General features: G+C 40.5%; 1 protein-coding gene and 1 long non-coding RNA gene across 4 annotated transcripts; both read left to right on the plus strand.

The window, feature by feature from the left end:
* The first annotated feature begins 4,664 nt into the window (after window positions 1-4,664).
* tmem121ab (transmembrane protein 121Ab) lies at window positions 4,665-58,933 on the plus strand. Of its 3 annotated transcripts, none has more exons than XM_063495120.1 (3): window positions 4,665-5,042; window positions 10,792-10,857; window positions 56,097-58,933. In XM_063495120.1, exon 3 carries the CDS (start codon window positions 56,917-56,919, stop codon window positions 57,859-57,861), a length of 945 nt encoding a protein of 314 aa, XP_063351190.1. In that variant the 5' UTR covers window positions 4,665-5,042; window positions 10,792-10,857; window positions 56,097-56,916; the 3' UTR covers window positions 57,862-58,933. The 3 variants fall into 3 exon arrangements, with proteins under 3 accessions (XP_063351190.1, XP_063351189.1, XP_063351188.1); XM_063495119.1 differs by lacking the exon at window positions 10,792-10,857 and adding an exon at window positions 29,002-29,042; XM_063495118.1 differs by lacking the exon at window positions 10,792-10,857.
* Window positions 18,270-19,505, plus strand: LOC134643653 (uncharacterized). The gene is made up of 3 exons (XR_010096386.1): window positions 18,270-18,488; window positions 18,658-18,720; window positions 19,104-19,505. It is a non-coding gene; the product is annotated as an uncharacterized LOC134643653 (long non-coding RNA).
* Window positions 58,934-64,045: the final 5,112 nt, after the last annotated feature.

A 64,045-nucleotide genomic window follows, 5' to 3' on the forward strand; every position in this document is an offset into this window, starting at 1 on the left:
GAGTGATTTATTATGCTTCTCCATATGGCAATCAGATGGATGGGTCTGGGTTTGGCAGTTGCCAAAAAACCTATTTGTCTGACTGCATTTTGCCAAGTCTAAAGTTTAGTGGGGGTTTTTCAGTGTTTGTTCCCTGTTCCGTAGTTCCAGTAAAAAAAAAAACTCTTAAAGCTTCAGCATACCAAGACATTTTGGACAATTTCATTATCCCAACTTTGTACGAACAATTTGAGAATGGACCCGTCCTGTTCCACCATGACTGTGCACGAAGCAAGGTCTATAAAGACATGGATGCACAAGTTTGGTGTGGAAGAACTTACGTGGCCTGCACAGTCCTGACCTCAACCCAGCAGAACACCTTTGGGATGAATTAGAGCAGAAACTGTGAGCCAGGCCTTCTCATCCAACATAAGTGTCTGACCTCACAAATGTGCTTCTAAAACAATGGTCAAACGTTCCCACAAACACACTCCTGAACCTTGCGGAAAGCCTTCCCAGAAGAATTGAAGCTGTTATAGCTGCAAAAGGATGGGCTGCCGTCATATAAAACCCTATGGATTATAAAATGGGATGCCATTCAAGTTCATATTTGAGCATTCTAGTGTATCAGCTCCATCTATACAATAAAAATAAAAAACCAAAGTAAAAACCCACAAGCATCATGTTGCTCATGATAATGAAAAACTGAAAGTTCTGCTATGCTATAGTACATAAACTAGGTGAATTTTGCTCAACCACAGTTACAGAAAAAGGGTTCACACAATGAAGCATTTGTTATAATAGACCCATGTGCTAATAATATCATTTTCAAAGGGAGACAATTTTCTATATTGTTGCAGATAACTGATTATTTTTTCACTGTTGTTAGATACATTGTTATTATTAAAGTATAGATTAGAGGCGCAAACAAAGGCAATACTTTGAGTGGTTTTAATAAATACTCCTTTCAACAGTTTTCTTTAGAGGCTCTATTTTGTTCCTTACCGCATTCAGCTGCAATAATAGGAAGAATTGTCAGCGCCAGTTCTTTTGTAAGGATCACATTCAGTCACTAATCACAAATACAACACTGATCTAGTCTAAAGAGACACATCCCTGCCAAAATTACCTGCTACAACTCTATCAAACACAGGGCACTACATTGCGGAATGACCTACAGTGCCGCGTTTTACCATTTTGTCTCCTGCTTTATTTGTATTTTGATGTGGAGATGAGATTGGCCAACCTTACAGTGGTACAGATATTCTAATCTTTACTGTAATTTTGATGTATTATAAAGTCTACACCCACAGTTTTAGTGGTTATTTGTACACTTCTCTGTAAAAACAAGACTTCCCAGATAATACTGTATAGTGTTAAAAAATGTGTATTTGTAATCCATATCGCCATGATAATTATAGCAGTCCATGATGACTAATTGGTGCTAAAGGAGACTATAATGGGATTTTGTAGGAGTGTATATAATGTTCTGAACTTATTTGCATACAAAAAGGCCCTGGTGGATTTTTAAAGTGCTGTGATCCGACTGTGGCTTTCTTTGAGGGACTGCTAAGTAAAGAATAGCTATTTGTATCAAATGATTATCTGCGGCACTTGAAATTCTTCTGCAGTCACACAGGTAGCTCCAGTCAGTGGCCTTTATAGTACTCATGCCCATATGATGAAACCAAGCATTACACAGTCAACTACCCCTCCTTAGCAGCTGGTTTACAATCTTTCCCACACCCCACAAAACACGAGGAAAAAAACATTACATAACGCTGAAGTTGGAGCTAGAGATCTAACTGTCGAAGGAGGGGGTGGTGGGGGATCCTCAATATTTAACACACCTCATCCTACATTCACTTTGACTTGGGCCGAGGAATAACCTTCTGATCTCGTCCATCAAAGCTTACTCAGCCAGTCACCTCACATCTCCCTTTATACCCGAGTCTAATCGGCACTGATTGGCTTATGAAAACCCTAATCACTGAAAATTACTTTGAGTGTGATGCCGGTATGTGTGAGTTCTGAATAACTTTAAAATGACGAGTGACTGCAGGAGGGTTTTTCTGTGCCTACTTGATTTTAAGTAGCTGTGCACAGTCACTCTATATGGATGTGGTTTTGAAATCTAATGAGACAGAGCAGAAAGCTCTCCTCCACAAAGACGGGGACAGCCAAATCCCTGATGAAAAAACATTACAATGTTCCTGTTGCAAACCTCACAAGCACGGCCTAAATACTGTGTATGACACCTCAATCTGGACTTCAGTTGTTCTTGAAGGGATCTTTATCCATATGCCAACTATACTATGTCTGTGTAAACTGATATGGAGTTAGTGACCTTATTCTTTTTAACAGTTTTAGTGCCTCATATTAGCCTTGTCAACTCAGTGGAGAGGACTCATATAAAGGTTTGGACCCAGGCAATCTCATTCCAAGTCTGATATTGCTAAAGGACAACCGCTAATGCATCCAACTAACTCAGCTGTGAACTCATCATTTTATCTGAAGGTATTATGTAATATACGTCATATTTCATCTGTCTCATACCATTGTCTGCTATTAAAGAGTTATTTCAGTGACTAAATCATGGTTAACATTTTCACCTGCATGGCTCAATGGATAGCAAATTTAGCTTGTCAACCATTGTGACTCAGATGTGTTCTTTTCTTTTTAGCAAACAATCATGGACCCCAGAGGATGGGAAACCTCATGATGTTTTATCTTAACACCACTTTGTGTTTGACCTTTGTAGTTTTTGGTTAATTGCTGTAAAACTTTGGGGAGATATCCACGGATCCCAGTGGATCTTAATGGCTTTGATCCTTCTACGTCTGGATCATAGTTTCTACTTAATCAGTGAAACACAGCAACATACATGGGAAGGGTGAGCAGATAGTCATGGTTCCCAGAAAATCCAGAAAATGCATCCTAATAACTCTGGTAATTGGCTGGCAGCAACACAATGCATTTAGGCATGCAGACACGGCATGTGACCTGCTAAAGATCACACTGAGCATCAGCATGGGACATAAAGGTGATTTAAGTGACTCGAACGTGGCATTATTGTTGGTGTCAAACAGACTGGTCTCAGTAATTCAGAAACTGCTGATCTACTGGGATTTTCCCAGACAAGCATTTCTAGGCTTTACAGAGAATGACCTGAAACAGAGAAAAAAAAATCCAGTGAGCACCGGTTCACTCACCGGTGAAAATACCTTGTCGATATCAAATGTCAGCAGGGAATGTCCAGACTAGTTTGAGCTGATAGGAAGGTAAAAGTCACTCAAAAAGAATTTTACAGCCAAGGTTTGCAGACGAGCATCCCCAATGAGACATGGAGTCGTGAAGCAGATGGGCTACAGCAGCAGAAGACCATGCCAAGTAGGAAAGCATAGTTTAGTTGAGGTGAAAGACAAAAAGCAAGCTGTGCTGACTGCAAACTGATGCAAAAACTAGACAACAAAAAAAACAAAAAGAAAGGGACAAATCTTAAAGAGATACAATAAAACTAGCTGAAAAAATGGATACCTGAAACGCTTGGCATCTGGGTTGAATAAAGACAATCGGGCACTGAACCAAAGAGAAACAGGGGAGGTGACTGATTAGATGACTAAACAAAGGCAATACTAATTGGGGTGGGGAAAGTAATCAAAAGGCAGACAAAGAAAGTAAGTACGAAAACAGGGGCACAAGAAGAAGGGAACAGAGTAATCCGGGAAAATGACAAACAGAGAGACACAGATAAGGAAACAGGAAGCGAGTGGAAAGAGAAAACATAAGGGAAGAGAACTAGGAAATAAAGCATCATCCTAGATCAACTAGAACCCAAAACCAGGACACACTTAATGTGAATAATATTAGTCTTTTACTTTCACTCCACACATAAGGCTTTTTGACTTCATATACTGCAGATAATGAAACACGCTGACTTGATGAGTGTCTGTGTCCTAGCAGTGACCGTATTTTATCGGTGCTCCCAAATAGACTTTGCCAGTTTATAGTCACACAAATCTCAATTATCGGACTTGTAACACTAATTCTTATAATACTGTTATTCAGATCCTGCTGCCATACCTATTCTAATTGAACCCTCCCTCAGTTGCCCCCTTTCCAGTGTTGATGTGCTACTAAAATTTCCTGCAGAAAAACTGTAACACTCTTAAATAAAAAGGAGGCAAACACACTAAATGACAGGACAGGAGGGGCCTGAAACAGATGGCTGTTCCCTCTACATAAGTAAATTGACCATAAATTCAATTCATTTCTCCCCTGTGTGTGTGTGTGTGTGTGTGTGTGTGTGTGTGTGTGTGTGTGTGTGTGTGTGTGTGTGTGTGTGTGTGTGAGAGAGAGAGAGAGAGAGAGAGAGAGAGGGAGAGAGAGAGAGACTTAGAGAGAGCTCATAAGCAGGAGGAGACTTTTTCTTTTCGTGCACAGTCGCACTGAATTAAATCAAATTGAACGTTTCTTTATCACATCACGACCAATGAGGCTAATTCCAAGTGATTTTCTGTTTAAGAATTGGCAGTAATGTCTATTGTAAGCTATACAATACTGGGATACTGGTTCCCTTCTTGTCACTCCAACATATTAGAACTGAACAGTGATTGATAGAGCGAGGAGAATAGGAGAGAGAGAGAGAGAGAGAGAGAGAGAGAGAGAGGTGGTTAAGCCTATCCGGAGGAAGAAGCAACTAGCCAAGAAGCCTCAGCAGTTACACTTGCCAAAGCGGTTCCATTTAGCCAGCAGGCTACACTTGCAGCATTCACCGTTTAAATGTGAATGAACAATTTTGCATACGTGTTCGAGCCACAGTCGCTCCGCGTCTCTTCCTGTCTGCGCTGTGCTGGAGAGGCAGCTGGGAATAGGATTTTCTTTAACATAACTTAACGGCGGCAGCAGTTGTTGGACCGGCGTTTTTCTTTTTTTTTCTTTTTTTTCGGCGCCTCCTCGCAGCGGATTTACAAAGCCTCTCCGGAACCCGCAATGAAATTCAGCACCCTGGACAGAGACTAAGCGTTTCAGCACCCGGGGCAGCGATTCACCGTCCACTGGAGGTAAGCCAGCAGGAGTTAGCAGAAGCCCTTCTGCCTTGTATCTTCACGGTGGTGAGGGGAAAGAGCAGGTTAAAAAGGAGACCAAATGACTCCTGAACGTGCTATCACTTGTCTCAGCGCTGCTTCAGAGCGGGATATGCGCACATGCCAGACATTAAAACGGTGATGCTGAGAGGTTGAAATCACAGAAAGCACAGTTTCCTCGCTAGTAAGTTTAAAAAAGATTGGTAGGTGTAAAGCTTTACCAGTTCTGCCACTTTCTCTCGTTCTTGTTCCGACTCTTTTTGGGGGGCTTATTTTAGGCGCTCCTTTAAAGGGATTCGTGTTATGTGGAGGGGGGGGGGGGGAGGGGGTAAAGACGGCTAAAGTAATTGCCAAGCATTACTTGTTTCTACAGCTATTTGAATGATTAGATTTGTCGCCATGCTTCGATAAGCAGGGGGCTTCCGTTTGCCCCTCCCGCCGGTTTCATTTAAGGCAGCTGTTTATTTTGAAGAGTCAGCGCGTGCCCGGGCGGCAGCGGCAGCGGCTCGTGCCTCCGGTCTGCGCGGAAAATCAGCCCATCCGTGTTCAGAGGCCCCCACCAGCCTCCGCACCCAACACACACACACATAGACGTTCACACCGCCCCCACAGCACGCGACTGTTAATCCTCACGACCCCTGTGCTTTCCCACCTCATCGATATTTTAGCCTTTCTATTTGATAATGGGCACAAGAAAGAAAGGCGCTCCTCCCTTTTAGCACACACGCATTTACTTCAATATTTCTTTCTTTTTCGGAGAGACCAAGCCTTGGTTTCAATTTCTCGCCTCATTTCTGAGTTTTTAAAGCCACCAGCCGTGGCTTTAACCCAGTGACTCCAAAGGTTAATCTTGCAGGTGTAACCACTGTGAAGCTTCAGATGATTAAAGTGTGTGTTAGGCCGTATAGTTATAGGTGTGTGATAACCAGTTCCTTTTGCTACCAGTCAGAACTATAGTTTGGTAATTATTGGAGTGTATATAAGAGGACAAAATGAGTCCATGAGCTCAAACTGTAAACCTTTGAAGTTTGAGTACATGCTGTTTTCCTGTTATTGTATGTCATGTAACACTAAGATGTTATTTGGGGGGTGGACTGTGTGTGGAGCTGAGACTAAAAGGCCTTTTTCATAAACTTTCTTATGCCTCATAGATTAAAACAATAAGCATATTAATCATTACCCCACTCATGAATAAAACCCACAGGCCTTTAAAAAATGTGTCAAGTGTTAGCAAATATTGTCACGTTAAAGATTTTCTCTTTTTTTAATGCCCATTTAATCTAAGCAGCACATTAGCTATTGCTGGGATTAACCACGTGACCTTTTGGTTTCCAGACTGGTGCTTAAACTTGATGTGGCCACCCAGCTTGTTCACTCCATGCCTTGCTTGATCTGTCGGCTGTAGCTCTTTTGCACGAAGAAATTAGCTTTCAAAATTTAAAAGAAGAAAAATCCCAGTGTCAGGGCTGCTTTGAATAAGAGGTGACCCCTGTGGTTTTTGGTGGCTTTTTTTTTGTTGTTGTTGCCTGCAGCACTCCAACAGGCTCTGATAGCCCTTCAGACACACTCTCACACACATGCATACGCTCTGACTGTGTGTAAACCCACAGTGATGTAAGCCTCAGTTTTTAAAGCCTTGATTTTAATGATGTTCATTAGGATTTTGATTACACTGAATGTGTGATAACTCTCGGCACTGCGTTAAGTGTGTCTGATATGTCGGCTCAGACTCTGAGTGACAAGAATTAAGTGGGAGGAAGCAAGAAGTGTGAATCACAGCAGAGATGTTGCCAGGGGGCTCCACTCCCGTGTCCTTGAAAGAAAGAAAGCATATATTGATATGCCAGTGTTGCCTCTGGGCTATTAAGCTCTGGGCACCACTGTATAGAAATTGCTGCTCTATATCATTGGGATGATGAACTAAATGCAAATTAATCTTTCATGCTCAATTTATTATCCAATAAACAGACCATGAATTTGAATTTTAATAGTGGCCCTACAGAGGGCACACCCCAGAATTGCCTTTTACCTCTCTGTAAACTGCATTTATTTTGATTAAAATTGCAGTGGCTGCAGTGAACATGAGATGCTCTGAGTTCAGGGCAGTTGTCCTGAGGTATTTCATTTTCTTGTACCATGAAAGCAGTGCCAGTTTAACATTCATTTGCCACCTAGAGGGTTACCTCTCAACTGGGGTTGTTCACACTGTCTCAAACCATGCCTCATTGAGAAACATGGCACGGCACAACCACAGCCTTAGGGTCAGCAGTTGGGAGTCCACACTGGCATCCACAACACAGCTTGTTGATGGGCTTTGCTTTAGATTTTTCTTCTTTTTTTTTTCTTTTTTTTGCATTACATAGATTGCAGAACCGCGTTGCTTTTCATGAGTATGCATTTTACATGCTCATTGCACAGTGGATCATGTTTCTGCATGCCTGGAATTCCATTTGTGGAGTCTCTTAAAATTCAGGCCTTTGCTAGAAATGCAATTAGATCCCATATTGCTATAAATACATGATGGGCCAATCTGAAGGCCACCGAACAGGCAGAGGCAGTGAACACCCACTCACCCTCCTCACTCCACATCACTCCCCCTTCCTAATCGAAATCCTCTCCCCCTCACCCCGCCACATGGTGAGTTGTGGGCAATTTGAATGGTCAGCAGAAGACAGTCAGGAAGCAATGGCTGTCATACAGAATACTGGGCCACAGTGAGCCTCATCAGTATAAAATCTACGTGTCCACAGAAGTGTAGTTATTCCCTCCTAGGTGTGTTTCTTTCGGTCCTGTTGCAGAGATAGAAACTGGATTCATGAGAGTGCTCTGTCTTTCCTGGGCTAGGCTCTACTGGGCGAAGTGTGCTACGCTAAACTGTGTGGTTCTGTGTTGTGCCTTGCTTTGCTGTGCTCAGTGTCGTTAGCCGAAACACAGCTGCTACTGCATCTGATGCAGTGAGCACACAGCTCGTCTCACCGCTTCCCTGCCACTGGTTTTCCACTCCAGTATCGCTATGCTTCGGAGGGCTATAATCTCACTGACATAATGGCACCCAGTCCAATCAATAGCCAAATGGCACAGCGAATCGATAGCTACAATACTGTACAATAACGTGGCCTGGGAGAGACAGAGGGGAAAAGCAGCATGCAGCCATCGTGTTTAACCCTGAAAAACCCTTTGAATATATACTCCTTAATTATGGATCAAAAATACCAGCCTTGTTAACGATCCATGTATTATGGATTGCTGCATGATCTACGCTAATATAAGCACAGCAGTTGGAAAAATACTGGCACCACTTTCCAGGCTTGCTTTCCTCACTCTCTAATCACCACACAACCCACACACAAACACACACAAACAGCACAAAACTAGTGCCTGAACTACTGTAAAATATACAAGTTTGCATAGTGCACAGAGGAAAATCCTGAGTAAATATCCATCATTTGTTGTACTTGGAAGCTTTTTTTTTTTTCAGATTTTCTTGAAAACACAAACCAGTGGGTGTCAATATTAGGCAAGGGGGAAGCGTTCACACATTTAGCCCTTTCAATTAACAGTTGTTGGTTTTCCCTGAGGACCCAGAAAATTCATTTGGTTTTTAAGCGTTAGTCAAGCTTTTATCTAAACCTAGCTTAAAGAACTGTGCGATGGGGGGGAGTATGGAGTATATTCAGAGTTTTATCTGATAGAAACCAGCTAGTATTTCACACTCTAGAAAATGCGCCTTTAAATGATCCAGTTTTAAACGTTTTGTCTGCACCGTTCTCAGAGATAATGTTATGCACAGAGAAAAAGACCAAGACGGCTCTGGGAAGAATACAAATTGCAAAGGTAACTAGGTAAGGGTCACAGCTAGAGCTAAATAACGGCTGTTATTCCAGCAGAGAAGCAAATTGCCCTGAATGGAAGATAAGAAGTTTATCTTTCTGTCTGTGCCACACTTTAACACTGCTAGAACCAAGATATGATTAGATCCAGCCTTTAAAAAAATCACTGCCACCCTAAATGGCACTTTCTCTGTTAGAGGGCAATTTGGCAATCTGCTCAGCATCTCATAAAGCAGCTACACTGGACGTTTATAAATCAAAGACTTCAAATCTCAGAATGTGGCTGGAGGAGAAAACAAATGTACCCATGTGAATTTTTAAACAATCACTCCAAGGTTTGTTGTGGTAGCATAAAATTCCACCTGCACCATCTGTATGGTGGTTAAAGATTTTATTTTAATCTCTGCTTTGACTGTGGATGTTTTTTTTGCTCGCAGCTCACTAATTTGCTCCAGTGGAGGATTGTTGACAAAAAAAATAAAGGGACCTGTAGCGGGAGCAGAATGCAAATCTGCCTCTTGCCCTGTGTATATGCAGAAATGTTTGGCATGTCATTACCACAAATGTCACCATGTAACTAGCAGCTAGTGCTGTTCCCCTCACACAACGGCATGCACAGCACACCTACATTTTTTAATGCCACCCATATACCCACCCACGCCCTGCATATACACATGCTTGCGCACTGAATGCTTTAAAGAAAGTGTGATTGTGCGGGTATATAGAAGTGAAATATTGGAGCCATTGCAGCCCTCCAGGCATGCAGTTATCAGGGATATAGAACTGATGGGAAATCAATCAGCTCAAGTGGAGTGGCCTGGCCTGTGGTGAAGAGAATCTTGTCTTTTTTAGGTGCATGCCTTGATGTCTGCAGCTTACGTTCTAACCACGGGTAGATGTAGAGAGATTTGTTCTAATATATGGTTAAGTATGGTCAACAGTGGTTAGAAAGGGCTAAGAACAGATTGTGGTTTGGGTAATAATGTGTATATGGGAAGTGTAAATAATTATTGGTCTTTCCCAGAAACAGAGGTGGAGGTACTAATGTTGTTTACTGCTACAAGACCTCAGGGGAGCAGAGTGGATGTTGGGGGCATGTCTGTTTTTTTAGAAGAGAAACTGCAGTTTTCATCCCATTTCCTAATGTTGCTGTGTTTTACAAATAACACAGTCGTTGGGCCAGGCTCTGTAGAAAAGTCTATGTATACGTTCTAAACGTATACTTCATATTTTATTTAACCTATAAACATTTTAAGTTTCAGACATGAATGCATGTCTTTATTTAAATTTTAATTTCTGGCGCCTCAGGGTGGAATAAGAGTGAGGGGTTTTTTTCTTTTGGGAAAAAAAATGAATAGGGAAATACTCATTTCTTCAGACCTCGGTATGTGCTTAAAGACATTTCTAAAACCTGTGCGTATTTTGCGTGCATAAGTTAAAATATAATCTTTCATGACTTCAAGGGGCACAAAGAATATGAAAAAGTAGTTTGGTTTAAATTTATTATGTCCAGATATCCTTGTAACCAGCCTAAAAGTAGTGTTCCTTTATCCATGAGCCTGATGAAGAACTGAGTGAAATGCAGTGCTTTTGCTCTGAGTCCTTGATTATAGTTTTACAGACTGAGTGCGCAGTATCTACCACAAACACTCATGGCTAGTTTATTATGAATATGTTCTGGTCTTGAAATGAACTATTGTGCATAAATACATGCTTTCCCCTCTTTTTAAGATTCTTTTCCTCTATATAAATATCTATCTCTAACCTTACCTATCCTACAGTCATATTTACTTGCCGCAATATAAGGGGAGTGTTGCAGAATGAAACTCAGAAGATCTGTTACATCTCTGTGTCAACCTCATTTCTAATTCATGCATGTTATTGTTGCTCTGCAGCTGCATATATGTTCTCTGAGGTGCACGGGCCAAACCTGAATCACATACAAAAATGAAGAGAACAAGGTAATGTGCTGTAGCTAGAGGCTCTAGAGGATTTAAGTGTCCATAAACATTAATATGCTATATTATCCCACTGAGACTGTTTCCTTTATGGTGATTTTAAGTAGGAGAGTAAACCCATTTTCACATTTTCATGCAGACTTCTCAATGGCTTTATCTTGACAGGAGGTAGAGACAGGAAGTGCACGTCTGTATGCGTGTTCCATTTTTACATTTTTCAGGGCTCTTATAGGAAACAGCTTACAACATGCACAACCTCGCTCGTTTAAATGCTCGGACTGTCAGCAAAACAAGGATTCACATTAATCTGTCAGCATGTGTGTTTGGCTGTGAATGCATTTGGCCACATACACACGTCCATGGATAACGAGGGTGTCACAGCAATGCTCCAGTTTCTGCTGTGTAATACTATTAGAAGGGAAATAAACAGCAATATTCCATGTTTGTCCACATTTTCAATGTGTTACATATTTCCATCTTATTATATTATTACTGCGAGTATGCACACCTGACCAGATGCTGTTTGTGTACATTTCTTTACATGTGTGCATGTGTGTATTTTCTAGATGAGTTGATTTCTTCTCATTTGTGAATGCGCAGTATGTGAGTACTGTATGTCTGGATTAGTCTTAAGTGTGTGTTTTGCAGTGTGCATGTGTTTTTTTAAACGCGTGTTGGTTTATGCCTCTGTGTGACAGTGGATGTTTGCATTTGTGAGTAAAGAGGAGTCTACGAGTGACAGCGAAGTGTCAGCGGGGATATGATTTCAAGAACCATGAATCACTTTGTGCTGCTTTTAATTTAGCATTACTGAAGGCAGGAAAGGTTTTAGTAGAGAAGAGAGAAGACATTATGGCATTTCTCACATTTTGGAGTTCTGTTATTACACTAGTGAGGGATACAGATGGGTGATGAATGCAAAGAACGGGAATGAGAAAAATAGCAGATGTTTCCATTTAAAATTAAGAGTCGGTAAATAATGTGTAGAGTGTGAATCAGTAGAATCAGTAAGGCATCACTTTTTATTAGCTGAAAAGCAAACCTGGAGCTACGTGAAACAGAAGCTGCCCGGTAGTTCAAACAGCCAAGTTGATCCTCCTTCACACCCACATGACATACTCCCCTAACAGCAGCGTATATCCAATGCGCCCTTTCAATCATGGCGGTGTACTTAAGCTGTCAGTGATCTGCTCACTATTTGCTGCCACACTGCTCACCTGAAACCTATGCTATCACTCTGTGCATAAAGCATTTAAAACCCCCTATAATCTATTCCACAAGCTTGGCTAACTGAAATGGTTTTCACTCAAGCTGCAAACTCCAGGGCTGAAAAATGAATCCAAAACGCTCAAGTGCCAAAAAGTGCAGTTCCTGAAGAGGCCACTTGAGGAATCCCTATAGACTTCAGCCATGAAATCAGTCCCTGAAGTTTCTTCCTCCCAGCAAAATAACCAAATCCCATTTGGATTTTGCGAAAGATAAAAATCACAAGTGTTTTCTCATTGCCTGGCAGTTGTGCCTACACAGGCGGTAGCTGTTTGCTGTGCCACACCTCTACAAATTCAAGTCACCGAACTGGACCTTTGTCCAGTCACTGCTCTTCGTGTCAGTGCCTTTTGAAGCAGTTATCTGACAAACAATTTGTGCTGCTTCAAAGTAGAGCCCATCCAAGAAGTTTCTGCTCTAGTTTCAAACGGTGCGATTGTGTTATTATCTTAGTCTGAGTCACTTATCACTAATCAGCATTTGTTTCTATCCATGGGATACACCCATACATCCATACAGTTAATGGATGAAGTCTACTTAACAAGTTTGCTAGTGTTTATATTCATCTTGTAATCCAAATTTTGTCAGTTTAGACTCTGAAAAGCAATGTTCAAAATGTGGCTATGTACATCTTTTATATACAGGCTACACAGGCTGGCTGATATACGCTACATTTGCTGCAGTAGATTTCCACTGACAAACTATGTGAAAAAGTACTACGCTGCACCAAGTGCAAGATGGTTTATGTCAGCTTTTGCCTCATTTTTTCTCATTTATAGGTTCACACTAAAGTTGACTTTTTTTCTGTACTTAGCAATAGTATTTTACATCACATTGCAAAAGAACAGTGAACATTAATAATAGCTTTTAAGACATTTTTCATTTGGGTGGGAGAACTGTTAGCAAGTGAGTGACAGATCAGTGCACCAGGATGACAAGGAGGCTTGCCTTTCTGGTTGACTTGTCTGCCATTGCTGGTTAAGAAGCAAAATGAATTGAGATCATCTGGAAAAACAAACAAAAAAAAGACTGTCTGAAAATCTGCCAAACACAGCTTGTGGTGTACATCAAGGGCCTCGTTATGTGCGTCTATTTCTGTATTGTGCAAAGTGTCACCCTTTGTGTAGATGTCATCAAGTTGTTTTCAATTATGTGTCACCATATGTCTGTTTGTACAGCTATATGCTGCCCGCTCATTATGGTGTTGTCTAAGTTGGACAATGGGCTAGAGGTGCACATGAGACAGATTTCACCCCACTGGAGACATAAATATATTATCATAATAGCCACGACACATTTTACTGACAGTCTCCTGCTGTTCTGTTGTTTATTTGCTCCTGGACAAAACCAGTCAGGGTTATATTGGCTAAGGCGGTGTCCAAACCAAATAGATACAGTAGATAATAAGGGAGCACTACTGGATCGTCCTCTAAGCATCCTTATTAGTAATTTTAAACTGTTCCTGTAGAGAACATTGTTTGGACAACCTTTGTAAAGCTGGCAGTGCTGTGCAGGTGTGATTGTGCGTAATTACAGTTTGTGCTTTTTTTTCTTGTAATTAAGTCTGGCCCACAGAGTCAGCACCCAAGCTAGCCTAGGCTCCGTGTACAATGCAACAAAACAGAGGCTTGCGTGATTTAATTACCGCACAATCACACAGTTCACACACATGTGCACACAAACAACAGCAAGCCAACAAGGCTCATACTCTCTTCTGCAGCTCTCTGTATTCCCCTCTCGTTTGTCACTCGCTGCCCTTTGCCAGCCCTCCACAAATTCACTGGGTTTGTGAGGTGCAGGAGGATAGCCACCATGGCAGGGAATTAACCCTGCTGTATGGGGCCACCTGACCCGTCTGTAAGACATTATTGCCTGTGTGTTGTACGTTTCAGCCCACCGAGTGCAGTAACTATTGTGTATATCATCATCGATACAGATCAAGCCTGACGAAGGGAAAAGTCAGACACCCTGAGCTGGACTGGAGCCAGGACTGGTAGACTGATTAGTCCATAGTGGCTGCTGGTAGATGTTGCTGGGGGGATAAATTCAGCTCCGTATGACTGTTACTTCGGCTCGGAAAAGCAGAAGCAGCTGCTGCTGTGTCACTGCCCCTCGGCTGTGGAAGGAGACTCTGGAGATACAGGACTACTCTCCTCCCCTTTTCCCCAAGCTTGCTTTCTCCCCCCTCTCTGCCGTTACTCTTTTCCTCTATCTCTTCCCACTGCACCTCCCCCTCTCTCCCATCTTTCTTGCTTCCTTTCTCAGCAGCACTTAAACACCAGCACCAACAGGCAGTAGATAATGCAAGGACACACACACGCACCCAACAGTGATGTACTCTCACGTGTACTGCTTCGTTTTCTGTGTGGGCTCAAACACAAAAGATTGGTCCGTCTTATCTTTCCTGTTGTCATACTGCCCAAATGTGTGTGTGTGTGTGTGTGTGTGTGTGTGTGTGTGTGTGTGTGTGTGTGTGTGTGTGTGTGTGTGTGTGTGTGTCTGTGTGTGTCTGTGTGTGTGTGTGTGTGTGTCTGTGTGTGTGTCTGTGTGTGTGTGTGTTTAGATACACACACACTTGTGTATGGAAGTGCACTTTTAAAAGAAAGCAGATGAGAATTTGCCTACATACAAATGTGTGTGAGTGCTTGTGTCTTGTTTTCAGTGATGAGCACTTTTTTTAACTAGCCTGTCTCTCAACTCAGCACGGCACTAATAGGCATTCTGCAAGCCACTCTGCTCTGCAATTAGCCGAAAACCACGGGAAAAACATTGATAAACAAAGATGAAACAATTTACGCCCTGCCCGTTGCAAAACCCTCAATCGAAGTCAAATGCTATTATCATCCCGGCAATATATTTCGGCAGGTGGAAGCCCGCTCTGCCAAACAGATACTACTATACCCTTGAAACACATCAAACAAAAGCAGATGCAAGTGCCTGTTTGCTCAAACACTTATTAAAATCCCATATAGGCCACTTATGTGGGTGTTGTTACTGGAATCAGAGTTAAAGCAGTGGTGGCTGCTTCATCCTTGTCCCCACAGTGCTATGGCAGAGAGTATCAGGGGCTACTAGCCATAGTTTCATGTCAGAGCCAAAGTCAGGGAATGCAGCCACCATCACAACTGAAAAGCTCCATCATCCAGCAAACACGCTCATCTATCCTGAGCTGACTGCAGAGCAAAAGAGATAGCTTTAGGAATTTAAAACAAAAAAAAAAAAGTAAAAAAGAAAAACGTGAATTGTTTGCCCTTTCTTTTCTCATTGGCTTTCTATCTATACTATCAGCCATTGCTATAGATTTCTCTCATTTCGAGCTATTTCTTAGCTGAAAATGTTTACACTTAATGAAACCAGACCAGCCCACTCCCTGATGCCTGATGCCTTTGAACATTATTCTTAGCCTCAGCAGATCAATATCAACTATGTTCCCTGTCGGTCTGTTTGCAATCACTAAAACTTGGTAGTAATGAATTTTTTTTTCACCTCAAACTCTGGAGCTGTGTGATGAAACCAGCAGCATCTCCATCTCTTACTAGGCTTTTCTTGTGAATACTGTCAGGCCAAATATCTCTCATATCTTGTTGTTTTTAATCTCTTGCCAATAATTGAAGCATGCCAGGAATGAAATGCTTGTATTGCCAATCACAGCAGCCACTTACGTTGATGCAAGTTGTTGGAAACCAAATGGAGGTTGGAAATTGAATAAGGGGCCGGGCTGTATCACACCAGCAGACAGACAGCACATTGTACTGGTCAAACAAGTGGTCTGCTGGCACCCTTTTTAAATCGGAGACGGTCAACAGGAGTCAAAAATGTTGACTGGTGCCTTGCATCACTGGACACTGGAGTGAGTTTTACAAGGTCTCAGTCAATGGCCATGACAAGCTACAAGCGACATGTCTGCACTCTAGACGGCACTGGGGAACCCGTGCATCTATATTCTGAAGCTCATCTGTCTGAGAAAAAACAAATTTACAATTCCCACTAGCCCTGAACAGGAGTATGCACATGTACACAGTGAAAATATACTAAAAAAGGGATAAAGTGCAGCCTGAGGACAAAATAAAGACAGGCTACGTATCTAAAATGATAAAAACTTCAATATCATAGGATTTTACTAGATAAGCCTACTAAACACAAAACATAATTGGTATATTGAGGATCAAAACAGCAGGATTTTCTTAAAAAGGGCAGAAAAAATAAAGAAAAACAGCTATAAACAGTGATAAGAGGGCTGAGGAATTCAGAAGGGTACCTGACCTAATGTTAAAACTGTGGCTGTAATTACTGATAGGAAAACCACTGTTATATGGTCATTTCAAAACCACGCAGCTAGTTTGCTATAAGCAGTTGCAAAAATAATATGAGTTCACTTCATATGTAGAAGGGTGCAAAACCGTTTCAATCTATCCTATAACTCGTGTGAGGCTTGGTCTGAAACGTTTCTGTGTCAATTTTGGTGAAGATTGGGGGAAAAATGTTTGTGAAGATTGGGGGAAAAATGTTTGTGAAAATTTAAAAAGAAAAGAAAATCCTTCATAAAGATTGCATCAGTTAGTTTGACGCTGTTGGCACTGAGATTCTCACGGTTTTACCAGACAGAAGACTTATTACATAATTTAAAAAAAAAATTTATATATTATTTAAATATTTTGGGGCAAATCTCATTTCTCTAGCACCCCTTATCAGTCACTGTCATAATAACCCAAAATAGGGTCCAGGTACCAAACCAGTGTTGTAGCTAATTAATATTTTTTTGAAATAAACAATAAACAATCAATCTCAGTTTTGCAGGTTTGAGAAAGAAGATCATCTGGGCCTATTTTAGGGAAGATTGTGGTATGAGAAATATTTAAAGTTTTAACTCAAATGCAACATGGTGATGCCGTGGTTAGCACCGTTGCCTCACAGCAAGGAGATCTTAAGTTTGAATCTGCTGCTCTGCTGGAGCCTTTCTTTATGTGGTTGCATGTTCTTCCCATGCATGTGTTCGATCTCTCTGGGAACTCCAGCTTCTTCCCACAGTCCACAGGCATGCATGTTAGCCTAAATTAGCAGCCGTCGAAAGGTCTGATTGTGAGCATCAATGACTGTCAGTGGTTGTGCACCACCTTTTGCCCTACACTGTAAAATGTAATATTGTGTTTAATTAAAAATATTAAATAGGCTGAACTCAATTTTTATCAATTTGTTATTAGAACTCAATTTAAATAAGTTACCAGTACTTTTTATGCAAAAATGCTGATAAACTCGATTAATTTGAGTTGTCCTAACTTAGAAAAACTAAGTAAGCTGGAAGTTTTGCTTCTCAGGGCGGAAGGATGAAAGATGTGTTTTGAAAATGCCACGTGACTGCCGTTCTCCTCCCTCCCGGATCAGTCCGCATGTTCATGGCGCCAGCATTTGTTATGGAATATATTGAGCAAACCTGGAGATATTATTGTTGTCATTGCTGTGGATCTTTACTGACTTGGTGAGTAAATGTTTACTCTTATTCAAACTGATTTTGTGGCTTCTCTTAGTTTAGCACCAGGTTTATAATCTTGCTAGCTAGTTAGTGTTAGCCTAGCGTTGCTGCTGCCGCTGGGCTCATGTTACTTAAAAATTAACACCACAGCCTTAAAAACCTTACATAAAAATACGTCGGTGAATTTTTTTGTTGATTGTTTGAAATAAATAAGTGAGATAAGAGCCCAGACAAAATTCTTTGGGAGGTGCAGCCGTTAGGGGTGGGGTGGGTGTGGGTGTGGGGGGTGGATAACGGAGCTCTCCGAAAACGTGGAAGCACTTTTGCAAATATGTGATATTTTGATAAATTAAGTAGATATTTGAGCATTACATAGCTACATTCTCGCCTGAAAATATCTTAAAAGGTTATTTTGTGACCCAGAAAGGGTAGTCTGGTGAAAAAGAGGATCGCATTTGTCGGCCACGGTTGTCGGAGCCTGTGCGCACTTGTAAGCGCGGCAATGGCGGAGGAGCACTGCTGAAAAACGTATTACTTTTTCTGGGTCACAAAATAAACTTTTAAGATATTTTCAGGCAAGAATGTAGCTGTGTGAATTTCAAATATCTGCTCGATTTATCAAGACATCACATTTGCAAAAATGCTCCGACGTTTTCGGAGACGTCTATTTTTTCATGCTTTGTGGCAGCTTTAGAACATCTGTGGCATCTATTAATGTCAAATCTAGCGTTGATTTAACAACATAAGCAAATTCTATGTTACAATGATTGCACAGCCATTAAGGATCAAATCAGTTTCTGAAAAATGTTCTGTTTTTTCTCCCTCTGCTTGCTTCTTACTGTCTTTGAGGCTCGGGACCAGCACTCCTGTTGTTGGACAGAAAGACATCAACTCAGTGGTAAGTATTTTTGGTTTTCCAATATATTAGCAACTGTCAGTGACATTTATATTTATCAGGCTGAACTTTAATCATACTTTAGATCAGCCTGTTTTACTTATTGTTTTGTTTGTGCTTTGGTTTGGGGAAGTTGTTTCTTTACTGATCTTTTCCTGTCTTCTGTTATTAGACTTGAGATATGACTGCACTATGCTGTTGCTGTGACTCCAGTTAATTCTACAAGACATGCTGTGTAAGTAAACAAACAACAACAGTTTGGTGTGCATTTCTTCAAACTTAGTTTAGAGGGTCTACACTGTATATAGTGAAGTCTGCAAGTTTTCTAACAGCAAAATTTGTTTTGTACCCAAAATCATTTTGCACATCATTAGAATGAAAGTTATTGCCCATGTTTGCATAGCCCTTTTTAAAATTATTCTTTCATGACAATATTGTGTGTTGCGTGGTGGTCACGGCTATCCAGACTGACAATTTGGGACATTGAATGTCACCTCTCCGGCGGGGAGGGAGCCTGAGATTGTCTAAATTGGAGTCTGTTTTATCCCAAATGCAGAAAAAATGTTTTAAGAAAGCAATTAAGTTCATGTTCCAAAAAATATGATTGTTTGCTTGCAGGACACCAGGAGAGATGAGTCCCCCGTCACAGATGGTGTGGTCAGTGAAGATGGTCGCCTGCAGGTTCAAGCTCATTGCATCTCCAACCCACATCCACTGCCACTGTACTTAAGGGAAGTTAAAGACTTTCTTCTGCACCTACATTTGGATCACCTCGATCCATGATAGTCATTCAGGCAGTAATGCCTGGACTGGAAACAAGCCATCCTTAAAATATTACAGCATTCCAGCTCCTGTGTTGGAATGAAAAACGAATGTGTTGTTTAAATTAGAGACTGCACTTGTGACAGAACAATAAATATTTTATGTTGATTATATAAATAATGTAAGTACAAAACAAACTTGTGGTAGGCCTAAACTTATTTTCAGAATAATTACATCTAAGACTTTGTTTCATTGTAAGATTATAACAGTGATGGCAATATAATTTTTATTCAGCAGAACAGTGTCCAGTATGTTGGCTGTTGTACTTTGTTGTGTTTGAAAATAAAAGTTGTGCTCATTTTAACATCATTACAAAAGTGTTGTTAATTATTTTTAATGATATTCATGGTACCACAAATTGTTTTTTCATTTAGTTGAACTTGAAATGTTTGTCAGTAGGTAAACAATTAGTATTGTCAGAAAGTCAGAAATATCAAGTTATTCTTAATACTGCAGACTTGCAATGTATAAGTTGTCCTAACAGTCATCCTAAGTAAGCTTTACTTAGTTTTTTTGAGGCAACGAGTTTCCATAATTTTTTTGAGTTCTGGGAACTAACACGGCTGTGTACATTTTGAGTAGGGTGTACTCAAAATGAGTAAGTTGCCCTAACTTGGTCATCTTACGTAAACTTGATCCAATTTTTTTGAGTTCTGGGAACAAATGAGCTTGTACAGAATACTCAAAATAAATACGTTGTCCTAACTTAGTCATTTTTAGCTAAGCTTTACTCAATTTTTTTGAGGCAACGAGTTTCCATAATTTTTTTGAGTTCTGGGAACTAATTAGATTTTACAGTGTATGACATCTGCGATAGGCTTCAACCCCACCGATGACCCTAAATTGAATAAAATGGATGGGTCCTCAAATACAACATAGAAAAAATATTACATAAAAATATCCACATCATAGGACACTGTGAAATCATCTTTGATCCAATGAATCCAGCATTGCCTTATTTTTGAAAATGGTTTTTGAAATTGATTTGTTTCTGAACAGAAGTTTTACTAAATTATGCTTTGATTGCCACATCCTTTAAAGCTTTCGCTTTCTTGGTTGCAATTATTGCACTTCCCCACTTTCTTCATGATTATGACATGAAGTATACTTACTTTTGAAACACATTACTTACAAATTCAGCCTCGCTAAGACGATTTTGAGTCCAGGAAGATAAAAAATAAATAGACACTTTGTTATGAGACTGGTCGGGCTATAGTTACATCCTAACCCACAACTTATGTAATAATATTATTAGTAGTAATAATAATAATAATAATGAATAAATAAATAATATTGAAGCAGAAAATAACATGTGTTATAAATAATTTGGGTGTTTTAGAGGAACTGCTACTCCCTGCATTCAAAATTCAGTTCTGAATTCTGAGTGTTTAATTGTATTCACAAAGTATTTGACAATAACATGAAAAGTGAATAGTGAAAGAGTGAACGGGGTGATTTCAGACACAGTCCTGGACTGTATGGTTTGTCTTTGGGCTTTTTATAACCTGCTGACAATGAACAGGACCTACAGATTGTTGAAATGATTGGCAGGGCATCGCTGTTTCATGTCACCATTTTTCCTGCCTCTGCTTTCAGTCAGAGTGGGTTTAAAGCCTACAGTCTATTGTTTATTTATTATCTGAAATTTAACTAAATCAAATTAGGCTCTGTTATGTACAGTGTGGGCTGGGAGCGCTCTGTGTCTGTATTAAAAAACTATTTTGCACAGATACTCATCCCATTCTTCATTCCAGAGCAGAGTTAACATGATTCATGATTATTGTCTAACAGCAAGCCCTGCTTTGTGCCCCCCACCCCCATTTCTAGCCCTGCAGACAGCTGTGGTTTCTGCCTGATCAATGTGTGTTCTTAGCAACTCCATCTCTTTCTAATTAAGATATTTCACTGTGTTCTCCATAAGGATTTCACAGAAAGGTCAAGCTGACTATTTTCCCATTTGGGTCTCAGCACATTTGCAAAGGTCCTGCTCGCCATGACGACTGATCTACATATTTCCACGTGACAAAATACCAGCAACTGATGGCATTACAGATTTTGGGAGGTGTGAGATGTTGGGCTGCTCCTTGTTCAAGCCGCTTCAACACCATCGGACTTATTTACTGGCATATTCGCCTAATGTTTCATCAGAGCTTTCCGATGGGACAAATGATCTCTATAAAACACAAGGAAACAAATTAACCACTGGTGTCAAGATTTTAATGGTTCCAATTAGTCAACACTTTGGGGAACGTGTATTATTAAGAATGATTGCATGCCACTTACAATCTGCAAATTCCACCTAGTTTGTAGCAGTCGCAAGCAATCTGTCCAACAGTTTCTACACTTGTTTTACAGGCCTAACATTACTGTAAGTAGCGTTGATTTAGTGCAGTGAACATCATCTGAGAGCGGGGTATTCAGTCAGGCCGACATTGCCACCCTAAGCCCAAGCACACACAAATCTCCACATGCCAACAATATCAGAGAGGCTTATCCTGTTTTCATGTTGAAAGGGATAGAAGCTAAATATTCAGCCTATTATATATTTTAGGTAAACATGTTTTCTCCAGTTTGTGTCTTTCCTCTTAAGTGTTGCCCGTTCATAATGAGGCCAAATGGGTATTTCACACTTTAACTTTCTATTTATTTTTGGTGTTCCTATAACTTTCTATCACAACTGAGGGTTGTGATTTAAATGCAGAGCTGCCAGTAACTCCTGACTGATTTGTTCCCAGATTACATCCTTTGGAACATTATTCTTTTGGCAGCAACTCGTTTCTCTGCAGTGGTCTGATTCCAGACAGAGACAGTAACCAATCAGTTACCCTTAGCAAGCTTTCCAGAATTTTGTGGAGCCAGCCAGAACAGCTTCTGTTTTCCATTGTTGTATAGATGAAAACAATCCTTTGCTCGCTTTAAAACGCTGAGTACTTTCCTCTGCAAGTGAAACAGCACTTTGCATTTCAAGTGTGTGCCAGCATGCTAGCAGGCTGCAATGCTTATGCTAAATAGAGGTAACCAAAGTATGAAATAAACTGAATTTCTGAGTGTCTAAATGGAGTAGATGAAAAGCTGGATCACCTAAAGTTTATGAAAAACCAAGAATGAGTGTAACAAACTTCATGGCAAGTCAGCCTGTTGGAGTAGTTCTGGAGAGATTATAGTCTGAGTCGCTATTGTCAACCTACTGATGGCAGTAGAGAAAAATTCAGGAGGATGACTAAAATCATTCATGGTCCTCAGAGATCTGTTTATGTAAATTTTGCCCTGCTGTTGGAGTTAGATAACAATTCAGCAGGTACCAGAGTACACTGTCTCAGCTGGGGACAGAGAATGTTGAGCAAAACTTCTCATTTATTGCATATGCTAGTATGTTATTCGTATAGCTATTAGCTTTCATTTTCAAACTAAAATTATTATTCCTTGGTTGTACACCTTCTTGATATGGTGCACTTTACTTCCATCTCTCCTTCTGTCGTTAAATTACCGCATGGAATATCGAAAAATAGCTGGTTTTCCACTGTTGTTTTATGATGTTCCAATAAAGCTGCATTGGTCATTTAGGATATAAATTCATGGTTTTGGACAAATGTGTAAAATTTTATCATTATTCTTAGAGATTCACTAATACACCAGGTAAATATCAATAGCACCTGAGGAGCTGAAGTATCTCAGAGTCTTTTTCATGAGTGAGGGGAGAGTGGAGTGGACTGAAAGACAGATTGTTCCAGCGTCTGCAGTGATGCAGACCCTTTACTGCTGTGGTGAAGAGAGAGCCGAGTGTGAAAGCTGACTGAAGTTCAGTTGAAGTTGTCAATTTACTGGTCAGTCTATGTTCCCACACCTACTTATAGCCACAAGCTGTGGGTAGAGACCAAAAGATTGCAGGTACAGCTGTGGAAATTAGCTTCCTCCACTGTCTGACATACGGGTCTCAGAGTAGAGCTGCTACTCCTCCACATTGAAAGCCAGTTGAGGTGGTTTGGGGAAGGATGCCTCCTGGGCATCTACTAGGTGCTTCAAGCCTGTCCTACCAGGAGGAGGCCCCGGGGCAGACCCAGGACATGCTGGAGAGATTACATCTCTCGCAGCCTTGGGAATGTCTTTGTGTCCTATAGGAAAAGCTGGAGTACGTCGCCAGGGAGAGGGAGGTCTGGGCGTCTCTGCTTAGACTGCTGCCCCAGCTGTGGAAAATGGATAGATGGATTTATCACTGAGAGTGGCTGATTTTTATCTGTTGTGTCACATTAAATTTACAGTGGTTAAATGTTCAAATACGAGCTGAAAGACTGGAAAACAGTTCAGTTGTTTTTACAATAAGAACAAATAAATGACAACAAAAAAATTCAGCATCAGCGATCAGCCAAATTGATCATCGTTACATCATTATTAGCCTCTTTAATCACTGATGTATGAATTTTCATGCACATTAATTATGCAAGATGTGTTTTGTGGGGCTAGAATGACCTTTGACCACAAAAACCTAACAATTTCATCCTTAACCCCCGTGAACATCTCTGCCGTAATATTGGCGAGATATCGAGTTCACGAGAATAGAACAGATGGGCAAACAACTCAAGCACATAATGCCTGTGGCCACTGCAGAGGCATGTAAGAGAAAAAAACAATGAGACACAAAAAGAAAAAAAAGAAAAGCATCACACCACAAAGAGAACCAATTAGAAAAGAAAGAAAGCAGACATATATGAATCAAAATAATTGATCATTTAAAGACATTTAAAAAAAAAACCCAGCTGGAATTGAATGAAAACATTCAGCAGGGAGAAAAACAATAATAAGAATTCAATAGAAAACAGTAAGGCCAATAGAAGAAAAGAAATGTATTGTCTTTGTAGAACTACTTACATCTGTTAAATAGATCTCTCATTCCCTGCCATTGCTTGAATCTGCCAATTTATTCTTTGGATAAACATTAGCATATTTTTTCTATACATGCTGGACCCATGTTAGCAGAATATGAGTAATCACTACTGTTGTTTACGGGAGATATTACACACCAAAGACCCATTAACCAAACGGCTCCCAGATAAATGCCTGTGCTCCACTAAGAGTCAGCTGATTTCGGAAAGTCTGGAAAGGGCAGGACTGCAGAGAATCCATCTGACCTGTCCTATTGATTGTCACAAAGCATGTTTGCCCACATCAGGTCTCAAAGCTAAACTCTAGACTAAGACCGTCACCTCATGCACCCCTTAGCAGCAGTAATTGCAGAGCTTTACACTTCAGGCAACTGAGGCTTTGTCTTTCCAGCCCCAGCCCTGCTCCCATTGCCTGTATTGGTGAACGGGCTTGCCAACTTGCTATGTCACCATGGGATCTTAGAGAGTGAGGTGTTGCTTGTCCTATATCAACCCTCTCCAGCCCCACCTACCTCTCATTTTAGGAAACAGAGGAAGTGCAGAGCAGACAGACAGTAAGCAAGCGTGCGTGCATACGATAAGGGGAATGTGAGTTCTGCTTGTTTTTGTCTTTCAGAGTTCTGGCATGTTTGCCTGCAAATGAGAGGCATGGTATGTCAGATATAAGTAAAACTGCACGGAGATAGACAGAGAAAGAGACTTAAAAGCACGCCGCCGCCGCCGCCAAAGGTGTGCGCCTGTGTGTGAATGATAGAACGCTTTTGTCGCTCATCGTCTTTCTGCTCACGGCTGCGGTTAATTATTCACCAGGGTTGTGCTGCAGAGATGAACTGAGGGGCTTTGGGATAAAGGCATTGGAGGAGGAAGATGAAATTATAAAATCCTAATGACGGAACTCCGGCTGAATGGTAATTTCTTAAATTGATTTTGAAGAGGTGCCCAGACAGAACTGGCATGGAGAGACATTGAGATGGAGCGAGGGAGAGGATTCCTTCCTCGCTCTCCTTGTTTCACTCTCTCTCTGGACATGTTCCAGCCCTCTACACCTCTGGCCTCAGCCGCCTTTTTATCCTGTACTTAAGTTTCATCGCCACACATCTGTCCTTTTGTTTCAATCTCTCCTACTTAACCTCAACTTCTCACCTTCATTTACACAATCTGTTCACATATCTCTACGATGGGATCATCTTATAAACTATTATCTCATTTTACTCTTCACTCATATATATGCAGGACCCCAAATTGCAGGTCCCAGTCGTCTTTGAGGTGAACTGGAGTCTAAATTCTTTGGACTGAGAATGCAAACCAAACTTAAATGAGCATGAATGGATTTCAGTAAGGAAATGGAAGTTGACATCTCATGGTTAATGGAGTAAATCCAAGGACAAATCTGTAGTGATCTGTAGTCATATATTAAATTATACTTTTTCAAAGTTTTAGTGGTCTGAAGAGAGAGAGAGAAAACACCCCTGTGTATTGCATTTGCAGTATTATACCATGTTTATTTACATTTTTGCATTTTTCCACATATTCGCTGTTTAGAGGAAATGTTATCGATAAAAACAGCATAAATATCCACATAAACAATATCAAAGATATTCACTGTCAAACTAAGGGCCCTTGCACCTTATCTGTGTGAACCCTTATTAGTCATTATAGCTTTGGAGGGTCTGTAGTTGACACTGACCAAATACAAAGTAAATAAAATCCCCAGGAGAAATTTCAAAAAGTATAACCCCTGAAAATGACAAAAATGGCATCAAAACGTTCTCTTCAAATCAAACTTCCTTTGGGGTTTAGGTCATGGAGGCTTTTTTGTCTGTTTTCTGCTATGTGTGTACGAAATTTCAAACACAGCTCCCGTTTACGTACATTCCCTGTACTTTCAAGAGCGTATACGTCCTTGTAAAGGCTGCAAGTAATCCTACTAACAAACTGGATGGACATAATAGAGCCTTTACACTGTCAGCACTCGGGCCTAAATAAAGAATATTTCAACCAGGATAAAATTCTTTTGCATTTTTTATCAATAAATAAAAACCAGATGAACTTTCTAATAAAAAAAAACATTGGAATGGACAAATGGACTATGCACAGTTTAAAGTCTTATTCAGTGGTCTGCAGCATCTGGAATCCCACAGTTCAGCTCCTGATTAGAATAAGCTTCCTACTGCTATACTGGCATTAATGAGAGCCTAGTTACATTCATTAATGTGTCTGCCTGTCTGAAGTTACTGGTTCTTGGAAAAACAAAGTGGTCCATGAGCTTAACTCATTACATTGAAAAGAAATGCCAAGAAACAGCTAAGGGAAACTATTACATGCAAACAGCATCCTAACATTTCTAAAAAGGTATGCTAATGTTAATCCAACACTGCTTAATGTAGCATAAGTGAAGTGGATTTAATGTGCTTTCAGTTGGACATCTTTTGTGTTCCTGTCAGAAGAAATTAGCCACCTCCAGAATTAATGACGGCACTCCATATAAAGTCTATATCATGGGTGCGAAAGCCTGAACCAGCCCGTAACAGGTTTCAATCCTGCCGACTGGATGGCTTTGTACAAGAAAGAAAGAGGGCATAATTTTCCCCCCCTTTTTTTCCCAGTCTTAATGCAGCGTTGTGTTGCATTAAGTATGGATCACCTCGTGAGAGTGAGAAACTGTTAATTTCATAGGAGCCACAGGTCTGAATCATCATCAGTTTTACAGCCTTCCTACTGTCAAAGACATTACCCACGGCCTGCCATCAGCTCGCAAGTAAGATGGTTTAAGCCAAAGAACCGTGACGGCATGTTTTTGATTTACCACGCTAGCATTTCTTTGTAATGACACTAGACTGGCTGAATGTGGAAAAACATTTTTAGAGTATAGCTGTACTTTTTCATAAGAAAAGAAAACATTTGGAAGTTATTTAAATAAGTCATTATGCATTGGCTTCACCGGTTGGGCCCACTTGAAATCAAATTGAGCTATTTGTGGTCCATGAGGTAAATGACTTTGACATCGCGGCTCTATATGACGACTAAAAAAATACTGCCTCTTTTTTGCCATCTCTTCTCAAGCTAAACCAAACAGTAAACAGGATTTCAGTGAACAAGTAGGCCAAATGAATCATCTTGTGAAAGGTGTTGCCGCTCTGTAGTAGAGAGGAAGTGTTGTTGCGGAAATGCTGATTCTAGGCTGAGCAGGGCAAAGAGAAAGAGAGCCGTTCAGCTCAAGAGTGTGAATTATATCGTCAACGGGATACACTGTGGAAAGTGCATCAGTTGAATCAGTGCGGAGAACTGAAAAAGAGTATTTTCCACTACCCTCGACAAACAAGAATAATACCTGTAGCCTTCGTAACATCAACAAGGACAAGGGTTTCCAAATTTTTGATAACTGAGTACCAGTTAAGGGAGACAACGTATGATTAAGCTTCACACAGGAAAAATTCCCTCTTCAAACAATTTTTAGTTGGTGTTTGTTCAGAGGATGGTCCTTTATTTGGGCTTTTTTCTTTTGACTTTTAGGGGTTTTGTTGTTGTTGTTGTTGTTGTTGTTGTTGTTGTTGTTGTTTTAAGAAACCAGCTAAATTCCTACATCCTCTGCCTCCTGTATTTTTCAGTTTCTAAAAAGGCTGTCAGATGGACAGAACAAAAGAGTTGCAATTAAAAAGAAATGGTGCCACGGTCTCGTTCTGCAGTGCTATGTCACTGTGGAACTGCAGATGGATAAAATGTACAGTAGTGCATTTCAGCCAGACATTAAAGCACCATATGAGGGAACGATCATCTCTTATCACACCTGACAATCATCGACTCATCGAATAACAAACTGAAAGAAATGATGATGTATGATGTAAGCATGCTGTAGTCCAGCCTATTCTGAAAAAAAAGAATCTTGATTGTTATGATCTTTTGAACTATAGACCAATCTCTAAGCTTCTGTCCAAGATCCTGGAGCGACTAGTTCTTTCTCAGCTTCAGACGTATTTAGACGCGAACAACACTGCAGAGAAATTTCAGTCTGCCTTTAAGCCACGGCACAGCACTGAAACGGCCTTGCTTAGAGTTCTCAATGACCTTCTTGTAAGCACTGATTCTGGACGCTCTGTGGTCCTGGTTTTACTTTCCTCTGCTTTTGATATGGTGGATCATAACATTCTTCTACTAAGACTTGAGCATACTCTGGGTATAAGAGGCACTGCCCTCAACTGGTTTAAATCTTATCTCGCTGACAGGTCATTCTCGGTTAATTTGGGCAACTTCTCACCTTCCTCGGTACCTGTACGCTGTGGTGTGCCTCAAGGATCTGTATTAGGCCCTATTCTCTTCTCACTATATCTGCTCCCTCTTGGAGCAATTTTTGAGAAGTATAATATTGCCTTTCATTGCTATGCTGATGATATACAGATTTATTTTGAGATTACTAACGATCTTGCCATGTCTTTTCACTATTTTCGTGAATGCATGCGTGAGGTTAAAGATTGGTTCAAGAGTAATTCTCTTGTCCTGAACGAAAAGAAAACGGAGATCGTGGTGTTCGATAGTAAAATCCCCCGCGACCAATTGTGTGCTGCTCTGATGCCTTTTGCTAGCTCCCCTTCTGATTATGCCAGTAATTTGGGCATATTACTGGATAGCTCGTTTAAATTTGACAAGCAAGTGTCTGCCGTAGTGAGGTCTAGTTTTAATCAGCTGCGCCTCATTTCTAAGGCTAAGCGCTCTATTCCACATAATGACCAGGAAAAACGTATTCACGCATTCGTGACTTCCAGGTTGGACTACTGCAACTCTCTTTACATTGGCCTTTCCTCCTCTCTTCTCCTTAGATTGCAGACTGTCCAGAATGTGGCGGCACGCCTTTTGACAGGTAGCATGAAATTTTCTTCCATCACTCCTGATCTTGCTCTTGTTCTTGTTCTTAAATACCGTATTCAATTTAAAATACTACTTTTCACATACAAAATTATCAATAATTTGGCGCCGAGCTACCTCAATGAGCTTCTTAGGTTACACACTCCTGTCAGTGCACTTAGATCTGCTACCCAACTTCTTCTGGAGCAACCTCATTCTCGGCTGAAGTCTCACGGCGACCGTGTATTTGCTGTAGCTGCCCCAGTCTTATGGAACAATCTTCCTGTTGCTATCTGGGCGTCTGACTCTATGCCATTGTTTAAATCACGACTGAAGACTTATTTATTTAATCTTGCTTTTCCACCTAGCTAATATTTGGTGTGCATTGATACATTTTTATCCGTTATGCTTTGTTAACTACTTTTGTGTATTATGACTGTCAAGGTTTTATAATTGATATGTGCCTTTTCCCTTCCATCTCCTTTTTCCTATTTTATTTATTTTTGTCAAGCACCTTGGTATACCCTTGGTTTTTTAGTGTGCTTTATAAATAAAGTTTATTATTATTATTATGTACGGTGGCCCTGAGAGGCCAAACGGACTGCAACTTAAGAAAACACCAGCAATAAGAAAACGCTGCAAAAGCACACAAAACACAACGGAAATAGGAAAAAAGAAAACAGAAATAGGAAAAAACAGATTTCCAAAAGCACAAGGGAAGTGTTTCTGGGGAGACAATAACCCGACGGACCAGTTGCAGGAACCAAAATATGCTAAGAATTGCGCTGGGAGACACTTAAAAGAAGTGGAGGATCTATCAGTTTTGTGAGGAAAGAAAAGATGAGAGGTAAGTGTGTTAGCCTAAATATTAGCCTAAAAATCCGTCATCAGTATTATATGAATCATGATAAAACAGGCCTACCATGTTTTGGGTTCCTGCAACTGGTCCGTCAGGTTATTGTCTCTCCAGAAACACTTCCCTTGTGTTTTTTCCTATTTCTGTTTTCTTTTTTCCTATTTCCGTTGTCGTTTTTCCTATTTCCGTTGTGTTTTGTGTGCTTTTGCAGCATTTTTCTTATTGCTGGTGTTTTCTTAAGTTGCAGTCCGTTTGGCCTCTCAGGGCCATAAAAATAGAGATTGTCGAAGTTCTGCGTCAATAACAGGTCAACATACAGAAAACACTTGCAGAATAAACTAAACCCTGAACATTAGATAGAGTCTAGTGAAAATAACCCATAACCATTATAAGAAAAATGACCAAATGTCTTATTCTGTGCCACTGTGCACGATTGCGCACATAAATAAACTGATTACCCCAGGACGTCTGATAAGGAATACAAGACATCTCACTAAAGACAGATGAAATACTGAAATAACGAGACACAACAATTGCTCTTTTAATCCTGCAGGATACACTGTTTGATGATATATCCAACAGGCCTCGCTTTGAAGAAGCCTCCCCTTTCTATCGTTGCCTCACTTCAATACCCCTGAACCATACATGGCGAACACTATGTCCAACAGAATGGAAAAACTGTAGCTATGTGAGATCCCTCGTTATTATTTCTAATGCTACTCTTGTCTTCTCAAATCTCTAATAGTCTTCTCTGCATAATAAAATCAACATGTTATTAACTCAACTACATACTGCATGTGGCCCTGCATGAGATTCTTTGAAGGTTTTTTGGGCTGTGTGATAAATGTTCCTCTTTAATCGTGGCATCATAGTTCACACAGTTCAAACATGGAACATTTCCAGGGGAAAGAGGACTTGAAAAATGGGACTTTACAAATTTATCTCTGAAATTACTCGATTTCTTTGAAGTGAATAATGGAGAATTAACAAACTCTTTGACAAAAGTAGGGCCAGTAGACAGGATGTGCCAGTGTTTTATATAACAACATTTTTAAGAGACTGGAGGATGGGTGAATAAATAGAGGTCAAAATCACAACTAGAATTTTTATGAGTAGGGGGATTGAGTGCTGAGAGTTTATTTCTGTCCATTTGCATGACCTTAGATAGACTCATGTTTAAAATCCTTTGATCATATTTATTTTTCTGAGAAACAGCAACACAAATCATCAGATTTTTCTAAAACCCTTCCTCAGAGAACAAAGTATTTTTATCTACTGTAGTTGAGTGCAAGATAAAACCTTTTCTTAAACTATGTGGATGATAACTTGAGGACAAAATAATTAGTATTAGAGTATTAGAAATGCCGAGCAAAGCCACACGCTGATTTCTTTCTCATGTGATGTAATATTAGAAATAACAGGCTCTGCATATGTTAGACTGTTTAAACCTTTTGAGTTGGGCCGCGTCTGCCTTTTTGTTTAGGTTACCACCTTCAGCCCTCATGTTACAAGCTCAGCTGAGCAAAGAGCATCTCATGCAAAGCTCATATTTAGTCATTAATCTTCTCGTGTCACTCACTGAATGAATCCAAAGCAATGTTTGAACATATGAGAAGCAGCATTCCTCTTGTCAAATACAGTTGTGCTTCTCACAGAGAAATTCAGTGTTGAACTGAATAGTGGCAATATAATGGCCTTTTGAGCCAAATCTTTACATTTTTATAATTGTTTTAATATATACATCTCTTATGGATGGAGCAGTGAGTCCAAAGGTCACTATCTATAGGAGATTATCTATGAATTTTGATATGATTGCCCAGGATAGTGTCATTATTAGCATGTTAAACCAAGTTTAACTAGTTTTTGCCTGTTTAATCCCATATAAACAGTAAATTGTGGTTGCAATTGTATCATTTTATTTTAGACTTGGCAGTATCCTCAAGGGTAAATAAATGCTCCTGTGCCTGACAGCCATGAGAAGAAACTAGAAAAATGTGGGAGGGGAAGGTAAATACACTCAGTGCTGCTTTCAGTCAATAGCTGCTGTTGAGTTACCATTGAGCAAAGCACTTAACTTCCAACTGAGCCAGCGCATTCGCTCAGTAGATCTGTATAGATGGATCTTCGGATGCTAGGCTTACTTGAATTAAAAAGACATTTTCCATCCTTACCTCCACTTTTACAGTTTTCCACCACCCTGTGCAAGCACAGCACATTCACACATGAGCACACACGCGGTGACATACAAACACACATCGTTCTGATCCTTCCTCTAGTTCTGTCAGCCCCCTGAGGCGTTTCACCCTCTCGTTCCTGTCTCCACTCTTCCTCATCCTCAGTGACACCGCACCGTCCTGACCAGGCCTGTTACCCTGTTATCCGTGCAGCGGGCCGCAGAGGAGAGCGAAAGGCACTGTGATTGACAGAGATAAGGCCTCTAATTAAGGCAGTGATTGGGGGCTCTGGAGGGGGCTTAGCTTCCTGGCAGGCAGAGGAGAGGAGACGTATCCAGGGCGCCCAGCCCCTCTGCAATTACACACACATCTGCTATCAGCGATCAGCTCGCTGTCCCTAGAAAAGGGAGACTTTCTGGAGCACATCGCCTGTCAATGTCATTCATTGTCCCTTTTCCTTCCCTTGTACAACCTGCTTCCACCACACCCGATGGATTGTGGAGATACTGATCATGCCACGCAGACACGAACACAAACAGTATAGGGGAGTGCACTGAACATTCACAGAAAGTTTGAAGTCCTCATACAGGGACAAAAGCAGTAGCTAGGCAAATACCTATTCATGCATATACTGTACAGTTTATTGTGCACACATGTGTTCAGTCATCATGGATGAATACATTCAATCAGAGCTAAGATTCCTAAACACCTCTTGTTTTAGGTCTTTTAAATCCTCCATATATAAATTCATGCAGACCTCATCAGAGGATGTGTTTGAGTAAATGGGATAAATGCACGTACACTACAAATAAAAGTGAACACACCCAGTTGTACTGTGGTCACAGACACAAATTTACCATACCATTAGCATGCACAACCCTGTCTCAGCGCTCTTACTGCAAGCTTTGGATTTACACTTTGAAAGCATGATCAGCCTGTGGAGATTTTACAGCCTGGGTGAAATGTCAGATCATCTAAGCACCAAGTTTTATGACTCTAATCTGGACAGCTGACACAGACACAGGGCCCACTAGCATGTTCGAAACGGAATAATAGTACATTATGACACACAAGAGCATACATCACGGGAGTTCTTTGCTGCTGGAGAGGGTTGTCGGATCGGGCCAATTTATGAGCCGATATGTCTACAGCCTAATTCCAAATATGAGGGAGCCGTCATTTGAATAATCTACACCGAGAGAGCGGAAGGCTAAGAGATATTTAACATGATGAATACGCCTGAGCTGTACAACTTGTGCTATCTGCTGAAGTCTTAAATCTAGACTCCTCGCCAGGGGGAGTGGGGTGAGAATATGGATGGAGCAAGCTTAAGTCAGTCTACGGCTTTCACAAAGAGAAAGGAGGAGAAAGGCCACACACTTGAATTGAAGAAACTTCAGGAGAGAGACACAGGGGGCCAGTTACGCATAGTCACCAACTAAAGAGATTTCTCAACAGAGACGTCTGCTGAAAAGGCAAATTAGTCTAGGACCAGACATAATCCTTGTCTGTGAAACTGGCCACGAGTGTTTTCTCTACAGGGAACCAGGTCTTTATTATAGCCTTGCTCTTCAATATTGCACCCCAGACTGCCAGGAGACAGGTCGCCTCTGCAACAAAGGAATTTTGCTTTGACATGCTCTGTTAAACACCCTGGTTGGCTCCTCTCATCTGTGCATGACTGTTTTAAGTCATTAAAAAAAGTTACTGCAGGTTGTGTAGGTTCAGTTGTGATCCCAAGCAACTGTTCTTGGTGTCTTGGAATGTACTGTTAACATGAAGAAAGCAAACTTAGCACTAAATTAAAGACGCATTGCAAGGTGTGCACCACGAATGCTCAATATACAGTGGCTTGCAAAAGTATTCGCCCCCCTTGAACTTTTCCACATTTTGTCACATTACAGCCACAAACATGAATCAATTTTATTGGAATTCCACGTGAAAGACCAATACAAAGTGGTGTACACGTGAGAAGTGGAACGAAAATCATACATGATTCCAAACGTTTTTTACAAATAAATAACTGAAAAGTGGGGTGTGCGTAATTATTCAGCCCCCTTTGGTCTGAGTGCAGTCAGTTGCCCATAGACATTGCCTGATGAGTGCTAATGACTAAATAGAGTGCACCTGTGTGTAATCTAATGTCAGTACAAATACAGCTGCTCTGTGACGGCCTCAGAGGTTGTCTAAGAGAATATTGGGAGCAACAACACCATGAAGTCCAAAGAACACACCAGACAGGTCAGGGATAAAGCTATTGAGAAATTTAAAGCAGGCTTAGGCTACAAAAAGATTTCCCAAGCCTTGAACATCCCACGGAGCACTGTTCAAGCGATCATTCAGAAATGGAAGGAGTATGGCACAACTGTAAACCTACCAAGACAAGGCCGTCCACCTAAACTCACAGGCTGAACAAGGAGAGCGCTGATCAGAAATGCAGCCAAGAGGCCCATGGTGACTCTGGACGAGCTGCAGGGATCTACAGCTCAGGTGGGGGAATCTGTCCATAGGACAACTATTAGTCGTGCACTGCACAAAGTTGGCCTTTATGGAAGAGTGGCAAGAAGAAAGCCATTGTTAACAGAAAACCATAAGAAGTCCCGTTTGCAGTTTGCCACAAGCCATGTGGGGGACACAGCAAACATGTGGAAGAAGGTGCTCTGGTCAGATGAGACCAAAATGGAACTTTTTGGCCAAAATGCAAAACGCTATGTGTGGCGGAAAACTAACACTGCACATCACTCTGAACACACCATCCCCACTGTCAAATATGGTGGCAGCATCATGCTCTGGGAGTGCTTCTCTTCAGCAGGGACAGGGAAGCTGGTCAGAGTTGATGGGAAGATGGATGGAGCCAAATACAGGGCAATCTTGGAAGAAAACCTCTTGGAGTCTGCAAAAGACTTGAGACTGGGGGGAGGTTCATCTTCCAGCAGGACAACGACCCTAAACATAAAGCCAGGGCAACAATGGAATGGTTTAAAACAAAACATATCCATGTGTTAGAATGGCCCAGTCAAAGTCCAGATCTAAATCCAATCGAGAATCTGTGGCAAGATCTGAAAACTGCTGTTCACAAACGCTGTCCATCTAATCCGACTGAGCTGGAGCTGTTTTGCAAAGAAGAATGGGCAAGAATTTCAGTCTCTAGATGTGCAAAGCTGGTAGAGACATACCCTAAAAGACTGGCAGCTGTAATTGCAGCAAAAGGTGGTTCTACAAAGTATTGACTCAGGGGGCTGAATAATTACGCACACCCCACTTTTCAGTTATTTATTTGTAAAAAATGTTTGGAATCATGTATGATTTTCGTTCCACTTCTCACGTGTACACCACTTTGTATTGGTCTTTCACGTGGAATTCCAATAAAATTGATTCATGTTTGTGGCTGTAATGTGACAAAATGTGGAAAAGTTCAAGGGGGCCGAATACTTTTGCAAGCCACTGTAATTGGGAGCACAAGAAAGTCCGTTGGCTCTGTGAGAAGAGAGTAAGGGAGAGATGGAGCCCCTCAGCGCAGGTCAAACAGGTTCTGTGAAATAAGAAAGAAATCAGGACAAGGGAGATGAAGAGGCAGAGAGGGAGCATAGTGGGAAGGAGGGGAGGAATCTGTGAGCTCGCTCAAGGAGAGAAATGGGAGAATTGGAGCATTTTCCCCTCGTGGATACTCGACGTTTATGACCAGACAGACAGAGACAAAAAAAGAGAGAAAAATATATATGTGCATTCTTTATACCTGCGTTTAGCCCTCGCGTGGCTAAATCCTTCTTCTAATGTTAACTCGTTAAATTTTTGTCCTGCCCATCAAGTCCAGCTGTCAGTCAAGACCAATTGACCTGGATTAAATAATAAACTCAACATAGATCTGACACGATCATTTAGAAATACACAGCTCCTTGACACCTTTCAACCTTTCCTTGAATGTCTAATTTAGCATCATAGATCATATTTAAACGAAGGCACAGTTTGGTAAGCTTTTCTGGTTTTAAAGCTTTGAGTTAAGCATCATGGTTCTCATAATGCTATATTTTTAGAGCCAGAAGTGACTACAATTAGCAATAATTATAGTGATCAGCTAATGCTAGCAATGTTGATTAGTAAGCATCCATCAGTTGTAGTGGTGCATCTGCTAATTAGTGTTAAATAGCATACGAATACAATGGTAGCATTTCAGTCACCATAACTGGAGCGCAGATGGCTTGGATGGCTGCAGAGCTAACTGCAAAGCGTGTCATATTACTTGTTAGATAAGTGCATTGAAAATTCTCCAAAAGCACCAACTCCACAATCATGGCAGAGAGCTCCAGGTCCACATCTCAAAGTTCAGCCAGTTATGAGTTGTTGGTTGTGAATAAGCTGCTGCCGTGGACAGTAGCATTGGCACAACTTTTGCTTTAAATATTCTTTATTTATTCCCGTTCTTATCCATCAGCGACCGACAAATCTGATAGCTTTAGATATAGCAATAAAATCTAATCCTAATGTGAGCTGTAGGTTGATTGGAAACACAAAAAAGAGGAAATAACCTTTTTATTTTATGAATACTGATTTGGCTCCTAAAGCAAAATCTTTAGGAACAAAATTATGCTACTGCTGTATTGTAAGGTCCGCAAGTCTTATTTATTTATTCAGTAGGTTTTTAGACTATATCCTCCATAATGTATGCATGTAAACTGGACATAAATATATTTAAAATATGTTTTCTGGCCATACCGACATGCCTTCGTTGTCTTTAGCTTTTCTGTCTAAGGTGATCCAATTATTCCACAATATAGTGGCACACAAAACCACTTTGCTTCAGCATTTGCAGCATTACAGTCTGAAAGTGCCTTACTGCTGCATGCAAACTGAATATATCAGCTCTATGAAAGTCTCATTATTATAGCTGGGGAGCTCATGCATGTTCTGTTGTTAGCAGGCACTTTGGTGCTGCCTTCTTCTAGCTTCTGCTCTTTTTCTCTTGTCAAGATGCATTTTATGTCTCTAGCATTTTTGTGTTGTGATAATTTAAAGCATTTCTTGTGATATGCCGAGGCGCCGGAGTCTGACAGAATCTGTGAATGTGAGGCAGAGTGAAGGCTGAGTATTTATGAATGGCCTTTAACAGCAGGGGAGAGATGAACTGCTGGATTTTCCCTGCTCTTGTTTCTTCGCCTGCTCTCTCCTTCTCTCCTTCTCCCACCGCGAGTCAGTGCGTGCCGTCCTATTGTGCACAACATTCAGGCTTAGTGTGAAAATCAGCAGATGGGTAATTTTGTTTGTATGATTAGTGAGGACGCGTGGGTGTGTGTGTTTCTGTCTGTGTATGAAGAAAGAGAGCGGGTGAGAGAGAGCTAAGGAGCAGGGAATAATTTATGACCGCTGTACCCTATAATTAGCAAAAACTAAATTGCGTGTCAATGTAGGAGGCAGTTAAATAGGGCTCGGCTTCTGTCAGAGGACATTACAAACCTCAAAAAGAACTGCAGTAGCAAACGACACTGTTTCCACTGACTACCGCTCTAAGCTCAAAAAAAAAAAAAAAAAGATGTCTGTAATAGAAGCCTATGGCCTGAATGGTTTCAGACCCAGTTTGGCGAGACCAAACTGCCAATAACTTTCTGATGAATTGCTAATTCTGATTACTTTTTTGCCTTTAATCTGTTAATAAAGGCAGAAGGCACAGCCCAAAGGCAGAATCAATTGGAAAACATGGAGAATATTCTGGAGAAAAAAAACACCAATTGACGTTTTTTAATTCTTCCTCTATACACTCTGTTGCCTATGAAGGTGCAGGCTTGCCTGAGGTTTTTGTGTGTGTGTGTGTGTGTGTGTGTGTGTGTGTGTGTGTGTGTGTGTGTGTGTGTGTGTGTGTGTGTGTGTGTGTTATGCACCAGCATAGCATTTCCACAGATTGAGGCTGTTCACGTCTGAAAGGGCTGACAGCAGTTGGCTGATTGATCAGATTGACTTTTTAGCTTGCAACAGCACCACCTCCCACCCACCCGGCTTCATCTGAGACCTTGAGTTAGGATGGGACAATATTTTTTCGCACTGTTCAAATTGATTCACAAGGCAGTGTTCACAATAGAGGTCAAGCAGCATAAGATGTAATATCTAAATCAAAACCTAAATTGATTTGTGTAATTCTTTTGTCTTGCTGCTCAGCGGTTCAAGAATGGGATTGTTTGGTGAATTCAAAAACGTCAATGCTGCCTAGGTAAAAATATAGCGTGTACCTTAGTACAAAAAATGAAAATGGCCATGATAATAAATGTAAATCTGAAACAACTGATCAGTGTTGTTGTTCGCACAGTGCAGTTAAAACATTTCTTATTAAAGTAAAGCAGCTTTAGAAATTCAGTTAAATCATGAAATACAGAGATTTTATCTTAAAATTAAGAAATATGTAGATGACTTAAATTATTTAATTGAGTTTAGTTTTATTTATATTTTATTAGCATCAAATCACCACAATATTCACTTCAAAACCCCAACAATAGGATGATCCCCTTTCAACAAGCACTTGGTGACAGTGGGGAAAAAAAAACAACTTCCTTTTAACAGGAAGACACCACCGGCAGGCTCAAGGAGGGGCAGCCATATGGCCAAAACCAGTTGGGGGAGAGGGGAGGGAAGGTAGGACAAGACAAACTGTGAAGAGAGAATAGAGTAATAACAACTAGTGACTGAATGCAAAGCGGTGTAAAAACATAGAAATGTTCAGCATTTCATGGCAACCCCCCAGTAGCCTAGACCTATTGCAGCATAACTAAGGGAGTCTTCAGGTTCACTTGATCCAGCCCTAACTATCAGGCAGGACCCAAATGCAGGACTCGAAGACAATGGAATGAAATAAGGAAGGCAGTTTTATTGCTGTAGCTTGAAAGCGCAACAAAAAACAAAGATACAAAAAAAAACCAAAACTAATACGAGATGGAAAATAGAGCAGAGAGACTAAGGAACTCACAGATAACTCCTGAACACATAGGATGAGGAGATAACACAACAAAAAGAGGAAGACAGAGGACTTAAATACACAGGATAACAAGAGGATGGGAGGGAACACAGCTGGAACTAATACAGATTAACAGGACATGGGAAGCAAAACTAAACACACTGAACACCAGACGAGAAACTATCAAAATATAACAGGAAGTACGGAGACTAAGACTAGACACAGGAGCTTGACACTGAGACCGGGGTGAAACAGATACAGGGACCTGAGTGACTGGGAAGACAGGAAGGGAACACCAAGCGCGGAGACTTGAAATACACAAACATGAAAATAAGGCTGACTAAACATGGAGCGTGGAACGTGGATCACAGGGGAGGCATGGAAACAGAAACCTAAAAAAATAGATGAAAAAACTAAGATCAGAAAAAAAATAATATTACAAAAATCAGATACAAAACTAAAAAAAAAACAGAACCAGAACTGTTCTGTATGTACTACAACAAAATCCAAAGTATTGCACCACAGAGTATTTTTCTGACCCGTGATGCACAACATCATAAAGTTTTTTATCACAGTATATTGTATTATGACTTATTATCAGATGCTGGTTGTTGAGCCAGGAAACAGCCACAGACCCTTTAGCATTCACTGGCATCCTGATGTCCTAAGACAGAAGGCTGACAATGATTAAGGTGGCTGGGCCTTGGCCAGCTGAGCCCCCCGGGTGGTTGTATTTTCCCTCTTGATAAAGCGAGGCCATCGAAATAAAACAACTCCACAAGTCATCACTTGCAGTCTGATATAACTTTCAGGCTTTTTATGAAAGTTTCTCTCTTCGTTCCACAGCTTAATTGTCACGTAATTATTACCTCAGATTGAAATCGCTTGTCTTAATAGCGCCTCTGCATTGTTTATGAGCATTGTTTGAAAAGCGTGACATACCAGAAGTTTATTAGTGTGCCCCATCTGTTTGCCGGGCTCTGCGTGTGCATGAGACAACCTGATGTTCATGTCACTCTTTGATGCCTTTCTTCTGATCTCCATAATTAATTTAAAGATGCCTGCATTAAGTAAAACAGAATATGCTATTTAAATAGATGCCACTGTTGCTTGACAAAGCTTCTGCAGAAACATGGTGGTGCACCAGCTCAAATTGTTAAATTAATTGCTCCCTTAAATTGTATTAATGGTGCAATTAATCAGTTTTATTAATTCCATAATATTGCACCCGCTATAATAAATTTTAGATTTGACATGATTATTTTCTAAGCAAATAATAGAATACTTGTGCACTAATGGTTTCTCATTGACTCTAAGGCCTTCCATCACAAAGCACTATGTCTGGCGGTAATGAAACATTTAGCTGTGATTGTGGATAGGGATTCACCATTTTTTTTTAAAGTTAATAAAGCCAATTTAAATTAAAAAGCCAGGTCTTCTTGCTTTCTAAGAACACTCATAGGCAGTCAGTATCTTTTTTGTAACTCTTCTTTAACAGAAATATTTAAGTTTGTGGTGTTAACCTTATGACTTTTACACCAGGTTAGAGGAGCTTCTTTCCCTCTAATTCAAGTAATTTTCAAAGTAAACTGCCATGAGATGCTGTCATGTATAAAAGTATAAAAATATAAAACAAGTGAGAATTAATTGCTGTACCTTTATGCCTTTTTTTAAAAAAAAATCTTCTAATACATTTTACATGTTTGGGTTGTTCTCCAAAACTCTAATTAGCGGTGTGATTACCACGCCACTGAGTTGAGTTAGTTTGTGTACTTCAAACAAAGGGGACTGATCTGAGCTGTTATGTTGGAGTCGGTGCTAATAAATGTTGAGCAGCAGTTTCTTTTGCTGAAATGATTGCAATGGCAAAAATAGAGAGCACCAATCGAGTCTATACACAGACTGGCAGAGCTTTGAAAACGAGGAAATAGCAGATGGCTACGGTGGCAGATTACCGACTATTGCGTTAGCATTATGAGGAAGCCAGAAGCCGCAATTACATCCCATTACACGTTAAATTTTATTTCACAGAAGAAATATCTTTGAACAAGTCAGTATGTTGTGTTTATATTGATTTTCATGATTGCATGCCATATTGCTACCAAGCACAGGACAGTTGTTGCAGTTTGCATGGTGATGATGTTTACAGAGAGAAGCGCATCTGGCTTAGGATTGGACCCTCTGCACGAGACTCCCAGGGCTAGACAGACAGGTCATAAAGTCACGTGATTTTCAGTGTGGCTGTTTAAACCGAGATCACATTGCAAGACATAGGATCTGTGTTTGGATCGCATATGGATTTCAGCCCAAATCAGAACTGGAAAAGAAAAATCTGATTGCATGGGATTTGTGTTGTCTCCACTGCACTAAAAACAGATCTGAGTCACATATGAGAGAGGGAGAAAAAAAATTTGCTTTGTGCCATTTCTGCCTGCAGTCTGGACATCAAACAGCGTGCACAGACCCTGCTGGTGTTAGATGAGTAAAACACTGAGTCACTGTGGATGCCAGAAGATCCTTAATTCAAGCAGTCAGTGTTTGTCAATGTTTGCATCCTGGTTTACACTGTTTAGCAAATAGTCCATCCATCCATGCTCTGACCACTTCTCTGACTAGAGTAGCAGAAGGGCCTGAGCCTAACCCAGCTGACTTTAGGGTACAGAAGGCTCGCCCCCTGGACAGATCAACAGTACTTCAAAGGAAGCAAGCAGTCAGTGTGCACAGATTCTGTCAGCTGGTTGGGTTTTTATAGTTAAATTCAGCATTAATCTTATCGGACACGTACACACTTAGAGGCAGTAGTGCAGCAGTTAAGGTTTTTTTTTGTTTGTTTTTTTTAAATTCACCATTCATAGTCTCTATATGCGAGAAAACTGAAATATAAATAATTTTGCATTATCACTGATCATGTCTTGTGGTCCATGATTGTAACTTTTGCAACAGTAAATAAAGGGTGTAATGTAATGAAGCTGGAGATGTTAGCAGAAAGTTGTAGGCTGGACAAAGTTTTACAAACAGTGAAACAGTGTGTGCCCATAGCGCGCACACGTGCACACATTCTGGAAATTCAACTAAAGTGACACACAGAAAATATAACTTCAATTTCTTTTTTAATTTGATTTTGTTTATATAGTGCCAAATCACAACAACAGTTGCATCAATACCTTTATATTTTAAGGTAAAGACCCTACAATAATAGAAAGAAAACAGAAAACCCCAACAACCATATGACCCCTATGAGCAAGCGCTTTGGTGACAGTAGGAAGGGAAAACTGCATTTAAAAGAAAGAAACCTCCAGCAGAACCAGGCTCAGGGAGGTACGGCCATTTGCCGAACGGTTGGGGTGAGGCAAGGAAGACAGGACTAAACACATGCTGTGAAAGATAGCCAGAGACTAATAATAAGTAATGATTAAATGCAGAGAGGTGTATAGACACATAGTGAGTGAAGACTAAACACTCAGTGCATCGTGGGAATCCCCCAGCAGCCTAGACCGGAGGATTCAGGGTCACCAGATCCAGCCCTAACTATTTGGTTTCGCAAAAAGGAAAGTTCCTTCCTGTAGTGAGTGATTTTTTAACAAAAAAAATAAAGGTTTATCTGGCATTGCTGTGTTAGTGTTTGTTCTTCAACATCACACTGATCAAAGAAACACGATTATACCTGACCAGTCAGGCTGTTGGGGCGCCACAGCTGAAGAAAAAGTACTAAAGTAAGCTTCACTTATTAGAAGGAGTAGTACAAAAAAGGAGGAAGCCTGTGCAGGTGGATGAATGGGCCAAACATTTTATTATTTTTAGACTTACCTTGTGCTTTTTGTCAGGAGTAGTTTTAGGTTTTGGAAGAGATCATTGATGATAACCACTTCTTAGAAGGTTTTTAGGCAGAAAGCTCTTTTTTTGTTTTTTATATGGCCATAACATTACAAGTTATATTAGTGACTTTAAGTCAGGGAGTTTTTCCTCAAGTTCTCACTGAATTATATAACATAAGCAAAATCACCTGTGTGGATCTGCATGGCTTGTTACAAATTAGTGTAACATGATTGACCTTCATATGGCCATCCAGTAATGTTGGTAGATGGCTCATTTTTTGTCCCATAAAGAATTAAATGAGAAGTTTTTATTGGAGACATGGATCTTGAGACGGATTCACCAAAATAGGTGAAATGTATGTACGTCTCGTGTATCTTTTGCGCACCTGTGTCTTCTAAGCTGGCTAGCCGGCTACTCGTGGGCATGTCTTGCAGAGTTACCTGAATTTCATTCAGACTTGAAATACCTGTGAATCCCAGAGCTTGTGGACAGATTACAGATAACACAGTTGAACTCTGGGCAGTTTGTTAATAATAACAGCTCTTCCTCCCATGCCTTTGAAATGAAGGTAGATCAAAGCTGGTCCTCCTGTGCTTCTCAGGGAGTTCAGCTGTAACTCAGCAGGGGAGCCGCCAGGGCTGTAGCCGGCACTATCTTTCCTGCCATCGCACTTTCAAATGTTTGCGGTCAGCATCTGTCCGTCTTCAGTTTTAGAGGGATTAACACTTGTTAGGAAGCTTTTAAAGCACTTAACGGAGGCTAATACGGTGGCCTTGAGTTGCAAACAACAACAAACCACAACAAAACTAAAAACACAGCATTTCAGGGAACACAGTACACAACATTTCACTTTGTGGAAAAGGTTGTGACTGCATTTTTTTTAGGCATACAAGTTTTCGCCAACGCCGTCTCTGCTCTCCTACTCTTCACCATCCCCCAGCACACACACACACACACACACACACACACACACAAACACCGTGAATCAGACATAAACACAGTCAAAAGAGAGGAGCGAAACTATCACAAGGGTAATTGACAGCAAAGGCTTTCGCATCCAGATGAAGTGCAACAAGAGTGCATAAATTAGATAAATAACAAATGAAATGTTTTGGTTTATTTTAATTTGCTGCTTTTTTTGCCTATTTGGAGGTGAATCTCTGGAGCGCTGGAACTATTGATCAGCAAGATCCCTGTACACTTTAAGCTTGTCACTTTAAAACCGCAGTCTTCTTTTATATTTCCAGGTAGCCTGCTGTTATAGTGGTTCGGAAGAGGTTTGAAGACGCCTTTGTGTGATTGTTAGTAATCTGAGTCACAGGAAATAAGTACTTGCTTTTAGTATGCTGTGTGATACTTCAAAAGTTGCAGTATTTGCATTTTATGTGCTCTTACTTTCAGTTCTCAGCTGGAGGATGTGTAAAATGGACATTTCTGCTATGAGAATAGCATTTTGGAGTGCTGTGTACAGTCACTAGGGTACAATAAGTACTCACCATCTGAATATATTCTCAAGTAATTTTCCCAGCATTGTCGTAATTGCTTATGTCCAGTGTATGTGAAGGCTAAAAAGCTCCAGCGTCACAGTTGTATTATCCCATTAAAAATTGCACACTGCTGTGTAGAGTAATAACAACATGCCAAAAGCTGCAGCAGTCTCTTCACAATGAAACAACTAATAATCACTAGTAAACCTTAGTGAACAACAACCACGGGGAATGGGGAATGCAGGCGAGCAAAATATAAGGCCATCCATTTAACAGACAAAAGCAGCCGCGGCAAACAGATTAAGTATTTCCGATTTTCAAAAGTTATGGTCAGTAAATATAAATTGCGTGAATCCTTCACTCACGCCACGCATAGGCACTTGTGAGCACTGAAGTCATTCCCAAACACACCTCGGTATAAAGCAGCTGCCAAGAAATTCGACACCTCTCAGCGTGTCGCACGGCAAACAATTGTCTAATCCTGAGTGAAATATTGTTTTCCATTTCATTATCATACAAAACAGGTGCAGCCTTCAGCAAACACCGTACCCATGAGACACATTCAAAGCTTTGCAACATTTTGTCAAATAGCGCTTCAGACGTAATAGAAAGCACATGAACAGAATCTGACAAAGATCTTCTTTCTCTGCCAAACTCCTCTTAAGGTAAATGATCTTATATTCCATTTTAAAAAGCAATCATCCTTAAAACTGGGGACATTTCTCACATCATCAATAGATTTTCTCCACTTACTTCATGGCAAATTTTTTTTTAAGACTGAACGTTAAGATTAAATGACTTGTTGAAAGGGACAATTTTTCCCTGTTTTTTTCCTCCCCCCTCTAATCATGAATCCCTAGCTGCTAATATTTAAATCAGTTTCTTCTACAAAAGATATCCGATTTAACTCCTTGCTCATTAGCAACACTTCAAATCCTCCCTGTATCACATCTCTTTTTACTTTTTAGTCAATCACGTGGAACAGCAACCCTTGCTCCCTTGTCTCATTCTCCCTTTCCTTGCTCTCTAGTTGCTCTTCCCCCTGAGGACAGCGCATGAAGGTGACTGGCCTTGCCCTTTTACCTACCAGCGCATATCTGTTTTATGCAAAGTAGTAGCAACAGCAGGTTGAGTGGGTGTTTAATTGAGATGGACAACAAAGTAAGCTTTACTGGTTACACCGGAGAGAACTATCAGGATTGTCACTTCCTACATTTTAGCCAGTAACATAATATAGCGCCTGTGAGGGTTTGATGTCTTTGGGATGTCATTTTCTCCGTAAGTGGGATAAAAGCAAACAGAACAGAAGCATGACTGGAATGAAGCCACCTCCCTTAGGGTGGCCAGATTAGAAATTGCAACACTGAACACACGGGGAGGAATTGCAAAGCATGGCAAAAGAGTAAGCTGAAAAAGGGAGATGAGGGGGGGAAAGGGGGTTGGGTTATTGACACAAAGATTAAATGGATCTCCCTGTAAAACTGCCTGATGAAAATCACTTCTTTCCCTGGTTGATCACACACCCAAATGATCATTACTGAAATAAATATGAGAGCTTGGATCACATGGGTAAATCAATATGCTTGTTAGACTCTTACATCAGAGAATTAAAAGCTAGAGGAGTGCGTAACAGCGTGTTACCATGGTACAGCTTCAGTGCCATGCCACAGATGTTTGTCTGAGTCTGTGTGTTTTTGTGTGAGTGTGTGTGAAGAAGTGGGGTAATGATAATCACTGCGGTACTTTATGCCCTTTTGTGGCCCTCAATTTAAAAAATTAAAAGGGAGTCACACTATTGCTTAAAGGGACAATCCAATTATCAGCGCAAGAGGAAGTAAAAGTGCTTGAAGGTGTGCCTCTTAAATGTAAGGGGTTAAAAAATAAGAAAAAACTTAATTATTCAGGAACCACTAATTGTTATTGCTTGGCTTTAGTTCCACAAAGCCCAAAGCTGGGGGATTTGTGTGCAGTATGGTGCTGCTTCAGTGACTGCCATTTGGGAATTTTGGAAAAGTGAGAGAAAATGAGGGGCTATATCTTTGGGATGAGGATGCGTTTCTTTGATTAAAACTGACAGCAGCATTAGAGGTGAAAGCACACTTGGGTATAAAGGTATTTTGCAGGTCAATTCAAATGTCCTAAATCACCAGTATAACCAGCAATATTATTTTTGGAAGATCAAGTTTGAACAGAGAGCAGTAATGTTGAGACCCAGTGGATTTCTGTCATTTTGTTCTTTGGAAATAGTGGAAAATGGGGTTCTCGTTGCCTGCAGACAAAGTATAAGCTTAAAAATGCCATGTAAAACTGGCAGAACATTGCATTTTCACCTTAAATCTGTTTTTGTATTAAAAATGTAAAAAAAAATTGGATCACTTGCAGTGACTTTCACTATGCACTTCAGAGACGTTTTAGTTTCTTTCTCTTCGTTGTTTTAGTTTTATGACCCACAACTTTAGTGTTTGTTTAATTAAATGTAACATTTACTTTGGCAGACAGCTTGGTGTATCCCGCGTGGTATAAAGCGTACTTGTTTCTGTTCTGCAAACAGGAAAAGACTATAGACTAAACTAACTACGTAATTTCATTCTATGCACTGTTCTGTATTAAGCACAATATGCTTAATTGGATGCACTTCTTCATTACACTCTATTCCACTTCCTGTCAGCTGCCAGTTGAAGACAGGTTACCATGGTTACCCACCCTCATTTGAGATGAACCAAGTAATGATTAACAAATTTCAAAGTAAAGTATATTATGCCTTGCAACATGAAACCAATTAAACTCTCAGAATGAAGAGTTATTCACATTAGAGCTCAGCTGCCTTGATCACAGTCCAGTAATATCCCACATTTCACTGTGGGATATTTATGCTGCCATAATGTCCAGTGCTGCATTCCTATAAATATAATGGCCTTTGCACAGTATCAGTCACACATTCAGGTTTCTGACATATTAAAATATCCATATACTCATTACTACATGACTAGGGAATTTTACAAGGAAAACTATTCTGCAGCCTCTAACACTTCACACACTATTTCAAGGCCTTAAACTTCAAGGGTTTTGGTGTCACATGTTTGACAGACTGAGGCTAATTGAGAGGTGGGGTATAAGAGTACAAAGTTTTTAAAAAAAAGAAAGAAAGAAAAGAAAAAGAAGCAGAAAGAAAGGAGTGAACAATTTATTTCCCGTGGAATACTTTTGCCCAGCTTACTTTTTCCTTTGTCTAAAAACTTAAAGTTTTATATGTTGCCAACATTTCATTTTATCTTAAATTAGATTGTATCTACTACTGTATATGCAATACACTAACAAACATGTTGGCAGGATTTTATAGTCTGACTTCTATTACAGAGCCTACTAACAATACAAGGTGGCAGGGAGGTGCAGAAGTCAAACCTGTCAACTTGTTGTGTGGTGTTTTCATGTTCTCCTTCTGCCTGAGTGGGCTCTCTCCAGGTGCTGCTCCCACAGTCCAAAGACATGCATGTTAGTTTAACTGGCAAATTCTAAATTCACTGCAGGTGTGAATGTGAGTGGGAATGGTTATTTGTCACTCTGTGTTAGCCCTGCGAATGAGACTGGTGACCTCTCCTGGGTGTACCCTAACTTTCACCCTGTAACAGCTGGGATCAGCCCTAGCACCCTCAAGACCTTGCAAGTGGCAGAAAGCAGATGGATAAAGTTACAAAGATATTTGTTATTAACTTTCAAACTGTAATTTGATATCATGTTCATACAAAGGCAAAAACTGAATCTCACTCAGCTTGAGTTCTGCATGAAGATTTGGATCTGTGTCTCTGAGGTACTTTGATATGTTTGAGGTTTTTACTTATTGCCTGCGTGACTGAAATGTAAATTATCTCGATGTATGACTCGTCTCACTCGCTGTACCTGCACTTACTCCCCAATCTCTCCAATCCGTTTTGCCATCTATATTGTGAAACACCAATTACTTCCACACATTTAAATTGCACTGAAATCAAATTTTCACCAATATTAGTCACACTGAGTAAAAATAAATGCTGTAAGCAGCACAAAATTTCCAGACCTACAATTTCTCCTTCCATAAATGATGTCTGTTAGCTCAGTTTCCTGTTGTAATGATCCAATTTCATTTTTATTATGTTTCGAGTATTATTATTCTTATTTTTTTATTAATTTTTTTGTTGATTTCTAACCAAAAATCAACCAAAATTTAATGGTGAATATGTTTTTTTTAAATATTGAAGAAAAATGCCTTCTAAATTTCTAAGTACTGCAGTTTACCTTAATATCATGATACTGCATCCGTAATAGGAAAAAGTTTTATTGATGTTACACAAATCAGTTATTGTTTAATTTTGTTAAAACTAAAAATGATAGAGATGGGCGGCATAGTGGAGCAGTGGATAGCACTGTTGCCTCACAGCAAGACAGTCCAGTCTTGGGCCTTTCTGTTTCCATGTTCTGCATGGGTTCTCTCCAGGCATTCCAGCTTCCTCCCACACTCCAAAAATATGCATGGGATTAGGTTAATAAGTGATACTAAATTGGTTGTAGGTGTGAACGTGAGATGAATAGTTGGCTGTTTATATATGCTAGCCCTGAGACAGACTGGCGACCTGTCGAGAGTGTATCCTGCCTTTCCACCCTGGATAGGTTCCAGCGCCTTGCGACACTGAAATAGATAATCGTTAGAAAATGCATGGATGCATGGATGACAAAAGACTAGACCTCGGAATTCGCTCTTAGAGAATGAAAATCTCTGCCAATCAAAGGGAATTAATCAATGATTGGCTCTTGCTTCTGCCAGAACTTTGAAAGTAGCACAGTAATGCAGTGTTTACATTTAATATGATCCCTGTCTAAACTGTACACTATTAGGTTATAGAAGAAGTACAAGAATATCAGGTTAAGATGTTTGACAGTAATGACCATTTAAACTGCATCCTCTTTGGACGGTACCTCAAGTGTCTTGTGTCTTGCCTCACGTGTATACATTAGGCAACCAGTCATCTTCGCCCCCTGTGTCAGTGACTAAATGCTGGGTGGGATGTCAGAGGGCTGCTCTTCACTTTGATGATGATTCACTGTGGCATGGTGCCTTTGATCCTCTCCCCAGCTTTGTGAATAAAGAATACACTTTGATTGACGCTGCGCACATTATGGCCGTTTGAGAGTTGGCAGAGGAGAAAAAGACATGTCTGTCATGTTGAAAAGCCCCTTGTCTCTGCTGCTAAGGGCCAAGTTGGAGGAAAAACACTTTTGAGCTGCTTTCAACATCTAACCCTATACAATGCCTATTATTGGAACCTATCCTGCACAGCAGCTATCTATCCTTTGTCATGTGCAGCATGTTTGATTCAATAGTGTTTGATCAACACCCACGGCTATTTAAAAGCAGAGACAGCCCAAATACAGATTGGGTTAGTTACAGTTATGGGCTGAAATGAACCTTCAGTGCTTATCACACACACACAATGTGACATGGCAAAGTAGAATAAGGATCAGCCTTAATCAACCATAATGGGTGATAAAATGAGCTTAGCTACTGCTACAAATCACAGCCTTCTTCTTAGTTTCAGATCCTTCTCAGTATTCTAACCCAGTGCAACCTTATAAGCAATCACAAGCATATTATACAGGGATAACAAGAAAACAAGAGAATAGCAATATAAGAGCAGCTAGTAACGTACAAACCTAGTGTATTGTGTTTTGACTAATTGATGTCTCTGCTTTGAATTGCACAAAATAGATGGAAAAGGACTAAATCTGCCAAAAATGACAACAAAATGCAAAATACATGTGTTTACAATTTGAATTCACCACCACAGCAATTCATTAGGAATAATAGAAATACACTGTAAATAATGTATCGCACAAGAGCTTAAGCCTCTGGTGGTTATAGAACATTGTGTCACACGGAGTCTTCAGCGCAACTGGGGAAATCAAGCAGTCAGCTTTTGAATGCAGCTGGGTTTGTTATTGGTCCCAGTAGGGAACGTGAGACACGTTTTAACATGTATTCAGGGATCTGGGGATTTAATACCTTTCCGTGTTATAATCAGCGCAGGATATATTCGATCAGTGTGTGGTTACCGAACATTGTGAGGCTGTGAAATACGGGATAAAGGCGTGACCTAGAGATTGCAATCCTTTCAGCAGCCTTCCAGGCAAGAAAAGATGGAGTTTTCTGAGAGCTTTCGTGCGTTTGCACGTGCTCACTCACATACACGGTGCATGTGTGTTAAGTTACTGTGTGTGTGCACAAGCATTTGTTCAGCTGAGCTGTGCTGAGCTGTACCCTGTGTACTGAGAAAATTCAAAGCAATCTGCTATCTCTCCTGAACCTAGCCAAGCGCTGACTGTAACACAAAGGACAGCGCAGAACACCTGCTGAGATGATGGAGATGGCTTGCAGCCAAGACAGCATATGGGTCTCATTCTGGTCCTAATGAAGACAACCTGACATAAATATCGGACAAAACGGCCCACTCTTGAGACCTGCGCTGTCCCACTGCAACGTTGCTGACATTGACGTAAACATTTGATCATCCTTGAGGTTTTGAGGCAGGAGGAAGCATGGAGAGACAACGAAATTGGCAGTGTAATGCGATATGTTTAATGCATAACAATACAGTTTCCAAAAAGCATAAACAGCTCAGTGTTCTTTGAAACCTACAGGTAAGGGAGCACGCCATCCACTGTTGCAGGATGAAATGTTTTTGCTGCTGTAAACAAGTGCAAGCCCACAACCTTTACTGAGTGTATGAAGTGTCAGAACACCTCAGTGTTAAAAGAGAAGCTTCTCGGAGCTTGAAAGACTTTACTTTCCTCAAGCTCTGAATCTGTGTCAAAAAAAAAAAGACAAACATCAATCCAGCAGGAACATGGGTAATTAAGCGAAGTCAGAGCTTGAAAAGGTTCTGTTTTCAGGCTCATTTTCAAAAGCAGCACCTGCACACTGCACCATTTAAAACGAGTATAGGGTTTTGAATTGATTTTTTCTTTTGTTTTGTTTTTTTCCACATGGTAGAGAGTGAAAGAATCCTGTGCCAAAGTGCTGTTCTTGCAGTTGCACTCACTGTCCTGTTCTTTGGCTTAAACTGACCTCCTTCACTGATTTTTAGGACAAACAGAACAGCAAAGCAAACATGTCACTTGATGCCCCAACCTCTGGTCATGTTGTGATCCGTGTGGAAGTCTGCAGCCAGTCAGAGAGGCTAACTGTTAAAATAACTGCCTGACAAGGAAGCTCTGGCTGTTTAGAGAGATAATGGCCTGGACCACAGACACAATAATAGCCTCCCTCTGTGAAGAAATGTTGTCCTGCCAGTTCACAGCCCCCCGTGGTGCCTATTTATAGTAAACCATAATTAATAGGCAGTATAATTGAAGTCTCTGAGTAGAGCTGAAACATACAGACTCCTATAAATAGAGTCCCCCTGTGCTTACGGGAGGGGAGGAAAAAGTCATGCAGAGATGTGAAATCACAGCTGTCAAATCTCATATCAGTGGACATTTCTTTTCTTTTTTTCTAATTCAGCGTTAACATTCCGGGCTAATCTTCAGCCTTGAGAAATACATTATAAATTCCGAGCAGAATATGCTAAGCAGAGCAGTGCGCTTCTGTCATCACTTCACGCAGACAAAGAGATTTTTTCACAGTCTGTGGCAGAAGGGATTAATAATAATCTAATATTGTCAAAGTTCATCAGCTTCCTGCTTCGTAGGGCGCACCAGCAGCAACGAATCACAGCGATGACATCTTGGGATCCATGTTTCGCAGCTCAAGTCATAATTCCTCCAAGGTTCAAACCATCCAATTTGGCACTCTCATATTATCACTCCGGCCGTAATCCGTTCATTAGCGAAACAATCTCAAAGTCTTTTTTGATAATTAATGGCATTTAAATGATGATTTGATGTACGGTATATGTGGAAGCAGTCTTCCTTATAGCATGTTAATGATCCACAGCATTCTGCTAATCAGTCAATTAATCACCATCTTATGAATTTAATCTCTTACTTAGGCCCTGTTCTACATAATGGGTTTTAAACATTCAAATCCATGCTTGGATTACAAATGAGGCGCACTCTGGTACCGTGCTCTCAATCTGGGCTTCCACTGGCAGTCCTTGGTTTGACATGTTATTAGATAACATGTTTTTGTATTCTTCAGCGAAATGGGGTATAACCCAGTGCACCCTTTTAAATTCTTGCAGGGGTGCCATTAAAGCTGCATTTTTCTGTATGTGCTTTTAGGGTGTACACGGTGCAGTTCATGTTTTCTAAGGGTGGTATTTTCTGATGAAAAACAACCTCTCTGCAATCTTTGGATCTCATTCAAAAAGCTCAAAAGCCCATTTTTGCTTTAGTGATTTCACACAGCGGGTGTGAAAACAAACTCATGTTTATTTATCTCATACTTAAATCTCTCATATCAAGAGCACAGTTAGTCAAACTAGGAGTAAAATCCCAGTTTCTAAATTACAATAGTAAAGTCCACAGTGGTGGATCACTTTTAATGCATGTCTCGATTGGCTTTTTGCAAAGAAGGCAATCAATATCACTAAAAGGCTTGCCATTGTTTTGCTAAAGTGGTCAGAAAGTGGCTTGGGCAGGAAATTTAGGCTTTGACTTTCCATTTTTGTTAGAAACACAGTTGACATATTTGAGGTTGGAGTATTTCTTGTTTTAGTGTTTTTCCAACTTTGGTACTACTTTCAAAGGCAAAATTTTATTTTTAAAAAAAGACAGTTTAAGAGTGGCTGTTGAAAGCACTGCTTATACTAACTATTTTATATCATGTAGGCTGTGTGGAGGGCAAAGGCAGGACCCAAATGCAGGACTCAGAATAACATAACCAAAACAAAGAAAATCAAACCTTCAGCTCAACAAGGACCACATACTGCAAGCAAGGACACAACCAGGAGGGACAACATAACAAAGAGGAAAGGAAGACTTAGAGAATATATACATACTAGGTAATTAGGGAAATGGGAAAACAAACACTGAGACTAAGACATAAGAATTTGACAGAACTAAACAAGGGCATGACTGGAGAGACAGAGACATAAACAAACAGGGAGACTTTTCACAGGAGACGCTGAGGACAAGACACAGAGCCAAAACTAGGGCACGAAAAGAAATTAACATAATCAAATATGAAACCATCAACTAGAAATATAAATAACAAAACTCTGAGGCACTAGGAGAGTACATCATAGACAGAAGGTCATGGGACTCAAATATAAACCGTAAAGACCTATGATAGAACATGTGCACAGAACTATAATACAACGATAATTAAAAATGAGAAAGACCTAGAAAAAACTCAAAAACTCAAAACACTGGGTCAATGACCCAGGGACCATGACATTTTCATAATGATTTACTAATGCATTAAACACTTCAGTTGCTATTTGTGTTAACGAGCAGTTGAACAACCCACTACCACCTCATAAACCCAAACATCAGGTGGCTGTGGGAGAGCGAGTCATCTACTAATTGCAAGGTTTGTGGGTCAGTCCTCTGGCTTCTCCAGTCTACATGCCCAAGTATCCTTGGCCAAGATGCTGAACCCCAAGTTCCTCCTGATTTGTTCATCAGAGTGTGACTATTGTAGATAGAAAGCACTTGGAGAAAAAGTGGCTGTATGAGTGTGTGTGAATGAGACACGTTGTATGGAAGCACTTTGAGTCCTTAAGTAGAGTAGGAAAGTCCTATTTACCATTTACATCTAATCAGTCAGCTCAGTACTTTAAGGATGTAGTAATGCTTTAGATGAGTTGCTAAAGTTCAGAGCATTAGATGATTTATGTGACTTCAAACGTGGCATGGTTGTTGGTGCCAGACTGGCTGCTGTTGTAATGCAATTTTCCTGCCTCCGCATTCACCAAATCTCAATCCAAAGGCATACCTTAGGGATTTGGTGGGATGGGATATTCACATCATGGATGTGCAGCTTACAAATGAGCAGCATTTGTGTGATACTATCATGTCAATATGGAGCAAAATCTGCGAGGCATTGTTCTGGCACTTTATTGAATGAATGTCAGAAGAATTAAGATGGTACTGAAGGCTTGAAGTGTGTAGTACCAAAGAATATATATGACTCAACAACTTTTAGGTGTCCAGATTTGGGAGAATACTAAACAAACCAGACAAAACCAGACAATCAATAACATAGTAAAGTATATAACTGAAGACCTAATAACTAATTCCTAATGACTGAGAACATGAGAATTCATCAGTTCACGTATTACTTCTTTATAAGAAAAGAAAAGAAAAACAATCAATATTGGCTGGTGCAATTTTTTTCATTTCTATGATATTTTTTATTATATTGACATTTGTTGAAAATTTAATGATGCAAAGTAAAATCACACCAGTTGTGTTTTCTGTTTTTCTGACAATAACAGGATATTTTCCACACTGCAGAAATTTTGAGTTAGACTTGCGTTAGCCAAACAACTTTTGTTTGTACGACCAGCACATATTGAATGTTGCAGTCATGTCTTGATTTGAAGCATACTTGGGCTGACAGAAACACTAATGTGATTTATGTGCGTTCTGCCTGAAGGATCCGGTGACAGGAGTAGGCAGAAATGAACAGAACAGAACAGAGCGACAGATAAACGCTAGTTCCCGCTCAATGTGAAACTCGACAAACTCAAACTGATTGAGACGTTTCTGCTCAATTAGCACATTTCACTTTCTTTTCTCAAACCTCGATTTTTCCTTTTTTTCTCTTTTCTCCACGCTAATATTTAGACTTGCTGAGTTATTTATGGATGAGGTCAGTGCACAAGGTAAGCTCCTGCTGGCTAGTTAAGTGCTTGGCATCTGTTTTTTGTTTTTTTTTAATTTATTTATTAATTTTTTATTTATTTATTTATTTTTCACAGATGCCCACACAGCCTCCCCAAACCGAACCTGTCACACGCTCCGACACACACATCAGCTCAAATATTAAACAGGTCAAAACAGAAACACTTTGAAACATCATTCAGAAAAAAAAAACAGAGTGTGAAGAGAAATTGTAACTGGAGCTTAAACTGAAGGTAAAATGAAACATGGACAGGGTTATTATTATCAGTATCATTCATGATGCACTGTTGACACAGAGCACGCATGAATGATAGCTGAAATCTGTGTCGCTTTCTGTTCTGCAGTTACTGAAACAAAAATCACCGTAGCCGCTAAAAAATCCTGCTGCATACATGCTGCAATCGCACTTTCCTCGTTTCCTTGAAACTGCACCGAACTGACTCAATATATGCGCAGGAAATGAACTCTTTGCCGTCGTTTATCCCATTTACCCTTGCCTAGGAAGAAAATGCAGTGCCAAGCAATGTTTTAAAAAAGAAATAAATAAATGGGAAAAAAAAAGAAAGGCGTAGAGCAGTTAGCTACTGTGTGTGACTTTAAAATTGGCTTCTACAAGTTTCTGTAATAAATCCTCTATTAATTTAGCTCCCAGAATTAAACTACAGGGTATTATGGCCCCAAATATGCTGAATATATTAACATTTCCACGGAAGCATATTAAGTCGTGCAACCAGATGTCATGTGACATATCACAGACAATAGAGAGGAAATAACATCCTGAAGCAGTTTTACATGTGCAATATGCTCTGTCCCATCAATAGTGAAACAGGCTATATTTGAGCCAAGCTGACACATTACTTGGCTCCTCATATGTGGAAGGCCGTTGGCAATGAAACTGTGTTATATGGCCCAGTAGTGCTGACAGGTTTCTTTCTCCTTCTCCTCTACCCCCCACCCCCCTCTTTATTTCTTCCTCCTTTAGGCTTTGGAGAGGCTGGCACGTGGCAAGAAGAGGAGGAGGTAGGATGGATCTTCAGCCCGGTGTAAGAGCCTCCCCCCGGGGAAGCCGGCGTCAGACGCAAGACCTCACGGGCCGTTGACCTGCTGTCTCCGTGATTTATGGCGGCTGGGGGCCTCTGGCCACTGCAGACTCCTCTCCTCTCTCTCCTCCCTTCACGCACACTGCAGGACCGCAAGGAGCCACACACACTGCACCACCGTCCACAGGAGCATTCAAAAAGGGATTCCTCGCACATGCCAAGCTGCACCACAAGCGTGCATATATCCACTGCATACAAAAATAAACACCCCCATAAACATTCCTACACTGCGGCACCGTGCCCCGCCATCCAGTCACATGTCCATTAGACAAAGCCTGCTCTCAGAGGGCTCCATTTGACGGCGTGTGGATTACGATCAGTCATGGTGTGTCAGCTGTGGAGCCCTTGGTGTAGCTACTGCTCAGGGGCAGAGCTGGATCAATGGAAGTGCGCTGAGTAACGAGGCGATGTCCCTGTTTTCACGTGGTCTGAGAGCAATCAGCAGTTAGCGTCGTACCCCACACAGAGCTCTGCTTCTACACTGCAATAATCATCGTCCTCTATGGACTATTAGTGCAGTGACTTATTTTATTATGAAATAAACTGTAGCAGGACATCTGCTCCTGTGCACACAACATCTGTCAGAGCACCTTAAATACCATTTTTCCCCCTCCAGCCTTAAAGGTTTGGAGTGTCCAGACTACTTTATTTTTATTTTCACAAGCTGTGGCCTGACAGTGAGAGCCAAGAGGTGCCCTCGCCATGGTGTTGCCACCCCCAGACAAACGCCACGTTTGCCTGACCACCATCGTCATCATGACCAGCATGGCCTTCATGGATGCCTACCTGGTGGAGCAGAACCAGGGTCCCAGGAAAATCGGTGTGTGCATAATAGTGCTAGTTGGGGATGTGTGCTTTCTCATAGTGCTACGATATGTGGCAGTTTGGGTCGGTGCTGAGGTGCGCACCGCCCGACGAGGATACGCCATGATCCTGTGGTTTCTGTACATCTTTGTGCTGGAGATCAAACTCTACTTTGTCTTCCAGAATTGCAAGGCTGACAGGAAAAGTCTGGAGACAGTAGCACGGAAAGCATTGACGTTACTATTATCCGTGTGTGTGCCTGGGTTATACTTAGTTTTAGTGGCTCTGGATAGCATGGAATATGTGAGAACTTTCCGGAAGAAGGAGGACATGAGGAGTCGTCTCTTCTGGGTGGCTCTGGATCTTCTGGACCTGCTGGATATCCAAGCTAACCTGTGGGAGCCCCAGCGGACAGGCCTGCCCATCTGGGCTGAGGGCCTGATGTTCTTCTACTGCTACATCCTGCTGCTTATTCTGCCCTGTGTGTCGCTCAGTGAAATCAGCATGCAGGGGGAGCACATGTCACCCCAGAAAATGATGCTGTACCCAGTCCTAAGCCTTGTCACCATAAACGTGGTCACTATCCTCATACGTGGTGTAAACATGGTGTTGTTTCAGGACAGTCGGGTCTCCACAATCTTCGTCGGGAAGAACGTGGTGGCCATCGCGACCAAGGCCTCCACCTTCCTGGAGTATCGCAGACAGGTGAAAGAGTTCCCCCACCCACAGAATGCAATGGCACTAGAGCTGCAGCAGAACTCAGTCAGCCACACACAGCCACTGCCCAACGCCACCAGTTTGCCACACGAACCCTCACCGGCGCAGGATGTCATCGACACATGACCGCCAGCGCTAGACTCAGCAACAGTACAAAATAAGTGAAAGCTCTAGGAGTGGAGGACAGAGAATAGAGAAATCAGCTGCATGACAGGATGATATTCTGCTCTTGTCAAGCCCACACGAACTGCTGTGAAACCATAAAAGAGATTTCTAGCATCACCTGCCTGTCAGAATATACTGTAAACCTACACTTGACTGAGTGCAGCGAGCAGACTTTTCAAGTCAAAACAAAAGTTTTTATCGTGCTGTTGTGTTTTTAATTGTCTCAAATGTTTTAAAAGTTCAAACTTTATTTAGAGACAATCTCCACACTGCTCTGACCAGTGACATTAAGTCGTGTAAAATGGACAGCTGGTTCCCCTTCAGTGAGTATCTTGCATTTTTTTTAAAGGTCACTTTTATGACAGTGCATCTGTGGCATTTCCTTTGAATTCCAGCACCAAAGGACATACCACTCAGCGTGAAGCACTGATGGAAAAGAGGAGCAGAGAGTGACAAGGGTCATTCATGAGAGGCTATCTGTTCTGGCTATCTGAGCTAGAGCAAGGTTGATGGCTTCTATGTTTGGGTCTGCTGAGGAAGGTTCTCTGTGGGAAACGCTACAGACCGAAAGTCTGATCAAAGCACCGGTGCAAATCACTATACCATCCACTGCAGGCATCCCAGAGTGCGTTAAAGTGAAACGATATGTGTTTGTGTGCATGCGTGCACGCGAGAGTGTGTATGTCTGAAGGGCTTGCGTGTTGACCACAGGAGGTTTAGCCTATTTCAAGTTGTTTTGGAGCAGATGAAAGTGTTTGATGGGTGTGACGAACTGCAAATGAAACAAAAATATGTAGATGTCAGAAGCGAAATAAGACGATGGGGGAAAGATACTCCTTGATTCCTGTACTGTACATTCCTTTAAAACTATCTCAAGCCTTGAGAATCCCAAGTATGCCTCACAAGAGAATTGACAAACATAAAGAAATAAAATAACACAGAAAAAAGACATTTCAGATGTTATTCAGTTCATTATTATTATTATTGTTATTATTATTATTATTATTATTATTATGTACATTCTTTACATGTTGGAGGCCAATGATGTTTTAATAAAAGTAGAAATTAATAATAACAAGATGGTGGTTTCTTTTTTCAGTGCTGAGTATAATTAAATAAATATAGGGTTTTTTTATTCAGTTAAAGATTATTTGGTGCTTATGTTATATTTTGAGAGCAACAGCTTCCTAACATCAACATATTTTTCACAAAACAGTCCACACAGCACATAAATATTTAGACTGCGCAGCCTTTTTCTGGGATCTTGGAGCATTTTGTCCCTAAGGCTACCAATTTTGGGGGAATGCAATCAATGAATTTATTCTCAAAATGTGATAATAATGTATGAACCTTTTGTCAGTTTCGCTCTTTTCCTCCCAGTTCTCATTATCACCTTCCAGCTTTTTAAAAAAATTTGTTTTGTTCTATTACCAGTTATCACCTCTGTATTGACTGGGTATCAGTTATCAAACAAAACTTTTTTCAGCCAATGAGAAGCCTTCGTGTCTCCATAGAGACTTGTATCAAAGGATCTGGGTGTTTTAGAAGAAGGTGGAGAGGTCAGCCACATGAGGAGATTCATTTTTTACCGTCATCAGGTCATCTAAGGTTAACTGCTGATCTCAGCTCAAAGGGACACACTCTCAGACGCTGAGTGGCCCAACTCAATTAACGATAACTGTCATCCACAGAGTCGCAAAGAGACTGAATGGCATTTTCTTTTTACAGTTTTCAGAAAAAAGGTGAGAGGCTGTGTAAAATGTTAATAAAAAGGAATACACGGTTTTGCAAAGTACTTAAACCCCATATTTAATTGACGGCAACATGTTGAAAATGTTGAAACTAAGAAATCTTACTGCTCTCTGATTTTTTTATGCCAGTAAAAAAGTCAGTGCAAGGACATGTTTGCCACTGTGTTGCATCACCTCTTCTGCTAACAACACTCTGTAAGCGTCTGGGAACTGAGGAAACCAATTGCTATAGTTTTTAAAAGCAAAATGGTTTCCCATTCTTGCTTGATGTCAAATTTCAGCCACTTCTTTTCTCGTATTGTTTTATTTCATGATGCATAATGGATTTTTTTAATTTAAAAAAACATACTTATTCCATACCGGGTTCTCAAATTGTCATTTGCATAGGTAGTACTATTTTAATAAAGCTAAATCAGATTGAAACAACTGCAAAGACCAAGATAAATATTTGTATTGGTGGTATTTAAGCTTAATTACAGCTTAATTCAAAATGGCATTGGCTAAAATTCCAATTTGAAATTACTATTTGCTAGCAAGGACACACACCACAAATATGAATGAAAAACAGTTATTGATAATGAAGCAACAAGGTCAAAGGCTGCGATTTGGGCAAAGCCTCACTGAGGATTGACGGGACCTTTGAGAGAAGGTAGAGAAAAAAGCAGGTAAGGTGCGGCACAGAAACAGGAACACAGAGGTGTTTTGCACAAGCAGCAATTACAGGCGTATGAAATTCAGATAAATTATCTGTGGAAAGATGTAATTTGCTTTGCCAGTTGCGTTACTACAAATCCCTTGCAAAGCAGCAGTAATAATTCTAAAACTCAAGTAAAATTGTGCTTGCTTTGCAAATTGGTACAAGTTGTGCTGTATGTGCTTGCATACTTGTTTTAGCAAAATATACAAAATACGCAAAAAGGCAGTTTTCCAACTACTGTGTGAAAAAAAAGCAAAATCTATTTGCAGAAATGCTTAATTAATTTCCGATTTCCTGTGTTGTTACTTTAGATTCATTACTTAATACAGAACGCAGGGTTCGTATGTGACTTACGGTATTAGTTGCAAACTGACAGTCTCTTCTCATGGATTCTCCTCTGTAGAAACATATTGATTGTTCTTGCTGGTAGAGTATGAAATATTTCTGAGACGTGGAGCACATCCACTTCATTCTGGTTGTCTGTTTTCTGTTCAGCTCCTGTCTTACTAGAAGTCTGCATTATTAAGGCTGACAAATAAATGTTAACTTTGACATGGTGCATTATTGCTGTTATTGGCAAGCCATTTCTTAATCTAATGGATCAGGTGACCCTGAAGCATCTCTTGGTTTTGGTGCTACTGGTTCAGTCTGCTGGGGGACCTCCCATCATGCATTGAGCAGTTCTCCTTCACTCTCCATGTATTTATGTGCCACTGTTGCATATCAGTAACTTTGTGATTCCTGTCTTGTAGTTTGTACTGTTTGTTCTGTTATGCACATCTGTGCTTTTTTTCTCTGCCCCTCACACAGCAAATTGTTGTGGAAAATTGCTACCCTCCATGGGCCTGAATGTGCTAAAAGATACTTCCTGTTAAGAGAGATTTTTCTCAGCAGTTTAGTCAAGTGTTTAGTTATATGGAGTCATTGGAATTCCTTCTTCAGCATTTTAGGGTGTTTATGTAAAAATACAGCACAGCTTGAGTGACTGCACATTATCTTTAGATTAACTACATCTCCCACTGTTTGAGAAATATACTATATACTAGACCGGCTAGTGTGTTTAGACTAAATTATTTATAATCATAAAAAGCAATCATTCGTAGCATATTTAATCAATCCATTATGAAATTATTATGAATTTTGTGGAGGGAGGAGGCTTGTCATCCATAAGCCAATGTGCTCCTAATGCCAGTGCAAAGCCAAGATAAATGGGGAAAATGGGAAGGGTTGCAAATGCCCAGAAAAGTCATTCGGTATAAAATCTTTGCCAAATAAAATATGCAGATCATCGACAATGAGATTTCTATACTGGATCGGTTGAAGCCTGGGTTAACAAGACTGCCACCAGTGCTGCTGATCAGCAGGGTGTCAACGGAAGCTGTGCTATTGTTAGGCAAAGACAAAGGAGGAGAGGGGGAAAGAGTGCTCGGATGGAGAGAGAGAGAGTAGGATGTCAGAAAGGAGGGCATGCAAGAGGGTTGGTGTGACCAAAATGGATTAAAGGTTGGGGTGAGACAGAGGCAGATGATCCTCTGTGCCAACCCCAAAGACAGCAGCCTGAAAGAAGAAGAAGAAGAAAATTACACTGAAATATGTCATTTCTCATATTTTTACAATCAAAGCGTCAAACATCACTTCCTAACAGAGACGAGCCAGCTAACTCTTTTTTTAGATAGATGTGGTAGTAGAGCGGCGCTAAAAACTACTACAAAAGTTTACACTCAACAACTGGCCATTTCAACAAAATGAACCCACTCTGGAAACTTCCTTCACATGGTGTCAATTAGTTTGTAGTCTCAGTAATAGTTCAGTCAACCCAACAAATCGAGGCGGTCAGCCACATATTACAAGCCCAGCCGCAAAACCACTGCAATTATTTCCGGAGAGCACAAACTACAGCAGCAGCAGATTTTCAGGCATGTTTTGCAGTAAAAGCTTAACTTTACTTCAAACCTAAATACACCCACCTCCAAAACATTTGTGGAGGTTGCACTGAAAGAAGGCTGACAACATCAATTTCACTGTGGCGTAATGTGGAGGATAAGTTCAGTTTTTGGCATCTAAGAATTTAACTTTAATCCTCAAGCCTTCTGGAGCTGAAGAAAGCACGAATCGTAGGGAGGTTGATGATTGTCATCGTTTATATTTTGTTCCAGTCACAGCAGTCTATAGTCCTTGCACTGTAGGGTGTGCAAATTATTGCATTTTTAATGGGAACTAGTCTTAGTTAAACTATCCTGCTTAGGAAGGATCTATCGCAGCTTAAAAACATACTGTACTTATCTTCTGTTTCCCACTGCAATGAGGGATCATTTTCACATTTTAACATAATATTTTGCGAGGCACCAGCATGCTATTACACATGCTAGGTGAATCTGTCTTGCGCAAACAGTTTGCAGTAAAATATCACCTTACACTGTTTACTGACAATCACCTGTCACATAGCGGAAGAAATATAACTCCCCCCAAATCAATAATCCTTCAAAATTGTGTCACCTTACACTCTTTACTGTCATATCCAGCTTCCCATATTCACAGCATGCTTGTTAGCAGGGACAGCGGTTAATCGAGGTTTGACACCGCTCAACATAAATAAGGGGATTTCAAACATCTAATTACACACCTCATGTACTGCAAAATTAATTATTGTATGTAAACAGACCATTACTCTAAGTGTTGGAATGACACTGCTGTTATTTTCTTCAATTTGAACAGACTTCTAGATGCCTTGTTGGCTTTCTGATGCAACTCACGAAATGAAATCTCCACTCGTGTTTTTTACACGGTAGAGTCAGAAGAATGAAACCCAGAACGAAATCCTACATTTAATTAAAAACATCCTCCTGAATGAATAAGCTACAGAACCGGTCCGTGGTACTAGAAGTTTTATATGTATGTCCAAATCTTTTTTTCTTTCTTATTGTTAGACTTACAGCATAATGTCGCTATTGTTTGAATAAATCTTGTCAGCGCAAGTGGTTGGGGTGGGGGGAAGTAAATGGCAAACTTGGGAATAGAATAAATTACCTGTGCCTGCCTCTGCAACAGATCACCTTTCCGAGACCCTCTGAGCGAGAGACTCATCTATAAATCACCAAGGCTGCACATCAGGAATGTAATTGTGCTCTCTCCATATGTAATAAGTTGGTAAAAGTGACTTTTCTCTCTCTGCATCTGATTTACTGTGTATCCACGACTTCCTGCAGCACTTAGTCTCAGCTAATTTAAATCAGAACCAATAAGATGAGCGTGGCATTACCGGTACTGCAGAAGTTCTCTGAACCACCTTTGTATTTGCTGACTTGAAGGAGTTTCTTCTCCGGTGGCTCTTTCGGTGTTTTACTTGTTAGTAAATGTCTCTGTTCTCATTCCATAGTCACTTTGGTGGCTACACAACGCTGCTGCTGCACACCCCATTGTGCACAGTAATCTGTATGTAAATCACTCACTGACTCCATCATATAACTGCACTGTATTTATTGCCCACTGGACAACAAACAGTGACCTTCAGTCTTGCAGAATCATGCTAAAAGTTTTGCAAGTATTTGTTTAATACATAACATTTGCTTAATTCACAATAGAACATAAAAAACATCAGATTTTAAAACTTGGAAATGTTGCTATTTCATTAAACATTTTAGCTCATTTTGAAGTATTTTGAAGTCATTTGGTAGTAACGTGTCTCAAAATAGCCAGG

The sequence above is a fragment of the Pelmatolapia mariae genome, linkage group LG15 (genome assembly GCF_036321145.2).
Source record: "Pelmatolapia mariae isolate MD_Pm_ZW linkage group LG15, Pm_UMD_F_2, whole genome shotgun sequence".
Lineage (NCBI taxonomy): Eukaryota > Metazoa > Chordata > Actinopteri > Cichliformes > Cichlidae > Pelmatolapia > Pelmatolapia mariae.

Coding starts and splice junctions, on each gene's coding strand:
- tmem121ab (XM_063495120.1), top strand. CDS start 56,917: ATGGTGTTGCCACCCCCAGACAAACGCCACGTTTGCCTGACCACCATC.